At 45.3% G+C, this 62,161-nt stretch overlaps 2 protein-coding genes across 13 annotated transcripts; one reads left to right on the top strand and one right to left on the bottom strand.

The window, feature by feature from the left end:
- Positions 1-1,448: 1,448 nt before the first annotated feature.
- Positions 1,449-9,189, bottom strand: LOC118079363 (vesicle-trafficking protein SEC22b). Its single transcript, XM_035103510.2, has 5 exons — positions 9,040-9,189; positions 8,346-8,455; positions 8,013-8,173; positions 7,071-7,217; positions 1,449-2,864 (listed from the first exon to the last, which is right to left on the bottom strand). Exons 1-5 carry the CDS (start codon positions 9,112-9,114, stop codon positions 2,710-2,712), a joined length of 648 nt encoding a protein of 215 aa, XP_034959401.1. The 5' UTR covers positions 9,115-9,189; the 3' UTR covers positions 1,449-2,709.
- A 1,040-nt stretch (positions 9,190-10,229) lies between these two features.
- Positions 10,230-56,181, top strand: PACS2 (phosphofurin acidic cluster sorting protein 2). 12 transcript variants are annotated; one of them, XM_060278080.1, is made up of 26 exons: positions 10,230-10,499; positions 11,750-11,837; positions 13,005-13,094; positions 14,458-14,583; positions 14,859-15,021; positions 17,555-17,628; positions 18,316-18,372; positions 21,353-21,412; positions 22,757-22,816; positions 24,237-24,394; positions 24,685-24,775; positions 24,981-25,055; positions 27,919-28,037; positions 28,857-28,998; positions 30,321-30,425; positions 32,301-32,407; positions 36,260-36,414; positions 37,899-38,009; positions 39,845-39,953; positions 42,060-42,092; positions 44,654-44,696; positions 45,675-45,717; positions 48,964-49,099; positions 51,629-51,855; positions 53,728-53,841; positions 55,652-56,181. In XM_060278080.1, exons 1-26 carry the CDS (start codon positions 10,369-10,371, stop codon positions 55,762-55,764), a joined length of 2,730 nt encoding a protein of 909 aa, XP_060134063.1. In that variant the 5' UTR covers positions 10,230-10,368; the 3' UTR covers positions 55,765-56,181. The 12 variants fall into 12 exon arrangements, with proteins under 12 accessions (XP_060134063.1, XP_060134061.1, XP_060134060.1 ...); XM_060278078.1 differs by having other exon boundaries at positions 22,757-22,831; XM_060278077.1 differs by having other exon boundaries at positions 18,316-18,396.
- The last annotated feature ends 5,980 nt before the right edge of the window (positions 56,182-62,161 follow it).

Below are 62,161 nucleotides of genomic sequence, written 5' to 3'. Positions count from 1 at the left end.
GATTTGAGGGACAGTGAGCCAGCCCGCTGGTAGAAAAGTTTGCTGACCCCTGGTCTTAGGGGCTCCACTCCAGATTTGTGTAGGGCTTGTTCCTTAGTCCTTTCTTCTCTCAAAGATGTCCTGCCAGGCAGCTGGTACGGATTTTTACTCCCAAAACCTTTCTCACAAATATGTATAGCTGTAAGGCAGAAGACGTTTAGTACCAGTTTGCCTTCTCCTAGAATTCAGGGGTGGCCAACTCCCGAGAGACTGCAATTTACTCAGGGTTAAAAAATGGCAGTGATTTGGGGTTCAGGTCAAAGTCGTTGAGCTTTTTTTAGGGAGGAGGAAGGCACCTTTTCCCTTTTCAGGGGGGTTCAGGTCTAAGTTGTTGGGCTTTTTTAAGGAAGGAAATCCCTGCTTTTGGGGGTTCAAGCTTTTTTTAGGGAGCCCATGATCTACTGGTGATCTACCACAGATGTCCAGTGATCCTACCAGTAGATCACGATCTACCTGTTGGACGTGCCCGTCCTAGATGGACGAGCTTCCCAGGTATGGGGGTTTAGGGGAGGGGCTAGTACCTCTGGTGCGGGACACGTGTTTCTTCTGGAGTAGTTTGTCCACCTTTGGTCCGCACCCTGCACTCACCTCTCACCTGTGGCTCCTAGAGGTTGTCAGCATGAAACAGCGGCCACACCTTGGGAACAGCTTTGACAGGCCATCTAAACCAGGTGAGGCTAGCTGATGGGTCTCAAACCCTCAGTGACTTAGGGACTTCCCCTGCATACAAAGACAGACTCCAGAAGAATGAGTGGACCAGACCACAGTGGGTCCAACTGTCAAGAAGGTGGTTACTGCACTGTGCTGTAGTATAGGGAAATAAGCATCCCCTCTATTCATCCAAGTTATTTATAAAGACGTTGAACAGCACAGGGCCAAAGGCAGAGTCCTATGACACCCTACTTGAGATTCTTCTTTCATTGATGCAGAGGGATGTTTGGGAAGTCGTTTTAAACAGATGAAGATCCATCTAACCGTGGTATTATTCAAATTACATTTTACTAGCTTGTCAGCAAGGATATACCAGGAGACTTTGGCTTGTTCCCAATAAAGTCATTGCATGAATGGAATTCATTCTACTTATACAATGGAATTTCCCCTCTCTATTCTCCCCCTGTGTGTGTGTGTGTGCGCATGCATGCATGCATGCATGCAGTCATCAATCAATCAATCAATCAATCAATCAATCCACATACATACACACAGACACACATGGCCTGGAGCAGGTTTGGAGATGGAGCAGGGAGGGCGAATTCCACTGCTTCAGTCATGTGATTACTTTAGCTGAATACAACCCAATGTCCACTACAACAGTTCCATGAGCTACCAAACTACTAACTATCAAAAAAGGGTGGTTATATATATCTGCTTGAGCTTCAAAACCTCAAATTAAAAATTGTTCAATAAAATGCTGTGAATTCACCTTTTATTTTTAAGAGAGAGCTGTAATAGTGCGCTTGCCAATTGAAATAAAACCAATTTTCTTTTCATTATCTCTGATGGAACATAGTATGTGGTGTTCTGTTCTTCAACTCCTTTTCTCTTCCCTTGCAACTACTCAGACAGGCTGCCTGAGAACACATGGGAGATTAGTTCTACTATCTCCTTTTTTGAGATCCACTCTTAAGACACATCTGAAAGTACTTTTCACACTGCATGATAGCACCCCCCTCAGAGTTAGCAGTCCTCAGATACCAGAGTTCAGGACACTAACAGTTTCTGCTCCACAGGGAAATAGACAAAGAAACAGTGAAGAAGAGACTGACAAAGGAGCTTAATTTTTCAAAGCACAGACTGTCAAGAATTCAGGAAGAGACCTGCTCTTCTTCAGCCCTTTCGTGTGCCGCGAGATCCAAATAGTAGGTTGTCTTACAGACTGCACAAAGCAAAAGAAATAGTGACATTTGTGGGAGAGAGAAAAACCCAACAAGCAGGAGACGCCAAGCCTCTCCCTGTAAAATATGCAGAGAATGGTATTGGTTTTAAAAACATAGATTTATCTGAAATGAAAATGAATTACGTGCTTGTAATTTAATTCTGTGACAACTATTTCAACATTATACTTAGCACTTAATGAAGTCTGCTGAGGCAGAATTTCTTAGCTACTTTCTAAATCAATGGTGTAATGATTCAATATATCTAACAATAATGAAGTCTACTGAAGCAGAATTTCCTATCTGTTTAAGAAATTAATGGTGTAATGTCAGTATGTCAGAAGTACAGTAAAGACTCAGCCTTTAAACAGGAATTTCTGCACAAGTAGCAAGATCCAGACCCTTGAGAAAATATTACTAGCACCAGGAATGTTCATTAGAGTCCCTTTACTATGAGGGCTGGGATCATTTACAGGGAGAGGGGGTGGGGTGTCTACTGCAGCATCAACGCGAAAGCCGTGAATTAGCCTCATAAGACAATTCAGGGCTTCCCTCTCACATTAGGGATGGAAATCATGCTGCTGGTGGGATGGACAAATTTCAAGTCTTCTAAGTGCAAAAGAAAATCCAGGAAGCTTTGACATTTGGGAATTAAGATTCACCGGAAAGTAGCAGCAATTCTCACTATACAGTCATCCCATTTGGGGCTTCTAATGTACATTCCGGCGATCTTGGCATCTTGCAACTATGCATCTGCTGTGTTACTAGCTGTCCCTCTTTGGTGCCTGGAAACCTCTCAAAGCCACCAGAACCTCACATAGACAATCAACATGATAAAGAACACAGCAACAGCAGCAAGCTTGGCATAGGTGGAACGCATGTTCAAATATTTTGCATCCTGGCGATATTTCTTCGACAAACTGGACAGATTGTTTGCCTTGGAATCCAAAGCTGTTTCAAAAGAACAAATAAATAAGACATATTAGTATTTGTAGGTGTGCAGTTATGGATTTATATCACATTGCCATATATTCATGCTATGCTTGAAATTAGAGGCCCGAACCTGCAGACTTCAATCTGACCTAAGAGCAGACGTTTTCATTTTCCTTGTTGGAAAAATTACAGGAGGACGACAGTTTCTGTCAATCACCCAGTGTCTATTATCTTCTGTTAATCAAAAAGTTTGCTTTTCGTTAGAGAAAGTGGCTTACATTTATTCCAGCAGCCACCCTTCACCTGAAAAGTCTCTCTGGAGGGATGTGGGACTCTTCTGAAGAACGTGGGAGGAAACATTGGGGGGGGGCTGCCCATAGTCAGGTTTGAATTCAAAGATAAAGGAAGTTCACAAAAGGGATGTGTCTTCTCCCATCCTTCCTCTATTGATTTGGAGGGTGCTCCCACCCCACTTTCTGCAAAGGTTTTCAGAGAAGTCACAAGCAGCTGCAAGTGGGGAATGGGAGGGAAGCTGCCCTTCCATTTATTCCCGTAGGTTAATGTATCTTAGGACCCAAGCAAGAGCTTACTAAAAACTCCTCCTTGGTTTCTAGAACTCTGACGTTGCAGCGATAAGGTGGTGGAAGTACTAGCTGAGAAACTGAGGCACTGCCTGGGAAGTCATGGAATCCAGAAGCTGCTATGGGCAGGATGAGTGCGGACTGAGCGAAGCCATCTTTCCCCACAACTTTTGAATTGTGTTACATCAAATATTTGGTGAATATGTGATGTGTATGTTTCTCATTCAAAAGTGTCTCAATCAACAGCTAATACTGTTGGTCAATGTTCTGAGTTTATTATCCCCTACAAGCTCTGGTGTATCATTTTAAACATGTAAACTGAAGGCAAACTGTGCATACTGAACTCATGTCAGAAGCATGCAAAACTGAGTTCTTTCTCTGCAATGCAACCCAGTCAAGTTTTTTTCTGCATCGCTGGATGTCGGCCTACGTAAGAGTCTGTGCATCTGCCTTTTATGATGACCTCAGGCGGCTCACCTATCCTTTCTGAAAGTACTTGCAACTACCCTCCCTCACAGACTTCCAGTTTTCATATTCTGTGGGATAGATAAAGGTAAAGGGACCATTAGGTCCAGTCGTGACCGACTCTGGGGTTGCAGCGCTCATCTCGCGTTATTGGCCGAGGGAGCCGGCGTACAGCTTCCAGGTCATGTGGCCAGCATGACAAAGCCGTCTTAGAATTTTGAAGTGTCAGGCATAGCTCTAGTGGCTTTAGCCCAAACGTAGCAGAGTTTTCCTGCACAGCGCAGAAGCTAGTTGAGGTGGAAATGACTAGTCGGCTAGACGCAGAATAACTATTTACAGGATTTATTAAAAGAAAATAAAAGCAGCAGAGTTTCTGCATACAAAGCAAAGCAAAATAAATCCTCTCTGTCTCTCTCTCTCCAACCACACGCAGCACTCCTACTCCTAACACCCAACAAGAAACAACTGTGCTAGCATTCCTAGATAACAGAGTTCAGTGCTGGCCGTTAACCAATCAGAGAGTAGTTTCCAGGTCAGGCAGACCTTGGCTTTCTGCCAAGAGTAAATTGACACTGCCTTGAGTTAATTGTATGAAGCAAGAATCTGAAAGTTTCCCATGAGAAACAATTAACAGAAACTGAACAAGCCGCTTCTGGTGAACCAGAGCAGCACACGGAAACACCGTTTACCTTCCCCGCTGTAGCTGTACCTATTTATCTATTTGCACTCCGTTGCATGGAATCGAACTGCTGACCTTCTGATCGGCAAGCCCTAGGCTCTGTGGTTTAACCCACAGCGCCACCTGCATCCCTTATTCTGTGGGATACATGCCCAAAATATTTATATACCAGGATACAACTACTGCCAATAACTCATCACTTGCTCACTGCTGCCGCCACCACCCAGCCCCTTCTTTTCCTGTGCCCTTGGAAGTGAGCCCCACTTCTCCATTAAAGAGAAGCTGGACGCACATATTATGGGCACAGCAAGTGGAAGAACAGTTTGTCAGACTTTCAACAACTGCCCTGAATTCTATGATAATGCACCTCCCACATTTTGGGTCTGGGGTGGGACATGTAATGGCAAACTGCACAAGCTCACATCTGCACAACTGCTGCTCAAACAAAAGAGGAAGCAAGGCATTTTGAATAGTATGAATCAGAAGCTACAGAGGTGGAGAAGCAGAAGCTACAGGGGTGGAGCTCCATCACAGAAAAGAAAGTTGCTATACCATTTGTCCAGGTGATGGGCTGCCAAGTTAGGCATGGTTCCAGGTCGTGTCCCATTGCTGAAGCAATGAGGTATGAAGATACCTACCATAACCAAGGCAGCTTGTTCAACATACAATTGAGATGGACATTCTGCCTGCTTTGGCGTTAGGGCAAAATCAGAAAAGGCAGATCTCTGTTCTGAGGAACTTATAATTTAAGCATGACGAAGAAGAAAAAGATGAGGAATGGGATATACAATGTAACATGGGAAGGAAGAAAACAAAAGAAGATACATATATCTAGGCCTAATTTAACTGGGAATGATCAATATGACGAAGGTCTGGAAACCGAGCCTTATGAAGAATGGTTGAGGGAGCTGGGTATGCTTAGCCTGGAAAAGAGGAGACGGAGGAGACAGGATAGCCATTTTCAAATATCTAAAGCACTGCCACATGGAAGATGGAGCAAGCTTGTTTTCTCTTGCTCCAAAAGGTAGGCCCTGAACAAGAAAGGAGATTCTGACTAGACATCAGGAGGAGCTTTCTGATGGTAAGAGCTGTTTGCCAGTGGAACCCACCTCAAAGGGTGGTGGACTCTCCTTCACTGGATGTTTTTAAGCAGATGTTGGATGGCCATCTGTCATGGATGTTTTAGCTGATATTCCTGAACTGCAGGGGGTTGGACTAGATGACCCCCAGGGTCCCTTCCAATTCTATGATTTAAAGAAAAAGAAATAAGTGGTAACACCCAGGTGTTATGGGAGAAGAGTTCAAGGTACAAGGGATTGCGAGAGAACAGAAAAAGAGTAGGAGACTTTAAGATGCTAAGCGTGCAGTCAAGTTTGGGGAAGACCGTAGGACACAACATGTCATGATTAAAGGCTTAACACTAGTACGGGGCAAAGCTGTAGGGTGCTTTAATTCTAAGGAGAAGAATAAAGATGTGTTGGATGGGCAAGGAGATGAGAAACCAAAGCAGAGATGACTGCTGGAGCACTGCTGCAAACAGGGGTCAACATGTTTTTGCCTAGCCTAGGCTGGAAATTGCCGTGCTTGCTATGGTGCATGACATGATAGAAATTATTCCTGGTATTCCTTCAAGTAAGTTTCCAGGGGACTTAATAAAGCAAAGCAAATCAGAATAAAAACAGCTAGCATATACAGACAATGTTGCAGAAGCAGGAAAAAAAATATGTAAGAGCAGCATAAAATCACGAGGAAATATAAAACATGTATAAACAAACATTTATTTATTTTATGTCCCACCCTTTACCAAAAAATCACAGGGCAAGCCACAAAAAAAGGGGGGGGAACCCTACATAAAAACAGTCATTTGAATATTTATGATCTGACATCAAAGTGACATCAGAGTTGGAACACATTCCATCTTGGAGCACCACAAGGGAAAAAGTAGCCACTTAAAAGGTAATGGGACCCCTGACCATTAGGCGTTCATCTCGCTTTACTGGCCGAGGGAGCCGGCGTTTGTCCGGACAGTTTTTCCGGTGTCATGTGGCCAGCATGACTAAGCCGCTTCTGGCGAACCAGAGCAGTGCATGGAAACGCCGTTTACCTTCCCGCTGTAGCGGTACCTATTTATCTACTTGCACTTTGACGTGCTTTCGAACTGCTAGGTTGGCAGGAGCAGGGACTGAGCAATGGGAGCTCACCCCATCGCAGGGATTCGAACCGCCGACCTTCTGATTGGCAAGCCCTAGAGACTCTGTGGTTTGACCCACAGTGCCACCCGCGTCACTTACTATACTGCAATTCCAATGGTGCGGGCCCCCGTAATAAGCCATCTGTTAAATATCTTAACGTATGGGAAAGCGTATGTGCATACAGGGTGTGTTATATTGCACAAAGCAGCTTGCCACCACTTCCCCCTTTCCTACTGCATAGGCTACAATCGCATCTGATCATCCCAGAAAAAGGCAGAGCAGCTTGTGCACCCAACAGTCACCGTACCTGAAAGTGCCTCGCCTCGTTGTAGAACTTCTTCAATGTTGGCTACCATGATTCTCTGTACGTCCTGCAACTCTGTGTTGATGGAGCCAAGGTTTCTCCTTGCACGACTGTCAATATATAGTTTCTTGGTTTTCTGGATATAAGTATCTGAAACAAGAGGTAGCTGCTCATGAATTAGTCTCTCTTCCCTTCAGTGTCCAATAGCTACTTTATGTCTCTTATTTATCCGTTTCACACATGTGGTCAGTCTTGGTTGTCCACCAATTATCCTTCTTTGGTGGCAATTTTCATTGTGATAGTGGCATTCAGGGATTCACAGGCATTCACAATCATGGTCCTAATGAAAACTGGCCCCCAATACTATTAGCTCCATTGGCGTGCTTTGGAGCTTTTTCTTCTAAAGCTAATAATGGGGTGGAATGGGAATTGTCACTGTGATCACAGTTGGGAAGGTTAAATCTACTCTCCCTGTGCACTGAGATTCTTAGGAACATTGGAACTCACCTTTACCGATTGCTAAATGAAACAAAAACACAGGTGTGTATCTTAATGATGGTTGCAGCATCACATGTAATACTAGTCCATAATTTTCCTATTAAGGTTGAGCAACCATGGTGGCAAGCATTCAGAAACTCTCACTGGTCCTAAGTACAAGAGTGTTTATAAGAGATGACACAGATCACCCAAAAACAAAGAGTCCACTGTATTTGTGTGAGGGAAAGGGATATTCACATAAGCTGACCTGATATTCTGTAAAGCGTTTTGGGATTCAGTCTCCGGGGTCTTTTTAGAGGACAGCAGTTTTTTTTAAAGGACTGTGCTAATGCAATAAACTTTCCAGGAGGGAGAACTAGGGATGGCACAAAGAGAAGCTGCCATCAGGACTACTAAAGGGACCTTGCAGGCAGGCCTTTGCCTGATGAGGAAGGGGAAGAACCTCACCAAACTCAATGAAAGAATAGGGCCTGGACACTGTTGGAACCTTCTTTCCATGCTGCTCATCGAATTCTGAGTGCAAATCTTCCAGGTATGCAAAGGCCAGCTTTTTGGGGAAGGCAGCTTCACACAACACCAGATAACACACTCCTCTCTCAATGATGTAACTGCAAAAGATACAACAGGTCTGATGTTAGCTTGACAGCAAACCAACTTCCATCTTTCCCAAATTTTCCCTAAAGACACGGAGCAATCGCCCTCTCTTTAGCAACCTCTAATCCAGCATATGGTCTACAACTCCCTATTGAGCCTCTGTACCGGAGTTTTTGTTGTACTTACTGAAAAGTCATGGCTCCTGCTTCCAAGGTGCACCTGGTCGGAGACTGTTCATTGAGTTTTCGGAACAGCTGTTTGGCTTGGCTCTGGTACTGCTGCAGGTCTCTACCAGACTACAAAACAACACAAATCTTTAATGCAAAGCTCCAACAGGCTGACAAAGAACTGGCCTTTGCTCAGAGCAAAGCGACAGTCACTGAGCCAATAGGAACTGGATCAAGAATAACCAAACCCAAATGCTTCCCCTTCTTCTTCTGCTACCAGACTGTTTCCTCTATACAACAACAGAAAAGACACCCAACTGGACCTCCGAAATTTCAGCTCAGGATTCCCAGCCCCCACAATGTGTTCTAAGAAAGCAAAATATTCAGAGCGAAGGAAGGAAGGAAGGCTGTCCCTGACTGCCTCGTCTCTTAGATGGGGAGGGGTGGGTGGGAAAGAGAAGCAGATTCATTCGGCCCTTGACTTCAGGAGCCAGGAGAGCCATTCTCGCCCGGGCCCGCTTAGCAACCGCGGACCTCCCAGGCAAGCCTGGCGGGGAGCCCCAAGGCCGACATCTCCAAGCGGACCGATGGAGGCAGCGCCCTTCTCAGCGCAGCTGTGGCGGAGCCAGGATCGCGCAGGGCTCCTGCTCCCGAGAAGCCGCGCTCGGAGTCCCGGGAGGAGGAGGTGGAGGCCTGGCCTGGCCGCCGCTCACCTGCTCGTCTTCCTGCATGGACGCGGCCAGAGGAAGCCCGTCGGCCACCCGCGCGATGACCGTGAGGAGCACCATGGCCGCCTGCCTCGCACCCGCGGCTGCCGCTGCGCCACGGCCACAGAGCGGAGCTGGCCGGAAGGCGAAAGGGAACTTCCGGGTTCGTGGGAGGAAAATGCTCCGGCCCACTTCCGTTCCGCTTTAAAGGCCCGGGCGGAACGCGGCGCCCCCCGGAGCTTCGGTTCCGCAGCTGCCCTCTCGCTTCCCTCCGGCCGTCGGCTTCTCTGTGGCGCCCCCTCCCGGGCGTGGGGAAAGGACGGTGTGCGCGGCTCGCAGCGCCCAATCCTCCCACTCTGCGTGGGGAGCCTTGGAACTCCCTGCTACAGCAGAGCGGAGCTGGATTGGGATGCGGGCGTTGGGAAGCGGCTGGAGGGAGCATCCGAAAGGCAGGCGGGTCGCGGGGAGGGAGGTGCCTCAGGAAGCGGCGGGGACGAGGCGTTTGTAAGCCGCCTGGGGTGCCTGCCAGGGGAAAAGGCGACGTACAAATAAAGAGGGATTGGCGATGTTACGACAGAGCGGTCGGGAAAGGGGCAAGGGAGGTCGGGTCGGATGTGATTCGAGCAGACATAAACCGAGGGGCCGTGGTGTACCAGTGGGTGGTTAGCACGACTTCGCAGACAGGAGGCAAAGAGTTGGCATTTGCCGCTACCGAATATTTGGCTGCAAAAGTCGCATGCATACCAAGAATTCCGTTTCAGCAAGATTCGGCGCTCAGTAGTCCAGAGTTGCGCTCGCTTTTCCAAGATGGAAGAGGCAGGCAGCCCTTTAGCTGAAACTTCATGCGGCACTTAAAACTCGCGGGTGTGTTTTTCAGTTTAGAATGCTTTTATTTTATTTATTTTATTTTTGCACGACATACAATACGGGGAAGCCAAGGAAGCCGGGCACCTGAGCTCCCCGAGTGCAAAATAAAAGGAGCCATCGGGCGGGGCAGCGTTTGCGACTCCTTCCCTGCATCCCGCAAGGGCATCTCGTAGGGAAGGGAGACCCGCGGAGCGAGATGCGGCAGCAGCAGCCCCGCTGCTCCTCTGGCACTGCGGCGGAACAAGCACCACCGTCCGCCTCCCTCCCGTCTCGGAGGGGCAGGACGCGGGGGGGGGGCTCTCTTGTGACGTCACCCTCCCAGCGCCCCTCCCCCCTCGGCCGGTCACGCGCGTCCCGGGCGAAGGTCCGCGGCTGCTGCGCCGGCGCCGAGAGGCTGCAGGAGCCGAAGGGCCATCACGGCCGGAGAAGGCGAGCAGCTCGCCCCGTCCCCTCCGCCAGGACCCAGCGATGGCGGCGGCCGAAGCGCGCGGGCGACCGGGCAGCCCCCCGGGCAGTGTGGCGGCGCCGGGCGGCCCGCTGCCCATGAACCTGTTCGCGGCCTGGGAGGTGGACGGCTCCGGCCCCAGCTGCGTCCCGCGGTGAGTGAGTCCCGCCTCCCTTGCGCTGCTCGCTCCGGCGGGCCCTGCCGCCCCGTCGGGGCTCCGCCTTCCGCCGCCCCAGCCGGGATGCTCGCTCGCGCCGCTGCCTCGAGGGCAGCGCGGCCGGCGGAAGGTCGAGCCCGGCGGCGCGGTGGTCGTGTGAACGCAGCCGTGCGCGGTGCCTTAGGGGGATACCCTGCGCCTCTCCCTGCCCACCCCAGCCGGACGCCCAGCTCGCTTCCGAAATCGCTGTTGACATCGGCAGAGGCCTCCTTTGGGAAGCAAATAGCTATTTTTGTCCGGCTGCAGAAGGGAGAAAGAGTTATGCCCTGGCTTCCCCCGCTGCTGCCATTTACAGTACTGTATATAGCAAAAAAAAGAGCATGTCAGCTGCGTTCACGGCAGTTAAGGTGACCTGTAGTTTGGCCCGTCCGCAGACCGAGAGAGGGCGATGATCAGATGCTCTCTCATGCTGCTTCCTTTCTGGCTGCTCTCCGGTCTGTGCATGGGGAAGATCTCCCAGGTGCTGCAATAGGAAACCACTCTTGATTGCTCTGAAACTGGTATGAAATTCGACTGTCCCCCCCTGGAGGTCCTTGAAGCAGCTCACATCTGCTCCTCTTTGGGAAACCGCACCTTTTGAGGAGATGCATCATCAGTGACAACCTGCTCTATGGCCACCTCCAGATGCCCAGTGGTGGGTGACCACAGCGAGTGCTACTTCTCTGCCTCTCGCTTCTGGAAGGACTGGCCTCCTCCTGTCATGGTCCTTATTGCTCCTCTCCTTTCTCATCCAGATGGTGAGTGAGGTGAGGTTCGTGTGGCTAAGCCATCATTGTCAGGTAGCCAAAAATAGTGGCCATTCCTAATAGAGGTGACCCAGGTGACATAGTGCACTTGGACATTAAAAAGAACTTATGAAAAAATACCTTGCTGAGTCAATAAGCTTAGCAGGCATGGAACAAGGAGGGATGTCCTTTTGTGCATCAGGACCTGGTTAAGGAAGCAGGGATAAATGGATAATTCTCCCGATGGAGGGATATAGAAAGTGGAGTCCCACAGGGATCAATGTAGAAACCTGTGCTTTTTAGCTCTTTCATAAACAATCTAGAGTTAGGGGTGGCCAGTGCAGTAACCCTGTTTGCTGATGATAATAAAATGTGAAATTGATTTTTAGTTTTGGCCCAGTTCCCCAATCCCTAAGCTATTTCCCCCAATATCACAGGTTTTGTTTTGTTTTTAATTTGCAGGTTGTGCAGCTTGACTTTGAAGAAACTGATTGTATTGAAAGAATTGGATAAAGATCTCACTTCTGTGGTAATTGCAGTCAAAATGCAGGTAATGCAAGCCTCACTAATGAGGTGCTTTACAATTGCTAATATACTATTTACTGGGAGTTGTGTGATTTATTAGTGAAAAAAATGGTTTCATTAATATAAAGGTAAAGGTAAAGGGGCCCCTGACCATCAGGTCCAGTCGTGTCCGACTCTGGGGTTGCAGTGCTAATCTCACTCTATAGGCCGAGGGAGCCGGCGTTTGTCCGCAGACAGCTTCCAGGTCATGTGGCCAGCATGACAAAGCTGCTTCTGGCGAACCAGAGCAGCCCACGGAAATGCCGTTTACCTTCCCGCCGGAGCGATCCCTATTTATCTACTTGTACTTTGATGTGCTTTCGAACTGCTAGGTGGGCAGGAGCTGGGACCGAACAACGGGAGCTCACCCCATTGCAGGAATTCGAACCGCCGACCTTCTGATCAGCAAGCCCTAGACTCTGTGGTTTAACCCACAGTGCCACCCATCTACCTGTTATGAAACAATAAATAATTTTGATCAAGCTAGAAAAACAAAATACATATACCTAGGTATTACCGAAATGTATACCTACTGTTTCACTAAAGGACTTTCGACTTTGTGTGCTCACTTACAAAGGACGCACCACGCCAGCAGCGGCGCTTGTCATTCACAACGACAGTGCTTCTCAGACTCAACGACGGTGCTTGCCATTCTCAATGGCGCCGTATACGCGAATTTAACTAAATTTGGGGGCGCTGGGCGGATCTTTGCACCCTGGTGGCGCATATGCTAAAGACGGCCCTGGTGGCGCTGTGGTCTAAAGTACCACTTGACCCTCTTCGGCTTGCGGAAGGTCGGCGGTTCAAATCCCAGCTCCTGCCAACCTAGGTCCCAGCTCCTGCCAACCTAGCAGTTCAAAAGCATGCCAGTGCAAGTAGATAAATAGGTACCACTGTGGTGGGAAGGTAAATGGTGTTTCCATGTGCTCTGGCCCTTGATAGCCCAGTAATTGCATTAACTTGGACATTAGTTTGTGGGAAGAGTGGGAGGTGAGTGCCCAAGCCAGTATGGCCAATAGTCACAGACAGCGGAAGAGGTCATCAAACAACAGCTGGAAGCCGCCATTGCCCTTCCCTGGTCTGTAGTGACACTTTCTACAAATCTGTGTTTATTGACTAACAATAGCTGATCTGTTTTCCTTTTTCTGTGCAGGGTTCAAAACGAATATTGCGGTCTCATGAAATTGTGCTGCATTCTAGTGGGCACGTAGAAACGGAACTTGCACTGACATTTTCCCTGCAGGTAATGTAGGAATCCTTAATATTTTCCTCCTGACCCTTACTGTAAGCAGCTTAATTTAGGACATGTTTTTTTAAAACCGAAATGAAAAAAAATGACTCATTGCTCTGATTTCCCACGGCATTGTAGAGCTGGAAGAGACTAGAAGCTTGCCTCGGGATATGTAGGGTGTTGTGGAAGAATTAAGAGCAGGGGTTCCCAGCCTTCTACGGCCTTTGGCACAAACAAATGAAACACAGGCTAAAAACCAGACAAATATTCAAATAGGAAACCCTTCCAAACAGCCTACCAGTTTAATAATAATAATAATAATAAGGAGGAGGAGGGCCTTGGTGGGGCACCAAATCTGAAAGCTGCTCTGACTGCATGCATCATGTTAGGGGTCCCATGCTTTAGAGGATGCACTAGTCAAGAAACTAGATAAGGAAGGGTGGGATGTAAATGCAAATGTAATTTATTAGTGAACTAGTTTATCATCCAGTCTGATCAGGATACAAAGTACTCTGTCTACTCTTCAGGAGAGAGGAATCCACTTTTTTATTTCTTTATAGGTGCAGAACCAGCTTTCCTTTATGGCTGCTGACCTCTTCCACCAAATTTCTGTGTAGTATTGTTTACCTGCACTTTTAACTATATCCCAGTACAGTAGCTGTGGTTCTATATGGTGCAAAACCAGCCATAAAAATAAAAATAACAATATATTGCTTTCTCGAGAGATTCTGTATTTTAGGCTTGTTCCTTGCCCAATTCTTCTTTCTGTGAAGGCTCTAATAATACTAAAGGGTTTAATAATATTAAAGTCTAGTGTCGTTCATCTCAGGGTTCTTAGAGACCACCTGAGAACCTTTTTATGCAGCCTGGGACCCTCGTACTTATGGGACCGCCTCTCCTGGTATGTCCTGCAGAGGACCCTAAGGTCCATGAATAATAATAGCTTAAAGGTCACAGGCCCTAAGGAAGCCAGACTATCCTCCACCAGGGCCAGGGCTTTTTCGGTGACGGCTCCGACCTGGTGGAATGCTCTGTCCCATGAAACTAGAGCCCTGCAGGACTTGATTTCCTTCCGCAGGGCCTGTAAGACAGAGCTATTCCGCCTGGCTTTAAATTTGAATTAGCCTGATCCTCTAGTCCCTTTTCTCCTTTCCTCTTCTATGAAGAAACCCTTTCTGGGACCCTACAAATAAATTCTTCCCTGGTCTCCTTGCTTGGCCAGTTAGCCCTGGTGATCATTTGATGTCTGCTGACTGGGTCCCGCCCCCCCCCCCCCGGAATGACCCATGAATTTTGGAATTTTATAAACCGGGAAGGGCGGGGTATAAATAAAAAGTTGTTGTTGTAATAAAACCTTTACATGTTTTATTTGCAGTATCCTCATTTCTTGAAAAGAGAAGGCAACAAACTTCAGATCATGCTGCAGAGGAGGAAGCGGTATAAAAACAGAACAATTCTGGGCTACAAAACTTTGGCAATGGGATCTGTGAACATGGTGGAGGTAGGCGCCGCTCTGTATAGCTCACTAACATAAAGGGTGTTAACATACTTTTTTCTCTGGTCTTCTGTATGGCTACATTGCAAAAGCATTGCTAAGGTTCTTTCAGATGTTGTGTTTATCTCTGACCGATAGCGGACTTCTAGGGACTTGGGCAGTTGGACCGTAAAAGCCAACCCCAATTTTCTTACAACAAACATAAAGTGGGTAAAATAAAATAAAATAAAATAGGGTGTTAACTTGTAAGCATGCACTTTCTCAGACATTGTGTCTTGTAGGTATTGCAGCACCCAAAAGAAGGAGTCCAAGTTTTGAACCTTTTCAGCAGCATCAAGGAAACTGCAGTCAAAGTAGCAGAGATCTGGATCTTCTCACTGTCCAGTCAGCCAATAGACCAAGAAGACACTGCTATACACATGAGCCAGAAAATCAAGTCTGCAGGTATCTCCAGACTGTAAAAAAGTTTACTTTCTGCACCTTGTGCCAATTGATGATGGAATGCTGTGGAGACAACTTTTGGGGTGCAACGGGTATTTGGGAATCTGCTCTTGAATATAATCCTTTTTCCATTTAAAGAAACACTTACATTATAAAGTATTGCAGCAGTGTATAGGAAGCCAAAAATGTGTACAAAATATATGCCAAAGAAAATGCAGTTAATATAACACTGCAACACTGGAAGATTATCAGCTGGAAGAGGATAGAGAAAGTCACTTGCTTATCCCTTATGCTCAGGTGTTATCTGTGGGATTCAGGTACCATTCTGTCCCTGCTGCCCTTTCTTCTTCTTCTTCTCCCACCCAAGAAAACTTCAGTTGTCAAGTCAGCATTTCACCAGATATTCAGGATGCTGTTGCTGAATGATGCACACAGACACAGACTCTCTCTCTCTCTCACTCACACACACACAGACACGTAATTCCATTTGTCAGATATGTTCCCACCTTGTGTCATCATCAGCAACATATGACAAACGATCGCTTACTTTCTCCAGAGTAGAAACAGATTCAAGTTTGCATGAATGAGGCATCATGTTCTTAAAACTATTATATTTCCATTACTCTAAATACAAATTTTGCTAGGGGTGCCCCCTGTAAATTCCTTACCTTACCATTTACTTGTTTATTTAAAGAGTTATGAAAAAGCTTACATTCCCCAGACTCTCTACATTTCAACAAAAATGTCTATCTAATTGTAATTCCAAGTGACAAGGTAAAAGTCTTTGAACAGAATTTCAGTTGAATAAGCTTATGCAGTTGCACTCATCCCTGAAAGTGCCCATTGAAATACAAAAGAAAGAAAATACTTGGCCATTCTTTAGGAGCTCAAACACCTTTAATGCTGCTCCTCTGTTTTTTTAACATTTGCTCACCTTCATTGGGCTACCCCAAATGCCCTCAGTTATTTTTCAGGATTGTCCTGCCAGCTCCTGCCTGCCAGCTCCCAAACATGTCTTCTCTTTCTCCTTTACTTAAGCTTTCAGGTGTGCTTAAAATAGTGGTAGTTGGAAATGATGCCTTCGGCAGCCAAAGGAAAAAGGTACCACAGCAGGAGATTGCCTGCTATTTTCCCTGGTCCTCAGTTACCGTAAGTCGGTCAGGAAGTTAGGAGGGAGCCAGAATGTTGTGTACACATTATGTCTTCAAAGCACACAGGAAGCACCCATCACCCCGAAGCACATTTGAAGCACATTTTTTTTCCAGTAAGGAACTCTGGGCACTGTTGTTTGTTACGGGTTGCTTGGAAGGGTGACTCCGTGAAGGGTAAACTACAGTGCCCATAATTCTTTACAAGGAAACATGCGCTTCAAATGTGCTTTAGATGTCTAGTGTGTATGTATTGTTAAGATCACTGCTGGTCACCAAAACACTAGAGAGACAGATTAAACTCACCCAGAAGTCCCCAGCTCTCCTATTCCTTTGAATTGGTGAGCAAGAGTTAGGATTTGGGGGGATTCTGTTGGAGTTGGGGGGAGTAAAGTGAAGAACTGTAAGAAAAAGGGTGGATTTTAAATAAAATAATATAAAGTTTTAAAAAAATCCAACTTGAATTGTATTGGTAATGAGCTGACAAATGAAGGAAGCAGGAATAGGGATTCATTTGGAGAGGGGGCTGTTTGCAGAATGAATAAAATGGCAAGGATGCGCAATGAAGGCAGGGTATTAGAACCCAGGGTTTTGGTTGGTTTTTATTTTATTTTATTTTTAAAAAAGCAATAAGAAGTGAAATACGTGCAGTTAGCAAAATGAATGCAAATAGGATTGTACTGCATTCTGTGAATTGTGCGATGCAGCACACTGGGTTCTTTGTCAACTGTATGCAAAGGACAAAAAAGTTGAAAAAAACAGAAAAGATACAAAAAGAAAATGTCTGATTTTCCATCTGCTGATTACATAAAAAAAAGAAAAATATACTTAGAGCGTTCAGTCCATGCTAATATCCATCTTCTCCACTTTCTGTTAAACAATATTTCTTTTAAGTCAAGGTGTCTCAGAATCTTGCATTTTATTTCCCCACAAAAAGTCCAAGATAGGTTTCATAATTGTTTTTGTTACTGCTTAATGTCAACTATATTTTTTTTCTTTGGACTTCCTCTTTTGTATCTACAATTGTGTCCCAATCTCCTCTGCTAGGACCTTCCATTTTCAAGAGAGAGTACCATAACTTTAGTAGCATCATCCTCCGAATTCTGTCCAAATTGTATGCAGACTGCTTTCACTCTGCTAGAACTGAGCAAAGGCCAGGATCGAAGTTTTCCCAAAGCTTTTTCCCCCCTCAACTCTTGCAGTTCCTGACTTGCCGTCTTCAGATGGTTTTAATAAGAAGATTAAAACCAGAAGACTAGAAAACAACAACTGTGAAATTGCCATAACAGCCCTTGCAGTTTTCTTCCTGGTTTGCCTTTAAACCAATGTGCAGTTGTTGTTTTTAGTAAGAGCATAATCCAATTGCTTCTGTATCATTCTTCTTTCAGACAACTATTCCGAAGAGGAATATGAAAGCTTCTCTTCAGAACAAGAAGCCAGTGATGATGCTGTCCAGGGACAGGTATTGTCTAAGCAAATAAGCCCTTTGTAATTATCTTAAAAGTTAAAAATGCAAGGGAGTGGACTGATTATTTCATTCATTTATTTTATTCAAAACATTTAGCCACTTGATAACCTATCAGAGCAGCTTCAAAGAGAACTGAAGGATTTATTAGGATTTCCCACCCCACAAGATGCTGGATCCAAATGGTTTTCTTATGGCTTGGGGAAATTTTTATTGTCACCCATTGATGGCAATCCTTTGAAATCCCCAGTCCCCTCCTTCAGTTGGTCATTGATGCTCCTCGATGGTTGATTCTGAGGAAGTTGATCCTCTGAACCACCCTCAAAGAAGCAAACTGGAAGAGGGTCTCCAATGAAGAGCTGAAGGTCTTGCTAGGTTCCTCCGGTCAATATCTAGAAGATAGCGAGGTGCTGAGCTTTCAAGAGGTTTACGTCAAAACCAGCACTTTGAACTGGGCTCGTAGCTGCTGTTGGCATGGTAACAGAATTAGTGTTATAGGTAACAGAATTAGTGTGATAGGAACAGTTGGGACAGCTGCATTCTGCACTAATTGTATGTCCGCATACATTTTAATTAATTAAAAAACGCTTGCAAGGCATTCCATCTGCCTTGATGTTGCAACACACCTATTTCCCTCATTTGACCCTTGTTGATGATAATAACATACTTTTCTTTTTTCTTCAGGATTTGGATGATGATGAGTATGAGTTGGGAAAGCCAAAGAAGCAGTGGAGATCGATAGTAAGAACAGCATCCATAACCAGGGTTGGTGGAAATTAATTTTACTAACATTGATGTGGATTGGGACCTAAACGTCTGCCCAGAACGAAAGAGTGGGCTAGAAATGGCACGTGGTTTGGAGGAATGCAAAGCTACGGCAGTTGTGTACATATTTTTGTTTTGTTGTGCTTTGAGTGTAATGCATACAGAACAGCATTATGGTTACATGCATGGCAGGGGAGTAACGTAAGCAGAGGAAACCTTTGTTTTGGTGGACTGAGGTTCCTTTTTTGTTCTGACCCTTTTCCCAAGGAGCCTAAGAGGGCATACAGAAATTGCCCCCTCTCATTTGATCTGACATTGCCTTGAAGGGGGCTAGGCTAGGTGGGAGGGATTGGCCCCAAGGTCAGTTGGGGTGCTTCATAGCTGTCCCAGGTGGCGCTGTGGGTTAAACCACTGAGCCTAGGGCTTGCTGATCAGAAGGTCGGCAGTTCGAATCCCTGTGACGGGGTGAGCTCCCGTTGCTCGGTCCCAGCTCCTGCCAACCTAGCAGTTCGAAAGCACGTCAAAATGCAAGTAGATAAATAGGAACCGCTACAGCAGGAAGGTAAACGGCGTTTCCATGTGCTGCTCTGGTTTGCCAGAAGCGGCTTTGTCATGCTGGCCACATGACCTGGAAGCTATACGCCGGCTCCCTCGGCCAATAATGCGAGATGAGCGCGCAACCCCAGAGTCGGTCACGACTGGACCTAATGGTCAGGGGTCCCTTTACCTTTACCTTTAGCACAGCTACCCCTCTGGAAATTTTTTATTAAACTTGAGTCTGATTCAGTAATAGCTTCCTCCTTCCAAAGAGTATGGAGATAGCAAGGTGTCCTTTGCACCTTTCTGTCTATGGGGGAACATTCAGGGTTCAGCGTTCCAAGCAAACGTTTTTTAGCTTAGGTCAGTGGGCTTGATGAGACTTGGCTCACACTCAGACACATCTGGATACGTGCACCAGGGAGACAACCCGCTACCCGCTTGTGCCCTGAATTTGAAGCACAGACCTCCCGCCTGGGAAAAAACCAAAAACATGACAGTTCTCACAGGCTAGAGTTTCGTCCACAACTACTCTACTTCCGGCACCTTAAGACTGGGTCTTGGACCTGGGGGAAAGAGAAATTCCCCCATGATGTGGAGCCTACACAATACAAAACATTGTTGCTGTATGTAGGTTTTATTTTATTTGTTTTTTTTAATATATTTTGGAAATGTACATCCAGTTTTTTTTCCTTTAATTTTTTGGGGGGCCCCCAAGAGAGTGGGGCTCTAAGCTATAGCTTGTTTAGCTTATACGTAAATCCGGCACTGGCTTAGGGAGCTGTTGTGTTGCATTTGCTGTATGGGTTCAAGATAGGATCTCCTCCTTTTATGCCTTTGACACAAATGGTATTTAAAAGCCATTCCCCTCTTTCACTTGGCGGGGTTTAAAGTCCTGCCTCTTGCTTCCCAACTACAGTACATTCTATACCAAGAGCCACTATGTTGCTGTATACTCTGTATATGCCTGTGGCTGCCCTTGTTGCATGGCCCCTCCCCCTGGCGGCTTGAGAAGAGCATTTCTCACCCAGGTAGGTTTTAAATCTTTGTCCCTGGTGGGATTTGTGTTCTTTATACAGGGCCCCTGCCAAGGGAGCTGTGTGGCTGATCGATTGTGTTGTGTCCTTTTTCTCCTGCCATACACATTGCTTCTTGAGAGTCCCATGGACTGCAAGAAGATCAAACCTATCCATTCTTAAGGAAATCAGCCCTGAGTGCTCCCTGGAAGGACAGATCGTGAAGCTGAGGCTCCAGTACTTTGGCCACCCCATGAGAAGAGAAGAATCCTTGGAAAAGACCCTGATGTTGGGAAAGATTGAGGGCACTAGGAGAAGACGACAGAGGACGAGATGGTTGGACAGTGTTCTCGAAGCTACGAACATGAGTCTGACCAAACTGCGGGAGGCAGTGGAAGACAGGAGTGCCTGGCGTGCTCTGGTCCATGGGGTCACAAAGAGTCGGACACGACTAAACGACTAAACAACAACAACAACACATTGCTAGCAGGCTAGCATTTATATTTATGTGCACTCCAATTGTTTTGGAGTTTATTTATTAATTATTTGGCTTAGACACTCAGACATCTAGAGGGATAACTTAGTGCCATGTCTTCCATGCAAAAATACAACAAACCTATATCCTTCAAACGTAATCTGTGTGTCATGGATTGCAGATTTTGTTGCAGAGTCAGTTTGTGGGAAACCGTGTTCTGCTGAAAAAGGCTCCGTTTTCTGTAATTACTTGTTTTTAATCTTGTGTTAAGAGGCAAACAAACAAACAAAACAAAAACAACATGTTAAAAATTTGTGTTGACGGAGCTGACTTTGGGTGAAATGCAGAGCTAACTATTCCTAACAAACTAATACAACATTACACCTCTGTTAGGCATTTCTAGTGCCACAGAGTTCTAGGGTTGAATACAGGTGATTGGAGATCAGGAGTGAGAAGAGCTCATTGGCTTCTCTGCAAAAAAAGTAAGAAAGAAGTTACTTGTCAGGAATTAATTAATCCTGCTCCACTAAAACTGCAAAGTGAATTGTGGAATCCAAGCACAACTTCATATAGCGGAAAAAAGGGAGATTGTGCTAGACCTCTGTGGCCTCCAGGGCAATGAGCGGCTAGCTATGTCATTGCACTAGAGGAATATGAGATATCTCTGCCAACACAGGGACATCAGTTTGCACGCTTTTCCCAGTATGGATCTGGAACTGGCTGTCCTAGCTGAACTGGAAATTCTGGCCCAATTCCTAGTCCCTCAGTCCCCCAGATGAATAAGCAACAGCCGTGGCCCACCTTTTGTAAGCTATTTGCACGTATTAACTGAGTATAAATGGTGCACGGTTTGTAGCGGTGCTGTACTTCGACACACAGATACTGTGTGCTTTAGTGTTGTATTGATTGTAATCGTTTACCTTTACAGCAGCAAAACTTCAAGCAAAAAGTAGTGGCCCTGTTGAGAAGGTTTAAAGTATCTGACGAGGTAAGCTGTCTGTGGTTGCTGTCTCCAGCAGCTGCTCCCTTAAATTCTGCATGGGTTTTGCATTATCCATCAGGCTAAGGGGACTTTCATCAGAAATGCAGAACCTCTTTTCACAGCAGGGATTGGAAACCTTTATCATCTTCTTGGGCGACCTCCTGGGGACTGTGATGGGCAGGGATGGGGGCAAAAGCAAATGCCACAACAGATGTGACTCTTGTTTTTGCACAATAGGCTGCATTCAGCTGGGCATTTCTGCACACACCCTCATGCATTCATTCTTCATTCCAGCCAAGGAATGGAACTTGAAGCTGGGCCGTGTGACCTGGGCAAAGTTCCAAGTGCCAAATAAAGAGGCTTCAGTCTCTGGGGCCGAGGTTCCGGACTTCTGAGGTTTTACACCAAGGCAGTTCTCTTAATGGTGGCAATGCACGCCCTAGTTTACCTGCCTGATTTTAATGATCTGGCAAATATTGCCTTTTGTGTATGAAGCAACTAAGTTTGCCATTGGTATGAGCTTTCATGTGCATGCACACTTCTTCAGATACAAAGTATGAAGCTTTGTAAGCCTTCTACAAGGGCGTTTATGTCATTGCCGAAACTGAATGGCCTGAGTAACCTTCTGTACTTGGGTCTCTTCTAAACTGAAATAGGATAACAGGGGAAACAAGAGCACAAAACATTATTTTTGTATAATGTGAGTGATCAGTGTTTTTGAAACATTAAGCCGCTTATTTTTAACTAGCTGACCCTGCCACACATTGCTGTGGGTAATCCCTGTGACTGCCCCCACCCTGTGTCGATCCATGACGTATCCTGCCCCCCCACCCTCCGGCTTATCCCTTTGATTTCCCCCACCCTGTGCTGACCCATGATGTATCACGGCCCCTCTTCCCTGTGACTGGTCCCATCATGTCGTGACCTGTCGTGTCCTGTCCTCCCCCAACCCCCACCCAGGCGAGTCAGTACCTCCATTCGGCCTAGTCTGTAAAGGCTTCGGGCTAGTATGTAAACTGCAGCCGAGGTGCTATTGAGAGGGAAGGTTCTATAGGTGTAGTACCAGTGTAGCCACCGCTAGAGGGCACTGGTTTGCAACCTGGTTCTTTTCCCAGCATGCACTTTTGGCTGAGTGGTGCGTTCTGGAACAGGGTTTTTTTGGGGGAGTTTTATGTGGCCCAGCTGTTGCATCTGTCCACGCAAAATGTCTTATATTAATCTCATATTCGCATGTGACGTTGTGTCAAAATTTCAACACATTCGGTCTAGCGGTTTTGTAGATCACTCAAGCCAAACTAACAGGGAGGCTATACCACTTTTAAATTGTTATACACGGTGCTTTGTTTCTAGAAAAAAAAGGTGCCGATACTCTGGGCAGTTGCCCTGGCTGAAAAATTTCCTCGGGGCCAGGTAAAACAATTACATGTAAGACAAGTACATGTTTTCTTGGAACTTAATTAAGATCTTGGTATACAGTTATTACATGATGTGTGATAATTAAATGACTCGCTGCAATGCCATATCTTTTCCTGTGATCTCAGTACTTTACTGCCTGGCTTTGGGAAGGAAGCATTGGGCTTCAGGATCCTGTCAGAGCTTCGTGCTACTTCCCCAAGCCTGGGAAGTGTTTGACCAGCTTAGGGAAGGAGGTGCGAAGCTCTGCCAGGGTCCGAGAGCCCTCCTGCCTCCATCTCCTCCCCCCAAAGGTTGCATACTGCAGTGTAGCAACAGGGGGGAAAAGCACTGATTATGCATACTTTTAAATAAATAAATATGAGTAGAGAAGACCCCCTGCTGCAGAAGATCAGCACCAACATGAGAAAAGCAGTGAAGCTGAGCAATGAGAATGCAACAGAGGGGCAGGACTTGCTCTCTTCATACAGTTCTAATTGTGTGGGTGTGGAGTTGTGAAGAGGGCCCATAGCTGCCAAGTCTCCCGTTTTCCCCGGGAAACCCCCGTTTTTACTTACCTTTTCCCGGTGGTCCCCCGTATCACTTCGTCTCCCGTTTTTCTCCGTTATTTTCTCCTGCCGGTGGCCATTTTTCTTTCTTTCTGATTTGCCCTTCTATGGGCACAAAAAAATGGCCGCCGCCGGCTTCAAAAGTCGCATCTACGCATGACTGGACGTGCGTAGATGCGACTTCCGGTGTCGGCGGCGGCCATTTTGGTGCCCATAGATGGGCGGGGCGACACCGGAAGTTGCGTCGACGCACTTCCGGTCATGCGTAGAAGCTACTTTTGAAGCCGGCGGTGGCCATTTTTGGTGCCCATAGAAGGGCAAAGCGACACCGGAAGTTACGTTGATGCAACTTCCGGTGTCACACGGCTACCGGTCCTGGATTCTGCAGTCCGGGACTTGGAAGGTAAGAGAGGGCCTAGATGAGGCATCCCCAAACTGTGGCCCTCCAGATGTTTTGGCCTGCAACTCCCACGATCCCTAGCTAAGATGATCAGTGGTCAGGGATGATGGGAATTGTAGTCCAAAACATCTGGAGGGCTGAAGTTTGGGGGTGCCTGGCCTAGATATAAATAAAAAGTTAAAGGTACCCCTGACCATTAGGTCCAGTTGCGGACGACTCTGGGGTTGCGCGCTCATCTCGCTCTATAGGCCGAGGGAGCCGGCGTTTGTCCGCAGACCAGTCCGCAGACTTGAATGCAATTAATGGGCCCAATTTTTGTTATGCTAATAGCAGCCCCAAATAAATCTTAAGTTGCTTCAGGATTGCAGGGAGGACTGCCAAAGTCCTGACCAAAATCTTGAGTCGACAGAGATGCTATTTGCATTTCAAGGGAAGCCTCCATTTATGCTGCTTGTGCTTTTCTGTCTAGGTTTTGGATTCTGAGCAGGATCCAGCTGACCATGTCCCAGAAGTAGAAGAAGATCTAGACCTTCTCTATGATACACTTGATATTGAAAATCCTAGTGACAGCGGCCCTGACATGGAAGATGATGACAGTGTCCTGAGTACTCCTAAGCCAAAGCTAAAGTAATTGGAGATTTTGATGGCCGCTTTGCAGATTCTCGAACCAACTGTCTGTTAGGATGAGAGATGCTGGGGCAACAGAGGGGAAGGGGGGGGTGTTGACTGTGTTTCGGTACCTGCCCGCTTGCTCAAACGGCAGTTTTGCACATGAGCGAGGGAGAGATCTTGGGAAGGATCGACAGCAACCTCTCACATTTTGGCGCACTGTTTCTAGAGGTTTCTATAGCCTCGGCCAAGTTTTGGAGCGCCTAGCCAAAAACAACATTACAATGGCCTTTGTTTTCTTACTATAGACCTTACTTTGAAGGAATGTCACATTCAAGCTCTCAAGCAGAAATCGGAAGCCTCCACAGCATCAGAAACCAGAGAGAGCCACCCAGTCCTGTAAGCGCATAAAACAAGTCCATAAAATATTGACCTGTGCATAAAAATAATTGAATACAACTGATAGTTAATCACAAATGTGTTTCCGCTTCTTAGTAAAGTACGGCAGTTTTATAAATCTGTAGATTTGCCCTTAACCAGAGGGGGCTTGCTTTTTAAAAGGGGTTTCACCCAAGGTGTTTTACCGACTCGTTGTTCAAAACAGGTTGAAGTGCCTGAAGAGGACAAGAATATTGGAAGCAGACAACCAGCAGCCAACATCTCTGACACCGTGTCTTATGTAAGTGCCTTTGTATCAGTATCATTCAGGCAGGGGTCGCTAGTGTGAAACACAGAAATATTTAACAGCTATATAGAACAGGCATCCCCAAACTGCGGCCCTCCAGATGTTTTGGTCTACAACTCCCATGATCCCTAGCTAAGGGGACCAGTGGTCAGGGATTATGGGAATTGTAGTCCAAAACATCTGGAGGGCTGAAGTTTGGGGATGCCTGATATAGAACTTCAGAGTCATTTGGCAAGACGGATGACAACTTCTGTTCTAATCTTTTTGTTTTCAGGGGATTCATTTTGGATTGGTGCCAGTTTTTTGTGTTTTTTTTTTAATCTCTTCCCAAGTATACTGCATTTTTTCCTTTCTTGGAATCCCTGTTTTTTGAAACCTTACATCCTTTATAGGCCACAATTTGAATATTTAAAAAAGAACAACCACGTATCACCCTACAGCCCAGGTACACATTCCATGCAGGTGTTTGGGAGAGAGTCAACTGGGAACCATTGACTGTGGTGGGGTGTCTATTTTACGTAGTAAAGGAGATAGAGGCGTTTTGATGGAGATGTTTTTAATGGACCTTTGAGAGGCGATTACACTGTTGTTATATGGGTAGAAGGGTGTTTTTACTGTTTTTAACTTGAGGGTTTTAAATTCAGGGTTGGTATTGTTTTACTTGAAAAATGCACCTGGGATGAAAGTTGCTGAGAGGGGGGGGGCAATTGCAGTAGTTTAGGGCAGGGGGGAGGCATGGTGTAGGAATCATGACAAGCCCGGTTATACGCAGGGCTGCCTCTGAAACATCGGCTGGTGCAGAATTTGGCAGCCAGGTGGCTCACCAGGGCAAGACAGTTTGAGAATATTACACCAATCCTGACCCAACTGCACTGACTGCTGATTAGTTTCCTGTGTCCAATTCAAAGTGCTGGTTTTGACCTATAAAGTCTTGAACAGCTCAAGACTGCAATACCTCAAAGACCTCCTCTCTCCATATAAACCAGGCATCCCCAAACGTTGGCCCTCCAGATGTTTTGGACTACAATTCCCATCATCCCTGACCACTGGTCCTGTTAGCTAGGGATCATGGGAGTTGTAGGCCAAAACATCTGGAGGGCCGCAGTTTGGGTATGCCTGATATAAACAAACCCAGATCTGATCAGCACCTGAGGCCCTTCTTCATGTGCCTCCTCCATGAGAGGTCCAGAGGGCGGCAACACAAGGGCAGGTCTTTTCTGTGGTGGCTCCCCCTCTGCCCTCTCTGGGGAGGCTTGCCTGGCACCTTCATTGTACATCTTTAGGCGCCAGATGAAAACGTTCCTCATCGAATAGGCCTTTGGCTGATTAATATCCCAAGGCCTTTTAAATGTGGGGGTTATTTTTGTTTTAACTATTTTTGCTTTTGTCCTGTATTTTTATCTTGTGAACTGCCCTGAGATCCTTGGATTAAGGGCGGTACATAAAATTTACTCCTACTATGACTACTACTACTACTACTACTACTACTACTAATTTATTATTTATACCCCGCCTATCTGGCTGGGTTTCCCCAGCCACTCTGGGCGGCTTCCAACAGAAAAATAAAACACAATAATCTATTAAACATTAAAAGCCTCCCTGAACAGGGCTGCCTTCAGATGTCTTCTAAAAGTCTGGTAGTTGTTTTCCTCTTTGACATCTGATGGGAGGGCGTTCCACAGGGCAGGCGCCACCACCGAGAAGGCCCTCTGCCTATTTCCCTGCAACTTGGCTTCTTGCAACGAGGGACCTGCCAGAAGGCCCTCGGTGCTGGACCTCAGTGTCCGGGCAGAATGATGGAGGTGGAGACGCTCCTTCAGGTATACTGGACTGAGGCCATTTAGGGCTTTAAAGGTCAGCACCAACACTTTGAATTGTGCTCGGAAATGTACCGGGAGCCAATGTAGGTCTTTCAAGACCGTTGTTATGTGGTCCTGGCAGCCGTTCCCAGTCACCAGTCTAGCTGCCGCATTCTGGATTAGTTGTAGTTTCCGAGTCACCTTCAAGGGTAGCCCCACGTAGAGTGCATTGCAGTAGTCCAAGCGGGAGATAACTAGAGCATGCACCACTCTTGCTAGACAGTCTGCAGGCAGGTAGGGTCTCAGCCTGCGTACCAGGTGGAGCTGATAGACAGCTGCCCTGGGCACAGAATTGACTTGCACCTCCATGGACAGCTGTGAGTCCAAAATGACTCCCAGGCTGCGCACCTGGTCCTTCAGGGGCACAGTTACCCCATTCAGGACCAGGGAATCCTCCACACCTGCCCGCCTCCTGTCCCCCACGAACAGTACTTCTGTCTTGTCAGGATTCAACCTCAATCTGTTAGCCACTGCTACTACTACTACTAGGAGATGGGAATGGAGTGGGGTTGGTTTATGGGGTTAGAAAGAGGAAGTAAAATGTGCTCTTGAGAATGCCTTGACCCGCTGAGAGTGGAGGTATGTATGAGCTTTGTGGGTGGGTTGAGAATGTGACGTAGAGCTCTGGCTGAGTAATGTTTTGTACCTTTGGGTTCTGCTGCAGAGAGTTTGTTATCCAGTGCCCAGCTTGTCAAATACCATGTGCCTTTGCAACATTGGAGACCTGGGATAGAATGGCGTCTCTGTTGGCATATGGACTACAGCAGAAATGCAGGCCAAGGTGGCTGTTTTGCAGTTCATGTTGAAGCCAGTCCAACTTGGGGCTTCATAGCATCTATGATACTGTTTGGGATAGATCCATAGATAATGGATTGCACGATGTTTTGCACTGGTCTGGCTATGGCCATTATTTATTGGCACTTTTTAAATATATACATGCTGGCAGAGTACAAAGGCTTTCACAGAACATCCACTCCAGTGTAATTTGTTGTTTGCAGGAAAATAAACATCAAGAAGACACAGAAACTGAACTGTCTCCCCTGGATAGCTTCATGGAAAAGGCTCCGCTAAGTGGCAGGATGACAAAGACAGAATCCCTCATAATTCCTTCCAGCAGGTAACCTGTCTATAAGCTGCAACATCACCTCCAAAATCTACCTTGTATGGATGTAACTCGAGACAGAAGAGCTTTTAACTTATGGCATCTGAGCATCATTTTGCATGGCTTTCAGTCCCCGTGTTCTGTTCCAGATGTTATGCACCTTAGTGACCATTCTGTTTCCTAAACAATTTTTTTAAAAAAAATATGATTCAAAGTAAGCTTGCAAAATATTTAATAGCATCACCAGTACAGTGATTAATTAAAGAGACAAAAGTATACCTAAACAATGAAATGGACATGGCCGAAATATACTGACAATTGAGCAACCGCAAACTGAGGTGTGGTACTTCCTTTTTTCTTCCAGTATTGAGATTTGTGAAGCTATCAATGATTTATACCTCAGCTGAAACTCTTTTATTTGTCCCAGTTCCTTCTGGAGCAGGAGAACATGTGCTTGCTCCATTTTCCCTGTGACAGCCATTTAGATATTTGAAAATGGCTATCATATGTCCTCTCCGTCTCCTCTTTACCAGGCTAAATATGCCCAGTTCTCTAAATTGTTACTCATTTAGATTTATATCAATATTTGTGTGATTGTGTTTAAATTGGAAATTGTTTTTTTTATATATGCTCTTGTTGATTTGTTAACCGCTTTGTGCTTCATTCAATTACTAGGCAGGATAGAGTTTTAAAAGATAAATAAAAAACAATTGCACTTTAACCTGCTGGTTTAATTGATATTGATATTATTGATATTTCCTGCTGGCCCAGGAAAGCTGCAATACAGTGAGCAGCATTTGAGCCATTGATAAAGATCCCCCTATTCTCCTTTAGCTCCTTTCGATCGGAAGTGAAGCATTTGGGACGCAGAGGCAGAAGCACATCTCTGAAGGAAAGGCAGCCCGCTAAGCAGCAGAATGAGAGAGCCAACAGCCTGGACAACGAACGCTCTCCAGGCACCAGGCATCGCTTGCAGGTGAAATGGGCTGCCCAGTGCCAAAGGGGCCTCCTCCTCCTTCTCCTCATGTTCTGGGGGCATGCTGCCAAACCGTCTCAAAACTTTGTCATAGTTTTGGAGGGGATTCCAAGTTTTGAGGTCTGGAGTTTGTAAAAGCTCTCAGCATGTGCACCAGAATGTGCAATAAAGAGGCTCTGTTTTTAAGGAATGTTTTTTTTATCATTCATTACCCTAAGGTCCCAGGGCAGGTTACATCATTAAAAGCAATATTTAGAACAGTTTATAACCAGAAAAAAATATTCAAAACCACTTATAACCATGAAAACGAGGCTGGTCCTAAAAACATGCACCTCATGTGTGAAAAGCCAGTCTTTAGCATTCTCCTGAAACTATATAATGAAAGTGCCAGACTTAGAGAATGCCCTCTCCCAGGCCACCAACCCTTGAGCCCTAGTGGCCCGGGGCGCTGAGGGGCGCCCCAGCAAGTGGGGGAAGCTGCGTGGCGGCCTCCCTTTCCCTCCTCCTGGACGCCCGTCAGCCGCGCCGCTCGGAGGAGAGAGGTAAATGAGCGGAGCAGGGGCACTAGGACCCTGTTCCGCTCTGCAGCGGAGCTTTCCTTTTTTTAAATGGATGGATGGATATGCACCAGGGCGCCCAATGACCTTAAGACGCTACTGCTTGAGCCTTCTCTGCTGGTTTCAGCACTCAAGGTGGTCTGCAGGGAGGAGGCAGGCTTTCAGATTTTTTGGGGGGAGGGGGGACTGAGTTATTTAGGGTTTTAAACCCCAGTGAGAGCACCTTGAATTGGGTGCAGAAAGGAACTGGCTACCAAGCAGCTGATTTAAAAGAGGCTGTATGAGATCTAAATGGAACCCCAGCCAGTAATTCAGCTGCTGCATTTTAGACCAGTTGAAGTTTTCAAGTCGTCTTCAATAATACCTTGATCCTCAGCAAGTCAGAAATTGGCAACTATGGACAAATGGCAAAACAGTGTGCCTAGATCAGGCACCCCAAACTTCAGCCCTCCAGATGTTTTGGACTACAATTCCCATCTTCCCCGACCACTGGTCCTGTTAGCTAGGGATCATGGGACTTGTAGGCCAAAACATCTGGAGGGCCGCAGTTTGGGGGTGCCTGGCCTAGATGTTTGAATCAAGCCAATTATTTTGGGTGCACAGGAATTTATTTGACATCACTTCATAGATGTCCCAGCTCAATGGGCTAAAGAAAAAAAAAACATAAGATTGTGGCAGTGATTTAGATTGAGCATTAAATAGCTGGGCAATGAAGCTTGTTCTAATAAATGAGGAATCTTAAGGGCTGCTTTCATTTATTTACAGATCCCTAGGAAAACTGTGTACGACCAGTTGAATCACATCTTGATCTCAGATGATCAGCTACCAGAAAATATCATTCTGATCAATACCTCTGACTGGCAAGGACAGGTAAGGAGATTTGGAGTGATAAGTACATAGTCATTTTAGCTTAAATCACAAAGGGCCAACTGTAGACAGACCCTTAAATGTTCCAGTCCCCAGATCATTTGGTTGCCCTTTTTGAAATGGAGTGGCCAGAATGGCACACAGTTTTCCAAGTATGGCTGTATCCTAGATTTGTATGAGGTCTTTGCAATACTGGCAATTTTACTTTCAGTCCCTTGTGAAATAGAATTTTCCCTTTTCATGCTGCCAAATGCCGAGCTATTCTAATTTATTCCTTCTGGTTAGTCACCCGAGTTCTTGTTGCAATTTTTTTGATTCCTTCTGCATCAGTACATTTACAGGGCAATCCTAACCATACCTACTCAGAAGCAAGCCCTTCTGAATTCAGTAGATATTACTCTCAGTTAAGTAGGGTTAGGATTACAGCTGCACATTTGTTGAACTTAATTTACCACCCATGTGTTGCCCATTCATGGCGCTTCAATTGCAGCACTTCTAAGGCAGCCTCCTTGGATGTTTGCTATCCTGAGTAATAATAATAATAATAATAATAATAATAATAATAATAATAATAATAATAATAATATATTATTATTATTATTTATACCCCACCCATCTGGCTGGGTTTCCCCAGCCACTTTGGGCGGCTTCCAACAGAAATATTAAAATACACTAATTTCTTAAAGATTAAAAGCTTCCCTAAACAGGGCTGCCTTCAGAAGTCCTCTAAAAGTCTGGTAGTTGTTTTTCTTTTTGACATCTAGTGGGAGGGCGTTCCACAGGGTGGGTGCCACTACCGAGAAGGCCCTCTGCCTGGTTCCCTGTAACTTGGCTTCTCGCAGCGAGGGAACCGCCAGAAGGCCCTCGGCACTGGACCTCAGTGTCCGGGCAGAGCGATGGAGGTGTAGCCCAACGGCTTTGCAAACTTGGCTGCTATTCTGCTCACTAGATAATTTACACACAAATTAAAGAGTACCAGTTACAAATTTGGTCCGCCCATGCTGGGTTTGGTTCATTACGTAAAAACGGCTTTACATTTTTTGTCACAAAATTTGCAACCGCTTTTGGATAGCGTTCAAACCCGCGGTGGGTCTTGAACCTGGAATCGCAGGGAAATCTGATGGCAGCAGGTGTGAAACTTATTTGGCACTCGCCAAATGAAGAAACTTCAGGAACATAACACAAAGGAGGGCAGAGATAGTCACTGGTATTCCCTAATCGTTAATAAATATAAAAACATTCAGGTCAGATTTGCTCACTCACCTGAGCTATAATGCACTTAGCTGCTTGGTTCTCTGTGCTACGTTGTGCCCCCCCCCCCCGACAGCTGGACACAATTTTGAAACACAGAGCTGTGCTTTGAGCTGTTGTCCTCACAACATATTTTGCTGTGCTTAACAGATAGCCCCACTCAATGGCATCCAGTGTTCCTTAGAGCTAGGACCCAAAGCAGTGGATTCAAATTACAAGAAACAGTGGGGGAGACTTCCTGACAGTAAGAGCTGTTTGACAGTGGAACTCTCCTTCCTTGGAGGCTTTTAGGCAGAGTTTGGATGGCCCCCTGTTAGGGATTATTTAGTTGTGGTTCCTGCATTGCCGGGGGTTGGACTAAATGACCCCCGAGGTCCCGTCCAACTCTACAGTTCTTGGGTTCCAGGAGACCTTAATGAACCCCAACAATTTTCTCAAGCTCGTTTGCTTGAAGGATTGTTGGCCACTGTGGCCATGTTTGAATCAGTATATGTTAATAAAATATGATGTAAATTGCCAGGGGTGTTTTTTAAAAGGACAGTACAGAAATAACTAAAATAAATCAATGCATTAAAATATATATATATAGAAGGTCATTTTTTTTACACACTTGTATATCATTCTCAGTTTCTTTCAGATATCTTGCAAAAGCATGCCCTTCCAATCGTCTGCACATGCTCTTCTGCAGATATCCAGGCAGCTTTCAGCACCATTGTCTCTAGAATACAGAGATAGTAAGTTATTTTCTTTTTTTTAAATAATATTGTGTATATATATATGTGTGTGTGTGTCCCAGACTCTCGTGCATGGGCCCAGCAGAGATGCCCCAAGTTTTATTGCCAGTAAAAAAATAAGGCCACAACTCTTGTCCCAAAGGAGAATTTGAGTTGACTTTCCCTGATGAAGTCTAGCAAGAGAGATGTTTTTCTAAGACCACTTCATTATTTCACCAATATGTATAAGTTACCAAGCGAACGTTTTTACGATGCATCTGTCTGAGACATAAGAAACTGAATTTTCTATAAAGGCAGATGGGTGAGGCCAACCACAGATGTTCAGGGAGGGAAGGCGAGGCTTAGGAGAGATGTTGTAGTTGACACTATCACTCTGTAAATATCCATAAAAATGGCAAAAGTAGTTTCTTTCCCAAATAGGTTTCATCTTAAACAATGGCAGACGCAGCAAATAAAGAGCTCACTTGTAATATATCAGTGGTTCCAGTGCTCATTTCTTCTCTTTCCAAAACAGATTTTTTTTATCTTGAACAATTGCAAACGTAATAAAGAGCTCACTTGTGGTATTGCAGTAGTCATTGTATCGCCACCCTGTTCATTGTTTTATCAGCAGAGATCCTGGCAGATACCCGTGTCATAGAGGGATGCTCACTGAGCAAGCTGGGCACTCAAAATAATGAATGGCCCAGCCTCCCTACAAACTGAAAGGCAGATGAAACTCATTTCCATAAATTTGCTAGCTATAAGCATCAGTCTGTGTGGTACCCCACTGCTTTTACTGCCCGAATCCAAAATTACTTCTGTCGGTATCCGTTTTCTGTGTTGCCCTCTACAAGAATGCATTCCCCCCCACCCTTAATTGTTTGTATTTCCATATAAAGAGTCTGAAATTTGGTTTAAAACATGCCGTTGTAAGCTAATGTCCCCCCCCCCAAGTAGCTTCCTAATCTCCTGGTGAGATACCATTATGTATTGAGTAGAAGCCTGCTTGGAACATCTGTAGAAAGACAGCTCTTCATAGATGGCTGTTTTCTGGGACGGGCGTAAGTGGCGAGCTGAGCTTCTGCAGCACATAACAGCCTCAACACATCCTTTGCCGTCGCAGCAAACTGTGACCGCGGCACAGGCACTTTTGTGGCCACCCCACCCAGAATGACTTGCTTTAGGAGGAAGGGCCGTTTAGCTTCCTCCTAGAGCAAAGGAGGGAGGAGAGGGGGGCACAGGGTTCACTGGCGGGGGTGCATTGCCGCCCTTCCAGCAGCAAAGAACCAGAAAACTCAAAATCGTGGTTTTTTTTTGGGGGGGGGGTTTGCTGCCACCGCCACCACTGCCATGAAGTGGAAAGGTGGCAGAAGCCAGGGGGAGATGAAGCGGGAGGAGGGGGGGTGGCTCAGTGTTACGGCTTTGGGAAAGTTATTCCTCCCCTGGTTGCAGCAAGAGCAGAGAAAAGAAGGTGGAGTCCTTTTTAATGAGTTTATTCATTCACTAGCTGGCCCTGCCACACGTTGTTGCGGCTTAGTCTGTTAAATGGGCCCTCAGAGCCCCCCTTTTGACTCCTCCCCCCACCCCCGGGCTCATCCCTGTGATTGGCCCCACCCTGTCCCGACCCATGACCTTTCCTGCCCCCTCCTCCCCCCACTCAGGGGAGCCCCCAGCTCTATTTTGCAAACCTCTACTCTGCCTAGTTGCTGCAAAAAGCCTGTTTTCAGTTGGTTGCTGTGGAATTTTGTGATGTCACCGATTGTCTGCAGCCAATGGAGACGCTGCTTCTCCGTTCTATTTCCCAGCATGCACTTTTATCTGTTTGGTGTGTTCTGAAACACGGGGTTTTAGGGGTTTTATGTTGCACAGGTGTGACATCTGTCTTAGCAAACTTCATAAGATTAATCTCACGGTAGCATGGGACGTTGTGTGCAAATTTGAACGCTATCAGTCAAGCGGTTTTGGTGAAAAGTGGAAACAAACCCACATGCCGTTTTTACATAGATAATAGCGAGAGACAGAAGAACGTGGTGAGCCTGGACGATGGCGTTGCTCCAACTGGGCTCCTCCTTCCTCCATCCTAGCAATAGCATCTCCTCTTACGGAGGCCATTTGTGGCCAAATGTCTCCGATTCTTTTGTTCCTGCACTCTTAACAAATGCCGCATTCTGGGAGAAGGGGGGTCAGAAATACTCCCCAGCGTGTCAGCTGGCTGCCCTGCCTTTGTCTCCTTCCCTCCTTCTAACGCTTCCCAACTCTTCGGTTCATCTATCTCTGAGCTGTGACTTCCCTCAAACCCCTGCTGTAAGTCAAAGCTACATTCCTCTTCTCCTGCAGTGTTAGGACAAGGAGTGGTGTGTGTGTGTGTGTGTGTGTGTGCGCGCGCTCTCTCCATCCTTCCTCCTCCATCTCGCTCTCTTGAGTCCAATCCCTGACACTCAGGCAGTGCAATCGCTTAGGCCACCCCCCTGGCTGTAACTCGGTCGATGCTCTGTACGCAAAAGGTCCCAGGTTCAATCTGAAACCCCAGAGAGTCACTGGTGAGCTGGGAGGATCGGTTTTGTGACTTGGTCTAAGGGAGCTTCCTAATACTGGCAAGTACTGTACATAGGAAGTCACCCTAGGAGGAGGCAGCCCATTGGTCCATCCAGGGTTTCAATCCAATGATATTTCCGGCCCTACCTGGACGTACCAGGGATTGAACGCAGAACCTTTGGCATGCAAAGCAAATGCTCTGCACCCGAGCTAGCGTACTGAAGGTGCTGAAGGTGACTTGCATACAAAATTAAGAGTGTTGCAGACTGTCTGTCTGATTAATCATAACTTTCTTACAGTTGGAACAAAAACATAGCAAAAACAAGCAAGCAAACCCAAAAAACAGCAGGCATGATTGCCACAGTTTCTATCTTTTTAAACAAACCTCCTGTCCTTTGACTAAAGACAAAGGGAGTCACGTGAATCATCATCATCATCATCACTTTTAATTTGTATACCGCCTTTCTATCATACAATACTCAAAGCGGTTTACAAGCTGAAGAAACAGAATCTAATGAAATACAAAACAACCTTATAACAATCTAATGCAATACAAAAATATGATAATAAAACATAGCTTTAAAATAAGCAATCAAATAACGTAACGTTCAGCAATCATTACAATAGTATAGAATAATATCAGCATATGAAAATTAAACAGAAACCCACTCTTAACATTTACAATAAATAATTTCAAAACAATAATCAATAAAACAACAGCAAGCCACAATGCATAAAACAATACAATACAAATTGAAAAATATAGACGAGGGTGAGGCAAGGCAGATGGAAAGAGGCCTTGCCTGATGGAGTCTCCCCCTCACAGTTCTTCCTCCAGGCACAGCTTCCTTATGAGGAGTCCCAGGGCCGAAGGGGGCGAGGCAAGGCAGGTGGAAAGAGGCTTTGCCTGATGGAGTCTCCCCCTCACAGTTCTTCCTCCAGGCACAGCTTCCTTATGAGGAGTCCCAGGGCTGGAGGGGGCGAGGCAAGGCAGGTGGAAAGAGGCTTTGCCTGATGGAGTCTCCCCCTCACAGTTCTTCCTCCAGGCACAGCTTCCTTATGAGGAGTCCCAGGAGAATGATTCTCTTCTCGTTCATAAGCTGTATTCCCAGGCTGATGTAACTCACTTTCTAAGAGACCAAAGCACAAATTTGAAAGCCCCTTGTTTAAATCTGCCCTCTGGTAGGAAAGTCACCGAGTGCCCACTTGCTTTCAGCCTTGACCTTCTGCCATGAGTATGTACTTACAGTTAGGTTAATAATGTACATGGTCTAAAATACCCACCAATCTCTGGATTTTATTTAAAAGCAGTAATGTTCCCTCCTCTCTCTTCAGCTGCAACTGCAATTCTCAGCCTCCCAATCCAATTAAAATTGCAATTGCGGGAGCCCAGAATTATCTCAGTGCTGTGCTGAGGCTCTTTGTAGAACAACTGTCTCACAAAACCCCAGACTGGCTCAGCTACATGAGATTTCTTATCATACCAGTAGGTAAGCAAGCTTTTCTGTCCTTTCTTCTTCCTTTGAATTAACCTCTTTCTCACTACATCACAACACAGGAACTGTTTGTCTGTTCAAGTTGTGTCGCCCGCTCTGGTTATAATGCTCTTGTACAGGGTTGCTGGATATTAAATATAGCACAGGCAGCCTCTAGAATACCAGCACTTTCCTATCACTCCCCTTCCAAACTCTGTGGCAGAATGGGAAGGATAACTAGCAGTCAGAGCTTCAACTGGAGTGGAGGTTATTTATAGTTCCTTCCAGTGTGCATTGCAAATCGAAGCTGAATCTAAGCAAGACAGAAGTGCTATAAGTGAACTGTTCCAGTGTGCAGGAGTTGGCAGAATGACCTGTTCTTAATGGGGCCACACACCCCTTGAAGGAGCAGGTCCGTAGTCTGGGATGCTCCCGGAACCATGGTTGTTCCTTGAGGGCCAACTGGCCTCAGTGGCAGCGCCGGTGCTAGGGCTTTTTGCGCCCTAGGCTAAATCACCTTCTGGCGCCTCCCCCCCGGCACATGCGTCATGACGCGTGCACAACGCTGCTGACGCCGCTGCGTCCCCTCCATAGGCGGGAGGGTGCTGAGCTCTCATTTTGGCTCGCGCGCCTCCCGCCTATGGAGGGGACGCTGTGAGCTCTTCAGCGGCGGTGGCAGTGAGCGAGCGGCGGCAGCGGCAGGAACAGCGCCCATAGCTGAAGGCTTCAGCTACAGGCGCTGCCACCGCCACCGCTTGCTCATTGCTCCCGGCAGTGTGGGCAGGTGGCGGGCAGGCTCGCCAGCGCCCCCTCCCTTTCAGGGGAGCAGCCGCCCGCCAGGCTCCGGTGACGTGCGTGGAGGCGCCGGCAGGCTCAATAGCGCCCCCTCCATTTCGGCACCCTAGGCCATGGCCTAGTTTGCCTAAATGGAGGCGCCGGCCCTGCTCAGTGGTTAGGAGTGCCTGTGCTGATGTGCCAACCACTGCCATTTCTGCATAGGGATAGCCTGGGCTTGGTTACTTAGACTGTGGTAACATCTAAGCTGGACTACTGTAATTCACTCCACATGGAACTTCCCTTGAAGACATCTGGAAACTACAACTAGTGCAAAATGCTACAGGAGGAATCTCAATAGGGGCAACAGGCTGCAAGCATATAATGCTGTAGTAATCTGACGTCTCCCAGCCCCACAATTTTTTTTATTATAACAAAGTTGTATATAATAAGGAGAGTCCTGCTTTATTTTCTACCTTTGTTTCTACCGCCTTGTTTGTGACCGCTTACTTTTCAAAACACTAAGAACATCTCACATCCCAGAAGAGGAAGAAGAAACTAAATTTCAGCGACTTTTCACAATTTTGAGCACATCTTCACCCTGAAGGCAATAAGTTGGGATTTCCTTTCTTCTGACCACCAAAGGGGTATAAACGTAATATATTCTGGACTGCTAATGTGCATCTGCCATACAGAACATATTTATTTCTTTGTGTTATTTATAGGTTGTCATCCGGTGGCAAAGTATCTGGGTTCCGTTGATTGTCAGTATAACTACTTCTTCCAAGATTTGTCCTGGAAAGATTTATTTAACAAACTCGAAGCACAAAATGCTGGTGAGGCTGTCTTAATACTTATTTGCATAAGGTTGCCTGAACTGATGACTTTGAAAAAGAATAATTGTTTCCTGGAGGCTACTGGGGGGCATTGCCACTAATACCTGCTGTGTCCCATTAGTGGACATGCCCTCCGGTGCTTCTGAAAAAAATGAAATTTCCTTGCCACAAATTCCTGTTTCTAGCAGGTGCCAGAGGGTATTCCCCCCCCTTCTGTGTTCTGGGGGTGCTGCTTTCCTGTCTCTGCCAGTTGATGGTGGGTGGTCCTCTATGGCTTATGCCACTGCCGTATGTAGAGCATTGCAGAATACAGACCAGCTCCTTTTCTGCCACTCTGTATGGCAGTTCCCCTGTTCTTTCACACATTGGCATGGTTGTTTGGTTCTGCAGCTTTTTTGTTTCAGTTGCAGCATTTGGAGGGAAGCTGCCTTCTGCTGCCAATAGGGTCTGGGCAGCGAGGAAGCAGCATTGCCTACTGAGCCTGCTGGCTTCATTAGGAGGCAGCATCTCATTAGTGGCAATGCCCTAAGGCAGGCAAACTTCGGCCCTCCAGATGTTTTGGACTACAATTCCCATCTTCCCCAGCTACTGGTCTTGTTAGCTAGGGATCATGGGAGTTGTAGGCCAAAACATCTGGAGGGCCGCAGTTTGGGGATGCCTGCCTTAAGGCATCCTCTGAAAACAGAATTTCACAGTAAGGCAATTTCTGTGTCTCCCAGGACATTCTATACAAGATCTCAAAGCAGCTGTTTTATTACAGAAAAATTTCAGAAACAGACTGGAAAGAGAAGTTGCTGAATTGCAACTCATTAGCAAGCTTAAAACCATGGAGCCACCTGGAATGAACAGAGACATAGGATTCTTATCTCATTATACATGATCAAGCTTTCCTTAGCACCTCAGCCCTTACTCCCCCCCCGCAAGACCAATTGCAGTCATTAACAGTCGTTAACAGTCATCAACAGGTTTACCACTCCTATCAGCCCATCACCCATTCCCACCCCCACCCCCACCCTCTGAATATACATAAGGGTCTGGTGACTTCTATTTCAGTGTATCTGACGAAGTGTGCATGCACACGAAAGCTCATACCAAAATAAAAACTTAGTTGGTCTTTAAGGTGCTACTGAAGGAATTTTTTTATTTTGATGCAATTTCTGTGCTTTGCTTTCTGGATCTTCTGCCTTCCCAGTTTCCAGTGTCCGTTCGTAACAGCACTGGAGGCATCAAAGATATGCTGATTCCTTCCCACAATTCCACAAATTTCCACAAATTTGGTTTGATTCTCCTTGAGTTAAGAATATTGTATTCAGCTGTTGAATTTTCCTTTTAGAGTCTAATAGTATCTCACGTCCTCCCACCTGGAGCTGGGAGAAGGCAGCTGTGGTTGGTATCTGCCATTCTACCCTGTTGAATTCGGGTAACAGATGCCATGTCACGACACTCTTAAGCTGGTACAGAAAAAAATAAGGCCATTGGAGGTTACATGACCATATTTTAAAAAGTAAATGTGAAAAAGAGCTTTATTTGAGGGAAAAATGCTCTATGGATGTGTTGTATACAAAGATCAGAACAGTCATCACCATGATGCCCTCCTTATGTCTCTGGTTGCTGGTTGCTGTTGGAAACAGAAAAGTTGGGAGTAGGTAGATCTAGCAAGCAGTTCTTGCCACTCTGGGCCCCTTCAGGAGGAAGGGTGGGGTATAAATTGGGTGGATGAATGGATGGATGGACTTGCAGTTCCTTCCAAATGCATGGCAAATGGTCGTCATGCTTCTCTCTCTCTCTCTCTCTCTCTCTCTCTCTCTCTCTCTCTCTCTCTCTCTCTGTTTCAGTCCAGGAACCGCCTGATATTGTCTCCAGAATAACTCAGTACCTAGTGGGAGCAAACTGTGCCCACCAGTTGCCCATTGCAGAAGCCATGTTGACATACAAGCGGAAAAGGTACATTGTTACGGAAAAGCAACTTCTCCTTGGTAGCCAGGAAATCCTGGCAGCTGGACGACACTTCCCAGTAGGATAAGCCAGTCGATAGCACTTTCGATAATAATCAGTTCAAAGCAAAGTACTGTCTGCGGAAATATTTGTACTTTGAATGCAGCCCAAGTGATGTTGCAGAAAGGCAGCTAGGCCCTTGTGTTGGCTTGGTAGTGTGGGAATCTTGGCATTGCCATTTGGTCCTGTGCCATCTGTATAACATGAAGAGCTTTTCAGCTGCACAACGCATGTTGCTCCAGGCTTCTCATGTTACTTTAACAACATCGGAAGTAATACCCCTCCCCACCTTCTCATTATATATAAGGATCTGGTGACTTCTGTTTCAGTGTATCTGAAGAAGTGTGCATAGACACAAAAGATCATACCAAGAACAAACTTAGTTGGTCTCTAAGGTGCTATTAGACAATTATTTTATTTTATTTTTATATGTTTCTACCGTGTTTCTCCTAAAATAAGACGGTCCTCAAAAATAAGCCATGCCAGGCTTTTAAGTAGTAGTATAAATATAAGACATCCCCCGAAAATAAGCCGGGGGTGGGAGCCGCTTCGGGGAGCGCAGCGCAGCGCGAAGAGCCTGGTGAGAGGCAGCTGCGGCTGCAGGTGAAGCCCGGGATCTGCGTGGGCAACTGGGGGCGAACGCACTGAGCGCTGCGGCGGTGGCGAAGAGGCGCCCGATCAGCCCGCTTCTCAGCTGATCGGGCGCCTCTTCGCTACCGCCGCAGCGCTCAGTGCGTTCGCCCCCAGTCGCCCACGCAGATCCCGGGCTTCACCTGCAGCCGCAGCTGCCTCTCAACAGGCTCTTCGCGCTGCCGCTTCGGGGAGCACAGTGCAGCGCGAAGAGCCTGTTGAGAGGCAGCTGCGGCTGCAGGTGAAGCCCGGGATCTGCGTGGGCGACTGGGGGCAAACGCACTGAGCGCTGCGGCGGTGGCGAAGAGGCGCCCGATCAGCCCGCTTCTCAGCTGATCGGGCGCCTCTTCGCTACCGCCGCAGCGCTCAGTGCATTCACCCCCAGTCGCCCACGCAGATCCCGGGCTTCACCTGCAGCCGCAGCTGCCTCTCACCGGGCTCTTCGTGCTGCTGCTTCGGGGAGCACAGTGCAGCGCGAAGAGCACTCTTCTGGTGCTCTTGTGCGTGCGTGCGCGCGAGGGAGAAGTCCCCTTTTCCTTACCCAGGTGCACACACACACACCGTTTCGCCTCGCTCCGTCTCTCCCCCCTCCGCAAAGACACCAAAAAAAAAAAAAAAGACATCCCCTGAAAATAAGCCGTGGTGTGTTTTTTGGGAGGAAAAATAAATATAAGACGTGTCTTATTTTAGGAGAAACACGGTACTTCACTTCCTTGGAAATTGATAGCATGCCTCCCCCAACAAAGAATAAAGCTTAACATAAGAAAAAAAGAACCCCAAAAGCCTGGTGTAGAAAATCAAAGGCAACCAGCACTGCGTTGCAGGGGTTAGAATGGATGACCCTCGGGGTCCCTTAAAATCTGCACAATTCTACAATTCCATAAGCACATCAGACTGAATGCAAATCCATTTGGGCTTGTTTAACGTTTGAAAAGGTGAATCGAGTTATCATTGCTACCGGTATCTATAACCATACCCTTTGCGAAGGGGCGATTTAAAAACGGGTTATCAGTTAACGTAACTAGGAAAGGTGCTTGCCTACCAAAGGTCTGGCCGCAGTCTCACTCGTCTATCCAAAAGCTGTTCCTGATAGTACTTATCAAGGTGGGAGATGCCTGTCACTCAGCAGAATGGGACTTGCAGCAGCGCTGAGCTTTCCCACACTACCATGATCATGTGAGATGGGACCACATGAGAGGAGGCGACACTGCAGCTCCTCTCCACGCACTGCCCCCCCCCCCAAAAAAGAGAACTGGGTTATTGTCAGAATGGGGAGGACCTGCAGCAAGGCAGCCATAGCAGTGGAAATTTAGGGAGGATTGGCTCTGTTGTGACTTCCAACCCACTGGGATCCAGTGCTAACATTTCATTTGTCTCTACAAGTATAATAATTTGTTTATTTTTCTTTTGATTGCTTCTGAAAAGGAAAAAGAACTTTCATTTTGAATTTAATATAAGGTACTTGTCTGTCTAGATCACCCTCTGTTATCCTATATTTTTTTCTTCCTTTGCTGATCTTTCACCACCTTCATGGTATTTATAAGCCTAGAATGTATAATATATATATATGCATTTGCTGCTTTTGACATTATTTGAAGAGGCAGAATACATTGTCCAAAAGCATCAAGAGTAAAGGCATTTACTCAAGAATGACCTCCACAAACACAGAACAGATTGTTGGGGTAAAGTTTGTATAGGTCATTCCGTAAGTTAGTGCTAATGCACTTCAATGCATGCTGGCTGGTTATTTAGCTCAGCAAGTTCTGAAATAGCCCACACAACTCCCCCCCCAATTCACATACTCCCTCCCTCTCTGCATATGCTATAGCAATTGTGCTAAGGAAGCTGGTATGGCTAGGACCATTCTGCATGCTGCTTAGCTTGCCGTCTTTGGAAGACACACTAAGTTGCATTTCTCTGGAAAGCAGTGGCCATGGGAACTCCAAAATCATCAGCCCCTTGTCTCATTGGTGGACATTAGCCTAAATGCTGGGGATGAAGAGGTTGGCACCTGCTCTTCTTCCTCCTCCTCCTCCTCCTCCTCCTCCTCCTCTTGCTTTAGGAATTGCTATGCTATTATCTTGTAGTAATAATGGTTTTGTTTCATCTTCACTTTAGCAATATTAAATTGATTTGGAAGAGAGAGAGAATTTTTAGAGCTCCATAAACAAGAATGGAGCCTGGGAATTCTTTCTATTGGAAAATTCCAGCTTGTATTGGTTTGACTGGGTTTTTGGAAATCCATATTATTAGGCAACGAAAGCAAATGTGGAAATGAAAGAAAGCAAAGTCTTGAAAAAGGTGGGGACATAGACACTGTAGACAAATCTGGAGCTATCGTGGGGCACCTGTTCATATTAAATGGCCCCTAAAATGGACCATTATTCTGTTCCAGTTCAGTTAAATGATCTGAGTGAGTCCCATGATAGTAAATGTGCTCACATTGCTGCATCATAGTATTTAGATATAGAGGGGGAAGACAACCCTCCATTTTTATTGTCCTCAGATATGCTAGGCTTTTTCTTGCCCCAAGTAAAGTCTATCAATGGTTTTGGATATGCCATAATTACTTACCGGTAGGTCTATTTTGAGGTCTTTTACTTGTAAAAGTATACAGATGAAAATACAAACGATTGGGTTTCTTTAACTGAAAAACAAACTGACTTTAAAGAGACTTTAAACTAAAGATAAATGCTTTCTCTCTTAGCAACTTTATCTACCCACATTCCAACCTTCAAAACATTCCAAACCTTCCACAAACTCCCACATAACTCCCATTAAACTACCCAAGAATTAACAGCAAACTAGCTTTATAACTAAGCAACTCTCATACTAAGATTCAACTGGGAATCTCTTAAACTGAGAATTAAATCACACTGAGAGATATTTAACTGAGAGATACATTCTACTGAGAGAGTGATCTACTAAGAGATTAACTAAGAGATAAATCAAACTGAGAGATCTAACTAAGAGATGCAGAAGGCTTTCTGCCAGAGCCTTATATACAAGGAGCAGAGCTCACGCCTGTGAGCAATTAACAGAAACACCGGCACCTGTTTCTCTTAAACAGACAGTATTTACATTAGACCGGCTCTAAAGTAACTTGACTATTCAAAAAATCCAACAGTATAAGCTTTAGATAAATAAGCCGTGCACTTGCTGCAATTTTTAACAGTTGTATTAAGTGGAGATACATGATCTGGACACATGGATTGGATTGGAATTTTGTGTTATTAGGTTACCTGAAGGATTGCCTCTCCTCATATAAACCATCCCAGACTCTTGTGTTCATTCTCCGAGGTCCTTCTTCCACATGACGGGCCTTCTCTGCAGTGGCTCCCCGCTTGTGGAATGAATGCTCTCTCCAGGGAGGCTCACTGGGCGCCTTCATTATTTATATTTTAGGTGCCTGGGGAAAATGTTCCTCTTCAACCAGGCCTTGGGCTGATTAATATTCTACAGCCTTTAAAATGTTTCTGTGGGAAGGGGTGGGGTTCTTTCTTCTGTGGTTTTTCTTTCAAAACTTGTGTTTTTATATTGTATTTTACTCTGTAAACTGCCCTGAGATCTTGTGATGAAGGGCAGTATATGAATATAATAAATAAAATACAATAAAATAAGTAAATGGTACCTAGTTTTACATCACAAAATGCATAATATTTGCTTGTAATGGGCAATTCAACATGACATATATATACTGTTAGTCACCTCTTTTATATATTATTTGAATAAACTTTCTCTTTATGTTAAATCATGTTGCTCTAACCACACAAGTGTCAAAGTAAGGACAAGTGTGCTGTTTTTACGAGTGTAGGGTGTGTCTGTGCATGCTTGTGTGCACATGTCTGTGTGCCGGCTAAATTTCATTCTGCATGGGTTTGCAGCAGAAGAATTATTCTGGGCATATACAGACGTCTATGCTTGCATGTTTTTTGCAACCACTGCATGCTTGATAGTAACACTAAGAAAATTTCCAGCTGCTGGCTTTTGAAATGATCATGATTCTCTGATCTTTTTAGCCCAGATGAAGAATCTGCTCAGAAGTTCATCCCTTTTGTTGGAGTGAGTAGTATTTCCCCCCCATTAATAACTCTGACAAATTTTCATCCCCAAATATTTTCATGGTGAAAAGTGTGCTTTCAGAGATTACAACAACCCCCCCAATCCCCATCTTTCCACATTTTTAATGCCTGTTTACAGCTGTTACATCCACAATCTGTGGCAGCAGCACAGTTTTTAACAAATCCGAAGAAGACCTTTTCCTTCCTAATTACAGATCATGTTAGTTAATATCCTGATGTTGTGGAGCTACATAGTCAATCATATTTGGCTACATTATGCAACCAAAGCTGTATTGCCCTCACTCTGAAACTCTGATCCAGTTCTACCGTGTTTCTCCGAAAATAAGCCATACCCAAAAATAAGCCATACCCCCCCAAATAAGCCATAGTGATAGGCAGTTTAACCTTGCCATACGTAATTAAAAAAATAAGACATCCCCTGAAAATAAGCCACCGTGTGTGTTTGGTTTTTTTTTGAGGAAAAATAAATATAAGACGGGGTCTTATTTTTGGAGAAACACAGTACATGCGCATGCACACATTGAACCTTGTGTCCCATGAAGAACAATTGCAACATTTCCTTGGATACTGCAGGACTGATGCTTCCCATTTACTGTACTGTGCTTTGACCTCAGTGCAGGTAACCAATTTTATTTATTCTACTTTTTTATTTATTGAATTCATATACTGCCCTTCACCTGAAGATTGCAGTGTAGTTTGCAAAATTAAAATTCAAGATGAAAACACAAAATACAGAATAAAACAAAAACAAACCGATAATACCCCACCTCCCACAAAATGGTTAACGTTAGCCTGATTAGCAAGTCAGTGGGGATACATTTCCCACCCCCAAAACTCTTCTATTTTTAGAGCCCCTCAATGACAAACTCATCTGTTTTTCAATGGGTACAGAAACTGATTAAACTGTCATTGCAGAGCTAATAGTTCTACAGTATGTAAAATGTTTTTCTTCCTTCAGGTGGTAAAGGTTGGAATAGTTGAACAGTCCTCTGCAACTTCAGGTAATAAGAACTTTCAACAATGTTATAATTTCTCACTAAAGCATGGCATGGACCTTGGAGGCCAGTAGTCTGACTATAGTCCAAGAGATTCCCAGGTGTCTGTTTTTCAATTGTATTTTATTAATAGTGCTGCAACAGAAGTATATTGTCCAGATCAAGGGAAGCAGTAGTCTCAGCTCTGTTCTGCAACCAGTTCTGAGCACCACAGTTGAAGAAGGGTTTTGACAAGCTGGAAGGTGTGCAGATGCTGGAGCCCTTCTGCCTTGGCAAGACCGCATCGGAGCATCACATCTCCCTCCCTAAGCGGGCAAAAGCTTCCCGGGTTTTGGGAAGGAGGCACCAGACTTTAATACTCTAATTTGCGGCTTGGGACCCTCGTACCTACGGGACCGCCTCTCCTGGTATGCCCCGCGGAGGACCTTAAGGTCCACAAACAACAATATTCTGGAGATCCCGAGCCATAAGGTGGCTACTAGGGCCAGGGCCTTTTCAGTATTGGCCCCAACTTGGTGGAACGCTCTTTCACAGGAGACCAGGGCCCTGCGGGATTTTTCATCTTTCCGCAGGGCCTGCAAGACAGAGCTGTTCCGCCTGGCCTTTGGGTTGGACTTAGTCTGACCCCTGTGTTTTCCTCCCTCATGGCTTGGATTTATGGACTACTTAAAATGAGGCTGCATTTTAAATTCTAATACTGTATTTTAATCTGTATTTTGAATTAATTGCTTTTTATGTTTTATTGTAATTTTATTGGTGTGAGCTGCCCTGAGCCCGGTTTTGACTGGGGAGGGCGGGGTATAAATAAAAATTTATTATTATTATTATTATTATTATTATTATTATTATTAATTTACCGAGAACGTTTAGGGGACTAGTGTAGTCTCCCTAGTCCACTGACCTCACTCCATTGCTTGCACGAGGTCTTTCACCTTCCTACCCAGAGTCTCATAGTCCCTTGCTATATGTTGAATGCTGTTTCTGGCAGTACGGTATCATTTTTTATCCACATGGCTCTCCGTAGACCCCTGACTAACTTCCTCTCAGCACTAGCCGTCCCCCTCAGACCATGTGCTGAAGCAGAGCACAGCAAAACACACACCAAACAGCTCAGGCAAGCGAACAGCTCTTCTCCAGAAGTCACAAGCTCACTTTGTACTGTCTCTTCCACTAATCCCTCACAAACATCCTCAAGCAAATCAGAAGGAAAGCAGAATGTATGCTCCTTGCCATAGAACCACCCCGAAAACCAATCAGATGCTCAATAAAGACAATACAATTTAACCTCCATGTCAGCTTTGTGTGAGCAAATGGGGATGAAAGCTCTGCAGGATCCCCTACATCAGCAAAGCTAAATCAGTGATTTATTATCATTTATTCCATTCCTTTGGAAAGATACACTAACCTGACTTGTGAGTAATTTGGGAGGGTATAACTTCATTTTCGTTATAAGCTTTCTTATTCACCTTAGTTTTCTTTCCCCACTCTGTGTGTGTTGTAATATATGTATTTCAAGTTCAATAAAATAAGATACTGAACAGACCTTCCTAAAAGGATTGTGGAAAATTACAAAATTAACATTTTAAAAGAAATCGCTACTCCATTTTTCTACTTCCCCCAGTCTCATCTAGATCCTCTAAATTCTTCTGCCATTGTCAATATTACAGTACAGTGGTACCTCGGTTTATGAACACAATTGGTTCCGGAAGTCTGTTCATAAACCGAAGCGTTCATAAACCGAAGCAAACTTTCCCATTGAAAGTAATGGAAAGTGGATTAATCCGTTCTAGACGATGAGAAAAACCCCTAAAGCAGCAATTTAACAGAGCGCTTCCGTGGCTGAAGCCCAGTCGTGGAAGCGCTCTCCGGCCTCTGGGAGGCATCGGAGCGAAGGCCCGGCCTCCCTGAAGGCATCGGACGCTCAGTAGGCTTCGGGCACCTTGGTTTACTAACCTCCGAGTTAGGAGTGTTCGTAAACCGAAAATTCGTAAACTGAGGTGTTCGTAAACCGAGGTACCACTGTATTACTACTACGACTATCATCACTGATAATAATAAAGCATAATATCATATATTAATTAATAAGTGCCTAACATTTTCTAAGTGCTTAACTAATATTAAGATAGCTCATTCTTACAGGCTTGTTTTGTAATAGGCATGATGGCAAAAGAGAGGAGGAGAAGAAAGTGAGCACCACAGCAGCTTCGTCTTCCCTGGCCCAGGGAAAGGAGGATGGGCTCTCCTTGAGGGGTGGGCTGCAGTCTTAGGGTAACCGGTGGCTGAAACCAGCTGCTCTTTCTGAGGCAGAAGGGTCCTCTGCACCTCGTCCTTCTCTGGCTGAGGGACCTGGCAATGCTGGCTTCCACCTTGCTGTGATGTGTCATTTTGTTTGCTCCTTTGTAATACAGTGGTACCTCTACTTACGAATTTAATGCGTTCCGAACGCACATTCGCAAGTCGAAAAAATTTGTAAGCCGAATCCCATAGGAATGCATTGGGAGAAAAAAATCGTAAGTCGAAGCAACCCTATCTAAAAATTCATAAGTAGAAAAAATCCTATCTAAACCGCATCCAAGATGGAGGACGGAGCTCCATTCGTAAGTAGAAACATTCGTAAGTAGAGTTATTCGTAAGTAGAGGTACCACTGTACCTGTTACTCAGTTGGTAGCACCTCAGAATCTTAATCTCAGGGTTGTGGGTCCAAGCCTCACACTGGGCGAAAAGATTCCTCTTTTGCAGGGGGTTGGACTAAATTATCCTTCCGATATTACAATTCCGTTCCTCTATGAAGACAAAGGAAATTAGTACCTGAATAACTTTTACATATTTTTTTCCCATTTTGCTTTAGAACTTTCCTCGTTGTTATTCCACTTGTATTTTATTTACCATTTTAAAAAATTAAACTCAACGTTCCTCCTTGTAACAGTTCCAGGTGATTGATCTGGAATGATTGTAACCATAACTGATGCAGTCCTCAGTTTTGCCTCTAGGAAAGTAATCCAGGCTACTAACCTACTTATCATGGCTTCCCTTAGGTCTGCCAGGCGCAGAGGTTTTCCACGCTACTTTTATTCTAACTTTTGTCTTTGGAGGGGCCGTAGCTTTGCTTTCTCTGCATCTCTTGTTCTGCTGATATGTCTGTCGCATCTCGCCTGCCTTCTTTCTATCCTGTAAAGGTCGTTGTTTGCCATGTGATGCTTAAAGTGGTCTTTGTTGTCTGCAGACCAACCATTTGAATCCTGTTTTTAAAGGTGACTCGGATGACGCTGCTCCCTGCAGTTCAAGTGTCCTTTCCTCAACCCCACCTTCTGTGTCTCCTGCTCTGAAGGAATCTTCTCCCACCCCACCCTCCTCCCCATCGATCACAGGCACCTTTGCTTCCTCCAGGTAAAGCACCTTCTGCCTTTTCTCTTACTTCTCTTACAAAATACGGAAGAAGAAGTAACACCCCCTTTATATGAGGACCTTGAATTGCCAGTTTATCCTTGTGATTTGCTCATACTGTATTCTCTTTCATCTCAGCCTATGCAATACCTTTCTGAAAATTAAATCTCTCTCCCCCACCCCCCACAAAACAATATTTAGTTGTTTACTTCAGCAGGTCTTCCTGATAGATCCTACCTCTACAGCGCCTTTCACCTGTTTTTGACACTAGGTCACGCCAGCAACCTTCAGACATTAACTCAAGTTTTTCCTGAGGTGAAAAACATTACAATCACTTTACTATGAAACACAACAACCTAAATAAAGCAAACGACAAAAAAAATCATCAAAATGATTAATACAATTCAATATCGAATTAATAATTCAAAATAGTAATTGGAATATTTCAAATTGTAATTCGAATATTGTAATTGGAATATTTCAAATTGTAATTCGAAATACAGTCATACCTCGGGTTGCGTACGCTGTTCGGGTTGCGTACTTCCGGGTTCTGCCACGCGCGCATGTGCAGAAGCATTCTGCGCGCTTCACACATGCGCAGAAACACTCTATCTGCGCTTCACGCGTGTGCTAAAGCACCGCTCGGGTTGAGTACTTTTGAGGGTGTGAATGGCACCCCGAAACAGATTGAGTACTCAACCCACTGGCCGGAAGTGAGGTCTCAGCATGCGGTCACCGAAAATGGCTATGCGTGTCATAGGTTCGCCATCACTGGTCTACATATTAGATAAAGGGACGCGGGTGGCGTCTAAACCACAGAGCCTAGGGCTTGCTGATCAGAAGGTCGGTGGTTTGAATCCCCGCAATGGGGTGAGCTCCTGTTGCTCAGTCCCTGCTCCTGCCAACCTAGCTATTTGAAAGCACGTCAAAATGCAAGTAGATTAATAGGTTCTCTGGCGGGGAAGGTAAACGGTGTTTCCATGCACTGCTCTGGTTAGCCAGAAGTGGCTTACTCATGCTGGCCACATGACCCAGAAGCTGTACGCTGGCTTCTTCGGCCAGTAAAGCGAGATGAGCGCTGCAACCCCAGAGTCATCCGCGACTGGACCTAATGGTCAGGGGTCCCTTTACCTTTACCTTTTTACATACCGTGCTTTCCCAAAAATAAGACACTGTCTTATATTTATTCTTCCTCAAGAAGACACACTATGACTTATTTTCATGGGATGTCTTGTTTTTATCACGCGTCCAGCCTCGCCTCTTCCTTGGTGCCCTCCAGAACTGTGCCTATCACTATGTCCTATTTTTGGGGTATGGCTTAGAGTAAAGGTAAAGGGGCCCCTGACCATCAGGTCCAGTCGTGTCCGACTCTGGGGTTGTGGTGCTCATCTCGCTCTATAGGCCGAGGGAGCCGGCGTTTGTCCGCAGACAGCTTCCGGGTCATGTGGCCAGCATGACAAAGTTGCTTCTGGCAAACCAGAGCAGCGCACGGAAATGCCGTTTACCTTCCCGCCAGAGCGGTCCCTATTTATCTACTTGCACTTTGATGTGCTTTCGAACTGCTAGGTGGGCAGGAGCTGGGACCGAGCCACGGGAGCTCACCCCGTTTCAGGGATTCGAACCGCCGACCTTCTGATCAGCAAGCCCTAGACTCTGTGGTTTAACCCACAGCGCCACCTGGGTCCCTTGGGGTATAGCTTATATTGCGCAAATGCTTAGAAATCCTGCTATGGCATATTTTATGGGTATGTCTTATTTTTGGGGAAACAGGGTATTAGATATGAAGTGGTCCAACTGAAAAATATGCTACGTGTTGCTTCTTACGCTGTTTGTGAAGACAGAAGTGTACCTGCAAGTCACACTCGGTTCTGAAGAGTCCTCAAACTCTGGTTCCCAGGTGCCTCAGTGCAAAGACAAACATGGCACAAGATTCTTGAAGGGGCTCTAATATCGAGTTGTCATTTGAGTCTAAAGTTACATTACCTATTTTCAAATATGTGTGCCTGAGTTCTTACATAGTTACAGTGGTACCTCGGTTTATGAACACAATTGGTTCCAGAAGTCTGTTCATAAACTGAAGCGAACTTTCCCATTGAAAGTAATGGAAAGTGGATTAATCCGTTCCAGACGGGTCCGCAGAGTACTCAACCTGAAGCGTACTTAACCCGAAGCATGGGTGTAATTGGTTCCGGAAGTCTGTTCATAAACTGAAGCGTTCATAAACTGAAGCGAACTTTCCCATTGAAAGTAATGGAAAGTGAATTAATCCATTCCAGATGGGTCCGCGGCGTTCGTAAACCGAAAATTCATAAACCGAGGTGTTCATAAACCGAGGTGTTCATAAACCACTGTACTTAAGAAGTCTTCTGGCTGCAGCCGTGCAGCCAAGACACCCGAAAGGTAGATCACAGTGTGAAATACTAAGCACTGTTCCAAGAATGCTTTTCAATTTGGTATCACCTGTGTTTCTCACCTGGGCTCTCTGGGACTGTCACCGCTTCAAAATGATAGTATTTTCCTAACGTATTTCAGCTGTAGCCTTGGTATGGAACTGATGGGCCTTCAGGTGGATTACTGGATTGCAACTCATCCTACGGAGAAGAGGAGAGACTCAGAAAAAAAGGACCCCTCCGCTGCCAAAAACACTCTGAAATGCACTTTTCGGTCTCTCCAGGTCAGCCGGCTACCTACGAGTGGGGATGCCATTTCCACTCCAACGATGTCAATGACGGTTGTCACAAAGGAAAAGAACAAAAAAGGTGCAGGAAAGGGATGTTTCTTGACTATTGTAGCATATGGTCTATTGCTTAATACTCACATTTTTTTCAGTAGTAAAATATTCCTGGAGGTTGAAATCACCGACTTTGTTAGTGTGTGAGATACATTTAATTGCACTAGAGTTTCCAGTTAATTTTAGGGTACCTTTCTGCCTTGCGACGCTGTGCTGGCTGCTCTAAATCTAGCTCAAGCCAGGATCAGTTACTTCACACGTGGAAACTAATAATAGTGTAAACTTTACTTTCTCATGTTGGAGTGGCATGTTAGCATTTGTGTCTACCGTCCAATGAGCATAGGAATTCACCTCGAGCTCCCCCCCTGTGGTTAGAGTGGAAATAGAGCTATAGTGAATTTGTACTGTCATTCCCTCCTTTAAAAATAGTAAAAACAAGACATTACAGGTGCTTGGGTAGTCATGGCCAACTGGCACACCAGCCTTACCTGGAGGAAGAGCTTTGTGTCGCACTTCAGTGCTGTAGACACCATGCTTTAAGAGCTTGATCCTTTAGGACAGCAGTGGAAAACCCTTTCAAATCCAGGGACCAAATCTTCTTTCTGGCCACACCCTGTGGGCCGAATTTGACAGGTGGGTAAGGGGGGAAGTAGAAGTTGAATGTGAAAGGAGAACAGGAGAAGATACAGGAGATGGGTAAACATACCATACTTTGAGAGGCACAGGGGTAGGTGGGAAGGAAAAATATAAAAGAAAAAAACCCTCTGCTTAGAGCAGGCATAGGCAAACTTGGCCCTCCAGATGTTCTGGGACCACAATTCCCATCATCCCTGACCACTGGTCCTCTTAGCTAGGGATCATGGGAGTTGTAGTCCCAAAACACCCGGAGGGCCACATTTGCCCTATGCCTGGCTTAGAGCTTCTGGATCAGTGGATTGTGTCTAAAATGTGGGGTGGGGGTCATAATATCTCCAGAGCCAGAGTAGATATCAATAGAAAACAATAAATAAATAAATAAATTATTGACCAAGTACCAACATACTTGGAATTTTGCTTCGGCTACATTGCAATGTAAACGTACCTTATACAAACATTGTTTCACATACAATACAATAGCACGACAAACCCCACCCATAGCTGGCCTCCCCTTCTGCTACACAACTACGAATTTAACAATTTGATGGCACGAGGGGGAAAAACTGTTCCTGTGCCTAGCCGTTTTTGTGTATAGAGTCCTGATAATAATAATAATACCGTGTTTCTCATATTATAAGACGCGTCTTATATTTATTTTTTCCTCAAAAAAACACACTATGGCTTATTTTCAAGGGATGTCTTATTTTTTTTCCTCCTCCTCCTGCCGCGGCGGGCATTGCTGCTGCGCCTATCACTATGTCTTATTTTCAGGGTATGGCTTATATTCCTTGAATGATTAAAAATCCTGCTATGTCTTATTTTATGGGCATGTCTTAAAATATGAGAAACAGGGTAAATGTCAACAATAATGCCAAACTCTGCCACCATTTTGTGTCTGGCTTTGCCCCTGTAGCACCATTATGTGACTGGTGGACTTCAGCAATTTTCAGCCATCTCAAGTGGGCCCTGCAGGTAGAAAGTTTGAGATCCCCTAGCAGAAACCAGATATGTACAGGCACCTCTCCACTTGGCCCGCAACAAGCATGCACACGACTGCTGACGCATGCGCCAATTTTGATGCCGAAAGGGGGCGGGCTGGACTTGGGCGTGGCCAGGAATGGAGCCCCCGTGTTAGCTGGGATTCCTTTGTACTATAAAAGGTCCCATTCATTCCCAGCCTTCTGGATCTTAAGACGTTCACTCAGGAGAGAGGACACCGAAAGATGGCGCTGCTGTGTTTATATATCTGCTTCATTTCCTCTAGTGATGTTTCTGCCTAAGAAAGTGAAAGACAAAGACTTTGATTCTAAGAGCCAGTGCATAGAGGGGATCAGCCGGTTGATTTGCACAGCGAAGCATCAGCAGACTATGTTGCAGGGTAAGTGCCCAGCACCCAGTGCTGCGACTGCCAGTCTGCTTTGGGACATCATCCTTGGCTCATTCTTTATCTCTTGTGTTTACGGGTTTAGTTCCTTTGCAGAGCGAGCTAGAATGAAGTTCAGCTTTCGGCCCAGGTTCTCCAACCAAATCCAGAACACCCCCTTTTGAAGAGAAGGGGTCACCACTTGCCTCTTTCCTCCTCGTGCCTGTGATTGTTTTCGCACAGTCTATATTAGTTGAAACAAAATATTTTAAAAAATCCTTCCAGTAGCACCTTAGAGACCATCTACGTTTGTCATTGGTATGAGCTTTTGTGTGCATGGCTCATACCAATGACAAACTTAGTTGGTCTCTAAGGTGCTGCTGGAAGGAATTTTTTATTTTGTTTTGATTATGCCAACACGGCTACCTACCTGTAACTAGTTTATATTAGTTTTTCCCAACCTTTTTACGACCGTGACCCCGGGTGGCGCTGTGGTCTAAACCACTGAGCCTCTTGGGCTTGCCGATTGAAAGGTTGGCGGTTCGGATCCCCGCAAATGGATTGAGCTCCTGTTGCTCCGTACCAGCTCCTGCCAACCTAGCAGTTCGAAAGCACAAAGTGCAAGTAGATAAATAGGTACCACTGTGGCGGGAAGGTAAAAGGCATTTCTGTGCGCTCTGGCACTCCTCATGGAGTCTCATTGCACCAGAAGTGGTTTAGTCATGCTCGCCACATGACCTGGAAAGCTGTCTGTGGACAAATGCCAGCTGCCTCAACCTGAAAGCGAGATGAGAGCCGCAACCCCATAGTCACCTTTAACTGGACATAACTGTCCAGGGGTCCTTTACCTTTACCTTACCTCCTTTTACAACCATTGTCCCCTTCCAACCTTGTTTCCTTCTGGTGCCCCCCCCCATGGGTGTAGCCAAGGAGGGTAGCGGGGCAGCTGCCCCCCCAGATAAGTAAAAATCAATACAGATCAATGCAAATCTGAGGTTCTGCCCCCCTAACGAAAGCCTGCTCCCCCCCAAAAAAAAATTCCTGGCTACGCCCATGCCCACCACCCATTTTACCGGTAGAAAGGCAGCTATTTAAATGTTTTGTTTGTAAATAGAACACGTTTTACTTATAATTCTTATATATAAAATACAAGTACAGTATATAAAATGATAGGAACCTAATGAAATATTGTTGAAGCAGAAAAACATAGAATCATGGAGTTGGAAGAGAATTCCTGGAACAGTGCCTGATGTTGAGCCAGCCCTGATTCGACTCCAGAGACAAAACCCACAGAGCCAGCCTCTGTGGAGGAGCAGCTTGCTCGCTCGCTCAGTCCCAAGGTGTAAATTGCATGAATAGAGGTGCCCACCTTGCTCTTCAAAAGGAGAAAATGGGTGGAGGTCAGAGGTAACCCCCCCCCCAAAAAAGCGGGTTAGACAAATTCATGGAGAAGAGGGTTATCAATGGCTACTAGCCATGACGGTTATGTTTAGCCCCTGCAGTTGGAAGCAGCAATGCCTCTGAATTTCCATTGTTGGAAACCACAAGAGGGAAGGGTGTTCCTGTGCTTAAATCCTGCTTGTGGGTTCCCCAAGGCATCTCTTTGGCCACGGTGAGAACAGGATGCTGAACTAGATGGGCCACTGCCCTGATCCAGCAGGCTCTGTTTTGTTCTTATGTAGGGAAGGGTTTTTGCAATGTATCGGGATGAATTTTGATGCATTTATTTTTGTGGCATGGGGAAATTGCTGGGGTGTAAGTTGAAACCAGGGCCCCCCAAGCACTTCTGTCTCAATCATCTTTGTTTGTTTATCTCCTGCTGCAGTGCTTATTGATGGAGTGGAGTGGAACGACGTCAAGTTCTTCCAGCTAGCAGCACAGTGGTCTTCCCATGTCAAGCATTTTCCCATCTGCATATTTGGGCATTCCAAATCCTAACAGAGCAGGAATTATGGGACAGTTCTGCAAGCCACAACACATGAGTACCAGCTGTTTGTGCTCTCTTACTTACGTGCTTGGATAACAGCTCAGATACGCTTCTGTTTGTTCTTCTGTTGTCTGCAAGGAAAGGATAGTACTTAAAACCTCAGCAATTCAATATTAAGTCTAGCCAGCCATCTAAGATACTTGCAAGAGCCCTCAATAATTTTTTTTTAACCCAAGAGTAACTTGCTTATTAACGTAGAACCCAATTAGATGGAGAGTGGGAGCATGCTTGTGAAATTTTTCAAATTCAGCTGGAGAGTAACGTCCAGCCTCCCCCACCCAAATTACTCCCTGCTTTCAAGACAACTTCTCCATCTAGGGCATCTGATCCACCCCTCCTCATCTCCACTGCTTGTCATTATGAGTACCAGGATTAAAATCCCTGATAGACCTAGGCAATGCCATTTTTCCCAAGGGAAAAGAGAGAGGTGTGAGGGTGTGTGTATCAGATTTTCCTCACTTCCTCTTAACAGCAACCCCCCCCCCAGTAGCATCAGAAGGTCCAATTTCATTGGAAGCAGGAGAAAGTTCAGAGGAATGCTGGACTAAATGGGTGGAAAGGAAGGAATTGGGGCAGCTTGGAATCTAAATAATGAGTATCAGATTGGCTGATAAAATCATTCAAATTACTTCTATTCCTGGGGAAATCGCTTGTATCGCTTCTGAACCAATCCTATATGAGGTTGCCCATTTTGACTACTTTCTTGTGTTAAATGCTAACCCCTAAATTTTACATAAAAGCAAAATTGTTAAAATCATTCTCTCCTTGTCCCAGAATGGACTGCCTGCCACAATTGATTGAAAATTGCTGCTCATGCAAGTGACAGACCTTCTAACTGTGATTATGTAATCTGACCCCCCCCCCAAAAAAAACCAACAACTTGTGGTTGTCTGACTTGTGGTAGAGCACTTTTCAAAACATAAATTATGAATGTTATTTAGAAATGTAGTACTGCCTATATCAGCAATATTTAAAAGCAGCCCAATTTCCGCCTGGGAACTTCCGATGCAATTACCAGCATGTAGAATACCAGTTTGGGACTCTGTGTGTGCACTTTTGTCTAGCAATTTGCACTTACTAATCTCGACCAGTTAATGTGAGATAATATTTGTAAACATTATGTTGTCACGAAAGAGAAGAAAAGAGAGTGCCCGGGAGATAGAGCTGGTGCTCAGCATGGTGAAAAGGACTTATTTCAGCACTATAGCAGAATAGCACAGTCCTGCAAATACCCCACACTAGTTCCTTATCCTCTTGAAGAATTTTGGCCGTATTCCCCCTTAGATCACTTTGGAGAATATGCCCCAAATGTAATTCCACTGTTCCCTGCTTCTGGTGGCATATGAGTTTTGAGCTCCCAATGAGATACTTCTATGGTGTTGGGCAGGCTGTAGGGAAAGACATTATTTCAGGTTTGTTTTTCTGTGTTGGGGAGAGGGGTGATAAAATTATTGTACTACAGACAAGTACCCAGGTCTTAGGAAGATTTCTTGGCCACAAAATCTCTACAGTTTTGTTTTATCATTTGATCAATTTCCTTGCTGTTCAAAGTCGGGTCTGCAAGTTGTTCGGTATCTGCCCAACTCTGTATAGCCCCGAATCACCCTGAAAAGAAGCCAATGGCAGAATTGTTGGTAGAGCCCAGCAATAATGAGTAGCCGGGGAGATGAGCCATCCGAAAACTTCCAGAAGGTTTGCGTGCCTTATCAGTTCTCTCTTCCCTTGCCCCAAACCGCAGGTGTTTATTGGGCTCATTTGGCATATATTTCTTAAGACAAACAATAATTCCGTTGAAGATCCCTGCAATGGCATTCTTATATGGTGTGCTGATGTGTATGTCCTGAGATGTCCATTACAGGCATATGATCATTTCTCTCTCTCTTATTGTTTGTTCTTATTATTGGGAGGTGAGGAATCTAAGGCCTGGGGACTGCCTATGGCCCTCCAGTCCCATCTAGTTCCCTGGGCCAACCCCTTTCCCCAGACAGCACCCCTCACTGGTCTTGCTTCATCTCTCCTGGAATATTTTTGCCCCATTGGAATGTGTCCTTGAACTTTGCCAGGATGAGAGAGGTTGGTGGGGGGCATCTGTAGAAATTGGCCTGTTGTACGGTTGCATCTGTTGCTTCCTCCATCTCTGGCCACACCCACTGAGGTATGTGGCCCCCAGAAGGCTGCCCCTAAGGAAAGGTAGCCCTCAAGCTGAAAAAAATGTTCCCCACTCGTTCTTTACACGATTACTTCAGTTTGTGCTGCGCTTTGAGAATGTGGCACTGCCTTTCCCTAAAGCTTTGTGAGAGAGCCACCCTTGACTTTTCTTAGAAGGCAAGTCCAGTCCAAGGTGATTTGCCTTGCTGCTCTAAGATAGCTTCTAGCATTGCCTTGGGGAAAAGCAACACAAGCACACAAATATTTCTGATTGGACAAAGCAGCCCCTTAAGGAAGTTGCTTGGTTTCCTCCTTCCGTCCTCCTTCATGCTTGTCCAACCACAATGACTAAAGCACATTTCATATTCAGTGTCTACTTCACCAAGCTCTGGACTGGCCAGCAGTGGTTGAAATATTTTTTGCTATTGTTGTTGTTGTTTAGTCGTTTAGACATGTCCGACTCTTCGTGACCCCATGGACCATAGCACGCCAGGCACTCCTGTCTTGCACTGCCTCCTGCAGTTTGGTCAAACTCATGTTGGTAGCTTTGAGAACACTGTCCAACCATCTCGTCCTCTGTCGTCCCCTTCTCCTAGTGCCCTCAATCTTTCCCAACATCAGGGTCTTTTCCAAGGATTCTTCTCTTCTCATGAGGTGGCCAAAGTATTGGAGCCTCAGCTTCACGATTTGTCCTTCCAGTGAGCACTCAGGGCTGATTTCCTTCAGAATGGATAGGTTTGATCTTCTTGCAGTCCATGGGACTCTCAAGAGTCTCCTCCAGCACCATAATTCAAAAGCATCAATTCTTCGGCGATCAGCCTTCTTTATGGTCCAGCTCTCACTTCCATACATCACTACTGAGAAAACCATAGCCTTTTTGCTATAAATGGGTGTACAGTGGTACCTCTACTTACAAATTTAATGCGTTCCAAACGCACATTTGTAAGTCGAAAAAAATTGTAAGTCGAATCCCATAGGAATGCATTGGGAGAAAAAAATCGTAAGTCGAAGCAACCCTATCTAAAAATTCGTAAGTAGAAAAAATCCTATCTAAACCACATCCAAGATGGCGGATGGAGCTCCATTCGTAAGTAGAAACATTCATAAGTAGAGTTATTCGTAAGTAGAGGTACCACTGTAATTAAATTTTCTATCCATTATACATAGAGACTAATTCCAGACTAGACAGTATTTTTTTGGGGGGGGGGATGAACAAATTCCTATACCCCACAAATAACCCAGAGATGCATTTTAAATAAAAGCACACATTCTACTCATGTAAAAACACCAGGCAGGCCGCACAAATAACCCAGAGATGCGTTTTAAATAAAAGGGTACATTCTACTCATGTAAAAACATGCTGATTCCCGGACCGTCCGCGGGCCAGATTGAGAAGGCAATTGCCCTGTTTGCCTACCCATGGTCTAGGACTTCCACACATCCTGTAGCAACTATTTTGTGCTCCTATTGGGTGGATTTTGACTTGCTCACACACTTCTACCGTGTTTCTCATATTATAAGACATGTCTTATATTTATTTTTTTCTCAAAAATACACACTATGGCTTATTTTCAAGGGATGTCTTATTTTTTTTCCTCCTCCTGCCGCGGCCGGCATTGCTGCTGCGCCTATCACTATGTCTTATTTTCGGGGTATGGCTTATATTCCTTGAATGCTTAAAAATCCTGCTATGGCTTATTTTATGGGTATGTCTTAAAATATGAGAAACAGGGTAGTAGCCACCAATGTGTTTTATCACATTTACAATAACGTACTAGGCCTGGATTAGTTACGCTATAGCCATGCTATGAGACAATGTGACTTTGTCCTGAGTTAACTGCTCAAACAGTTGCAAACTGAGGTGTTGGTAGCAATAGCCTTGTATAACAGATGCCTGTCTTGCCATGTTTGGTTTGAGGCACTCGGAAAAGTTTGTAACCAGAAAACATCAGAACTGGTAATGGTTGCTTTTGTTCAGAAAAAGAACTTTGTTCTTAAAAACAGATGCTGTTGGAGGTCTTTGGGGCTACTGTCTTGCACCTTCAGTTCTTCCAACTCTCATTGACTCTGCAACCAGTGTGCTCCCACTGCTGGTTTGTGAATCCATGAACACACGTCAGCCACAACTGGCATCTATGCTATAGTTCATTGAGAAATACTGTGTTTTGATGTGTTTCCAACCAAACCAGCTTCCATCAAATTTGAAAATGTAAGTCATAGGAAGGTATCCACACATCCTCTCTGCCCACTTGTGTGAACAAACAGTGGGCAATTTGGGAGTGCATCAATCTGTACTGATGTGTTCAACAATTTGCAAATGCAATTTGAAATGCAGTCAGGGGTGGGGAGACCCCCCCCCCCTTAAATCTACAAACGATGATGGATATATTACTAAAGAAACGATTGATTGTTGCCTAAAATTAAGGGTTACTGAATATTTTTGATGATACCAATGTAAATATAGCTAAAATAATTGGTCTTATATATGATCTTGAGAGTCCCATGGACTGCAAGAAGATCAAACCTATCCATTCTGAAGGAAATCAGCCCTGAGTGCTCACTGGAAAGAAAAGGTCCTGAAGCTGAGGCTCCAATACTTTGGCCACCTCATGAGAAGAGAAGACTCCCTGGAAAAGACCCTGATACTGGGAAAGATGGAGGGCACAAGGAGAAGGGGACGACAGAGGACGAGATGGTTGGACAGTGTTCTCGAAGCCACAAACGTGAGTCTGACCAAACTGTGGGAGGCAGTGGAAGACAGGAGTGCCTGGCGTGCTCTGGTCCATGGGGTCACAAAGAATCAGACATAACTAAATGACTAAACAACAGCAACAACAACATGATCTTGGAAGCACAAGTGGTAATAGCAACTGGATGGAAAATAGCCCAATATCTTACCTGGGACACTTCGTACCATTCGCTCTGGAATATAGCTATAATGGAGAAAATCATGCATAATTTGACAAGGACTAGAAACTCTGGACACTTTTTATATGATTTACCAGTCCTTTATGACATATACAGTGAAACCATCATTTTCAAGACAACCTTGGCAAAACTGAACTAGACTTGATGATCTGATAAAGTTGGTAGTCTTTACTTGGACTTCGTTATTTTAATTCATGTGCAATGACGCATTCTATGTGCCTGCTTTATTTTTACTCTTTTAATTTTTGTCTGTTATAATTGTTTCTCTCTGTTATATATATGTTATAAAATGAAATAATAATAAAAACTTTATCCCCCCCCCCCAAAAAAATGATGGTAGATTTGACTGTAATAAAGGCTGTGTAGATATTACCAGCTTAAAACCAAAGGGATCACCCTCCCACCAGGAAATTTCAAATCACATTGGCATGTTGTTGTACATATCAGCATAGTTTGATGTGCTTCCATGTTGCCCATTGTATTTTCACGCCACGTCCAGCTGGTTTCTCCATCCTTGCAACTCACCCACCATTTTTATTCATGAAGCTATCATCTGTGCATGCACACAGGTTGACGTCAGACCACCCACCTGTAAGAAAGGCAGTGTGTAAGTGTACACACCTCAGCTTGTTTTCAGTTCAGATTAAAACTGGTTTGGCAGGAAATGCACCAAACTGCTGTATTTCTCGATATATCTCTTGCATTTCATAGCCATTTGGCCCCACTGATTACTGGATAAAATTATGAACATGTTACCCATTTAGTTCTTATTTTCAAGTCACCCCATTGTCTCAAAACTGCTACTCAAGCAATAGCTTATCAGTCCTTTGAGCAAGAATAGGAGGTGGAGTCTAATGATGGAGGGACCTTAGATCTGGCAACTTGGCTCAGTGCTTCCATCAGTAAGCAAGCAGTTTGTGGATAGTGTTTGTTCAGAGTGGCCTTTCAGACAAAGATAAATGAAGGGATGTTGTCCATTTATATGTGTTTTTAACAGTCCATCTCTTTCATTGTACTGCTACGTTTGTTTTTAAATCAAGACTGTAAGTGTACATAGCCTTTTTGGAATAAATTGCAATGTACACTACTTTGTGAAATATTTTATGGTACTAATGCCATACTAATAAAATTGGATTGGAAAGCACATACCTATCCCGCTTCTTGCTTTGAAATGACCCCCCCTCTTTTTGCCTCAATGACATTTGGATCTTGTATTTGGGTGAAAATTAAAATATTTTTAGTTTGTACTAAAGGCGTGCACACACACACGCA

The sequence above is a fragment of the Zootoca vivipara genome, chromosome 8 (genome assembly GCF_963506605.1).
Source record: "Zootoca vivipara chromosome 8, rZooViv1.1, whole genome shotgun sequence".
NCBI classification, from domain to species: domain Eukaryota; kingdom Metazoa; phylum Chordata; class Lepidosauria; order Squamata; family Lacertidae; genus Zootoca; species Zootoca vivipara.
This window is presented reverse-complemented; position numbering and strand designations above follow the sequence as displayed.

Bases quoted from the DNA above. Each gene is read 5' to 3' on its own strand.
- LOC118079363 (XM_035103510.2), bottom strand. From the start codon at position 9,114: ATGGTGCTCCTCACGGTCATCGCGCGGGTGGCCGACGGGCTTCCTCTG. The intron at 7,218-8,012 runs GTGAGGTTCTTC...CTCTTGTTTCAG, and splicing joins CTATTCTTTCATTGAGTTTG to ATACTTATATCCAGAAAACC. The intron at 2,865-7,070 runs GTACGGTGACTG...CTTTTGAAACAG, and splicing joins ACGAGGCGAGGCACTTTCAG to CTTTGGATTCCAAGGCAAAC.
- PACS2 (XM_060278076.1), top strand. From the start codon at position 10,369: ATGGCGGCGGCCGAAGCGCGCGGGCGACCGGGCAGCCCCCCGGGCAGT. The intron at 15,022-17,554 runs GTATCTCCAGAC...TTCTTCTTTCAG, and splicing joins CCAGAAAATCAAGTCTGCAG to ACAACTATTCCGAAGAGGAA. The intron at 28,038-28,856 runs GTAACCTGTCTA...ATTCTCCTTTAG, and splicing joins CTCATAATTCCTTCCAGCAG to CTCCTTTCGATCGGAAGTGA.